Below are 69,128 nucleotides of genomic sequence, written 5' to 3'. Positions count from 1 at the left end.
GCTAGGGGTTGAACCTGCCCCCCTCCACCCTGGGGAAGGAAGAGTAGCAGATTTGGAACCCAGACAATCCGTGCTCAGAATAGCAAGCAGCCCCTCTCCCTGAACCGCAATTGCCATGGAAACTGGGGGGAATCCAAGCTGAGGCGGTGGGGGGGGGGGTTAGTTGTTAAAAAAAAAAAGGAGTAAAGGGGAGTTGGGATAGCTGCTTGCTCCTTCAGCAATTGGTCTCCATCCCTCTCTGAGGTGGGGTCTTATCACAGCATCACCGAGCAAAGGGAGCACTGCAGCACTGGGGAAGGGGGAGGGGAGGACGCCTCCATTCTGGCTCCAAGCGATCCCCCTCCCCTAAGACCAGCAAGTGAATAATGGGAACAGGTTCAACCCTGGCCCCAGTGCTGGGAAGCCCCATCCCACACACCCCTGCTTCTCCCTCTCCCTTGTGGGCACTTCATTTGCAAGAGGGAGTTTGAGGATGACCGATAGCCTGCAACCTTTCAGAACTCGGGGGGTGGGGGACGGGCTGGGGGGATGCGACACAGGGAACAGAGACCACCTTGCTGACTTTCCGTTATCTGGACTGGGATTCAAGGGCTGCATTCTGACTGTGAGAGGAGAAGGAGGGGCTCTTTGGGGTGGTGGTAGTGAAAAGAGATGAGCTGCAGTAAGATTCTGGGAAGATTGAGAGGTGGGCAGAGTACAGCAGACGAAAAACCATACATCATGCAGCCACGCTGCATTCCAGTCCAGTCCAGCCAGCACAGCACAGTCCAGGATAACCAGAATCCTGCCTCCCAGCCCCTGGAACTGCAATGGAGGAAAGCATGCCTCCGTTGAGGTTGAGGAATTTGTTTTGTTTCGGGGAGTGGGGAGCAAAAGGAAGTCTCATTTTCCGTTTACCCATCCCCTACCTCCAATCTTTCGAGACCTCAAAATTGGATGCTGGGAATAACAGCTCTTTGGAGGAGTAGGATGGCATATTTATATGTAACAGGAAACCCCTAGTGATTTATAGTTCCTCTTAAACTCAGCCTGAATATGCATTTTTTGGAGAGAAGTGGATTTTATTTTCTTTCTCCTATTCCTGGCTTTTAGTCCTTAATTATGACTCTGAGCTCAGTCTATTAAAAAAAGGGCTGGGCTAAAGAGATAATGAAGGGGTCAGAATCAAAGCAAAGGATAGACTAGCACTGAAGGTTTAGGGATGAGAGGCTTGAAACATACTGCTTTCTACGATCCAGAGAGACAGAGCCCAGTCAGAGCCAACAGCCCCCCCAACTAGGTACAACGTGCCCATGCCCCATATTAAGCCCCCACCCTCCAAAACACTGACGATGCATCGCTTCATCCCTCAGCCGCAGAGGTATGACAGTGGGGCTGAGCTGCGGCAGGCAAGCAGGCAGCAGTGGCCTGAGATGGAATGCGGGAGAGAAAACTGAGTCAGGAGCAATATTTCCCCCAAAGCAGGCTTGTCTCCTTGCCTCACCCACAACGGCCTCCAGCAGCACTGCCTCCTGCCTCTTCTTTGGCTTTGCTCTGGGGCAGTAAAGCCTGTGTGTGTGTGTGCTGGGTGGCAGGGAGTGGAAATGGAGAAGCCCTAACTGCCTCCTCCAGTAGTCTTCCGGGGTCCATCCACCTCACCATCTCAGCCCTCTGAAGGATGGAGCCAGACCCAGAGAAGTGAGTAGCTTCTGGGGTTTATCCACTCTGAACCCCTGGACCAGCCAACTGAGTTGGCCAAACTCTCCCCACAACCCCAACCAAAGAATCTTCAGGTCCCCTTCTTTCAGTTTCCAGCAAGCACCAAACTCCTTCTCCCCGTCAAAGAGGGAAACAATTTCTAAAAGACGGCAGCTGCAGCAGACCAGTAGGGGTGGGAAGGCGGGGACTTGGGGCCAGCAGTCTTACCTGAGGTGTCCCAGAGACTGAGCTCCACTCTCTGTTCCTCTGTCTCCAAGCAGGCTGTGTAATTCTCAAACACAGTGGGCACATACGTCTGTGAAAAGAGAGGAACTATTCACACCCTGGGCGTCCCTACCCTTGTAACCCTCCAGTTAGTGCTGGCTACACAAGAAGCCGCTCATCTTAGTGAGACACGAAAGTGTCAGGAGATAAGGAGAGGAGGGGATACCTGGGGCAGGAGGGACCACATGGGACAGAGGGAGGGGAGTGTAGAGGCACAGACAGTTTGCTCCATCAGAGTAAGAAATGTGAATGACTGCCTGCCAGGGACAAGCCCCCCATATCCTAGATGGTTAGGGAGACACACACAAAGATTCCTCTTGTCCCCAGATTTGTCTGTCTTCCAATGTCACAGCCACAAGCCAATTCTAGCGCTTTATCTTTTCCCCACAAGCCCCTTGGACCAGCAGGGCAGCAGAAAGGAGCAGCAGAAGCCTGCCTGGGGACAAGCGCATAGAACCTTTGAGGATGGGTGAAGGGATGGACAGGTATTACGTCAAGAAAAAACCCCAGACTCTCAAATGCTTCCAGTTCCCTCTCCCAAGAGCAGACTCCAGGATGAAGGGAGGTAGGAGGGGATTTGATGGGGGGACCTATGGGTGAAGAGGTGAGGAGGAGCCTTCGGGGCGGCAGAAGTGGAACAGGTCTCAGGGGAAGCTAAGGCAGGGCGGTCCTCCAGCCAGAAAGCGGCTGAGGATGGGGAGGGGTGGGGCGGGGTGAGACAGCTCCCCTGGGCGGGTGGGACTCTACCCCCAGCTGGCATACGGGCAAGGAGGAAAGCTGGCCAGTCGTCGGGCGAGCAGCTCACCTCGGGATAGCAGTCTTTCGCCAACACCTGTAACATAGCTGTCTTCCCACACTGCACATCCCCCACCAGAACGAGCTTACATCTGGCCACGATTGGCTGGGGGGCCCGTCTCTCCTTCATGGCTGCAGCCTCCGCGGGACCTGGACTCGGATTCAGAGAGGATAACGTTGCGCCAGGTGCGTCTCAGCACACGACCCAGCCCGATTCCCTGTGTCTCTCCAACTGAAAAAGAGGCCGGCACAGCCTCCTTATATCACCCTGGCTGAGCCAATCACAAGAGGGGGCGGACTCTGCCACAGCCAATCCCTGAGGTGGGATCCCCTCCAGCAGCCAATGGCAGGAGGTTCTGAGTCAGAGCCCTCTTTCTCTTTCTCTTAAAGCTCTTTCCCTTTCTCTTAAAGCTGCACCTTTGCTTCCTCTGAAAGGGGATTCCCACGTTGTTTTGCATTTGTATTGGGGTTGGGAGTAGGAGGGGGAATGAAGCAAAATTTAATGGTCTTGTGTGGCCACCAGTTAGTGTCAAAAACAAACTAGCAGGCGCAAGAGGGAAGAGATATGGGAACATATGTGTATGTATAACTGATTCACTTTGTTATAAAGCAGAAACTAACACACCATTGTAAAGCAATTATACCCCAATAAAGATGTTTAAAAAAAAAAAAAAAACTAGCTAAGAATGTGGATAGTGAGGTCGAGCTGGAGTTGTCCCAGGAGAAGAACAGGACTTGCCTAAATTGTAGACAGGTGACACCCCTTGGGGAAGGGGCGGTCCCAGAAATTTCTGACCCCTCTGTTCTATCTAATCCCCACCCAAACCATTTCCCACAGAAGCTCCTGCTGGACCCCTTTATCAGCTCCTGCTGGACCCCTTTCAACTCCCGTCTCTTTCTCAGAAATCACCTTCATCCAAAAATAAATAAGTTAAGAAACTTTCTTGCATCATCTGGAAAAAACCCACAGAGCTCCTGACCCACAGCTGGGCAGAGAGAAAGGAATGAGGGAATCTGGCAAGTGGGGATGGGAGCAAGGAGTAGAAAACAAACAAAGTCGCTGTCTGTTCCGCCAGACAACCTCTCACTCCAGGCCTGGCAGGAGCTGCTTTAGGAGTGTTTGTTCTGCTGCTTGGGTTCAGCTTCCTGGATGAATCAGGCACAGGTCCAGTTTCAGGTTGACACCTACTGACGCTGAGGTACTGCGTGTGTCACCTGGTTAAAGTCCAGAATGGAAGACTGGGACTGGGACTTTGGGGTTAGGAAGCTGGAGGGCAAGATGAGGTTGAGATGAGCTACGTAACTGCCTGCCAGCCCTCAGCCCTCAGGGCCTTCATCTTACTGCCTCTCTGCTAGACAGACCCACGGGATGTACGTCCGCAGCCTGAATAACCCGCTGATTATTCAGGAACAAAGACAGCCCAGATGAGGCCTCCTGGGGATAAGGGATTGAAGTAAGACTGACCTTGGACAAAAGTGAGAGCATGCCAGACTTTTCTAGGTCCCTTCACCTCGTCAAGCCCAGTGCCTCTGGAGCACAGCCGGGGTCCTGTTCCATCTGAGCTTTACTCTAATTCACCATCATTGCTGCCCCACCCAGGGGTATTTTCCCTGTTACGAAGGATGTTTAAAAGTCTTCCCTGGGGAGCTTCCCTGGTGGCGCGGTGGTTGAGAGTCCGCCTGCCGATGCAGGGGACATGGGTTCGTGCCCAGTCTGGGAAGATCCCACATGCCGCAGAGCGGCTGGGCCCGTGAGCCATGGCAGCTGAGTCTGCGCATCCGGAGCCTGTGCTCCGCAACGGGAGAGGCCACAACAGTGAGAGGCCCTCATACTGCAAAAAAAAAACCCAAAAAGTCTTCCCTGGGGACTTCCCTGGTGGCACAGTAGTTAAGAATCTGCCTGCCAAGGCAGGGGACATGGGTTCGAGCTCTGATCCGGGAAGATCCTACATGCGTGGAGCAACTAAGCCTTGTGCCACAACTTCTGAGCCTGCGCTCAAGGGCCCATGTGCTGCAACTATTGAGCCTGCGTGCTGCAACTACTGAAGCCCACGCCTCTAGAGCCCATGCTCCACAACAAGAGAAGCCACCGCAATGAGAAGCCCACATACCTTGGAAGAGTAGCCCCCGCTCGCCGCGACTGGAGAAAGCCCACACCAAGCAGCGACCAAGACCCAATGCGGCCATAAATTAATTAATTAATTTAAAAATCTTCCCTGGACCCAAAGGGACAGATCTCTAAGGGTAAGATTGCAATGCCCTCGACAGACAGGAGAATGGAGAGTATTTTGAGAATGTAGCCTAGCCAGTGTGCCTCCCATCAAAGCCTATGGCATCCAAGTCCAAGTTGCTTGGCTAAGGGCTCTGAGGCTAAGTCTTGCACTGTCCTCTGCCCATCTCCTAAGGCTCTCCTTCCAGGGATCAGGAATCACCTCAGGGAACCTCCAGGGTAGAAGGACAGTTATCCAGGTGCTACCATTGGCTGGTTACCCTCCTTTCCCAGGCAGGCTCTCTGGAAGTTTCTTCCCCCTACCATTCCCCAGGCCTCATCCTCAGCCCTCAGGTAATGTTCTGCCTATAGAATTTGTCCTCTTCTTGCCCTTTTCCAGCAGGCTGGCAGCTTCTCTGAGTTGCCCATAAATATGGTTTGGGAGCGTTCCAGGAACAGCTGTAAGATCACAGTCTGCCTCAGCTTGGAGTCCCCTCCCTCAGCCTTTTTCCTGGTGCCTTCCTCCCTCAGTCTCATCTGGACTCAGTTCTGGAGGCATCAGTGGGGTTCCCATACAGCCTCTTAACCCTTAACTGGGTTCCCTCCAATGGCAGCCCCAAAGGCTTTAGCCCTCTCTCTCCCCCATGTTCTCTACCAGCCTGCGCCTACACATACCCGCGCCCAAGCCACTTCAAATAAACATTCACATAAGTAAAAACTGTTCTTGCCCTGCAAACAGCTTCCTCTGGCTTCTAATATTTTGCCATCCATAAGGTCCACTGAGATAGGAATTCTGGGAGCTCGTGCTAACACTGCTTCTTCCCTGAGTGGCTGCATTTCAGGGAAGAGGAGCAGAAAGCCTGAGCCGTGAGATGGAGCAGCCCCCATCATGGCTGATTCTCAAGATGTGTCTCCAAAGGTATTTTGTGGGTCACAAGTTTATGAGTTGTGGTGTGTGTGTGTGTGTGTGTGTGTGTGTGTGTGTGTGTGTGTTCAGAAGGCAGCGTGGCAACGTGAAAAAAGGATGGAGCCAAGATTCAGCTGGTCTGGGTGTTGGACCAGCTCTGCCCTTAACAAGCTGTGTGTGTTTGGGAGTCTCTTCTCTCTCTGGGCCCCTGTTTCCTTGTAGGTAATGTGAGGACTTTGGACTAAAGAAGGGTTTTTTAGCCTTTTTTTTTTTTTTTTTTGCAGTTAGACTCCCTCCCCCAAGTTTGTTCAAACCTCTTCCAAGAGTCTTTATTTGAAAATCCAAAGCCAGAGTAATAAATTTATAAGATTGTTCTTTCCCACCAAGACCAGAAAAATTTTAAACAAGGTTATACTTGAAAGTGTTATCCTAAGGTGAAAGGAGCTAGTCACAAAAGGCCGCATATTATATGATTTCATTTGTATGAAATGTCCAGAACAAAGAAACAGAAAGTAGATGCGTGGTTGCCTGGGGCTCTAGGGGCTGGGGGAAAGGAGAGTACTGCTAATGGGTACAGGGTTTCTTTTTGGGGTGATGAAACTTCTAAATTTGATTGTAGTGATGATTGTACAACTCTGTGAATATACTCAAAACCACTGAATTGTACAGTTTAAGTTGGTGAATTGTATGGTATGTGAATTATATCTTGATAAAGCTGTTACTTTTTTAAAAATAAGTTTATAATTCCAAATCTTCTTTATGGAATCTCCTTAACTTGTTGTTTTTTAATTCATTCATTTATTTATTTATTTTTGGCTGCATTGGGTCTCCATTGCTGCGCGTGGGCTTTCTCTAGTTGTGACTAAAGGGGGCTACTCTTCATTGCAGCACGCAGGCTCTAGAGCACAGGCTCAGTAGTTGTGGCGCATGGGCTTAGTTGCTCCGCGGCATGTGGGATCTTCCCGGACCAGGGCTTGAACCCATGTCTCCCACATTGGCAGACAGATTCTTAACCACTGCGCCACCAGGGAAGCCCTCCTTTAACTTTTTTTTTTTTTTAAACTTGTGTGGAAATGTTCAAACATTTAAAAAGGTAGAAAGAATAATACAATAAACCCGTAGGTAACCAACACCCAGCTTCAATAATCATCCACGCAATCTTGCTTCATCTATCCCCCCAGCCACTCCTCCCCACTACACCTCCTTACTCGATGATTTTATTTTTTATTTACTTTTTTAAAGGATTTTTTTGGGGGTGCCACACCGTGTGGCATGTGAAATCATAGTTCCTGGATCAGGGATCGAACCCACGCCCCCAACACATGCCCCCTGCACTGGAAGCACGGAGGCCTAACCGCTGGACCGCCAGGGAAGTCCTGGATGATTTTAAAACAAATTTTGGACATCATATCATTTAATCCATAGAGATTTCAGTACTCATCTGTAAAAGAAAAGGATTCTTCGTTAACATAATCAAAATACCATTGTCACAAATAAGTAACTCCTTAATATCACCAAATATCCAGTCAGTGCTAAAATTTCCCCAATTGTGTCACACCTTGGTTTAGTTAAATCGGAATCTGAACAAGGTCCACTCGTTGAATTTCATTGATACGGCTCTTAAGTGTCTTTTATTTCATAGGTTCCATCTCCTTTTTTTTTTTTCCTCTCAATTTATTTGATGAAGAAACCAGTTGTTTATTCTATAGTGTTTTCCACATTCTGGATTTTGCTGATTGCATCTCCATGGTGTTGTTAACATGTATTCATAGTAAACTCCTTTACAAATTAAGTCTTATGCAGTATTCCAAAACATGAAAAAAGATGAAAAACAAAACTGCAGTGGTTGGATCAGAATTAGGGACTTGCAGTGAGGCTCACTCAGCCTTCTCTCCCCTCCTGGCGCACCTCTAAGGAACAAACTCCAGGGAACACAGTTTAAAAACCACTAGCCTGGGGCTTCCCTGGTGGCGCAGTGGTTGAGAGTCCGCCTGCCGATGCAGGGGACACGGGTTTGTGCCCCGGTCTGGGAAGATCCCACATGCCGCCGAGCGGCTGGGCCCGTGAGCCATGGCCGCTGAGCCTGTGCGTCCGGAGCCTGTGCTCCGCAACGGGAAAGGCCACAGCAGTGAGGGGCCCGCGTATCGCAAAAAAAAAAAAACCACTAGCCTGGATAATGTGTGTGTGTGTGTGTACCACACATTCAAAGCTCAGGGCTGCCCTATCTTTTTTTGGCTCTGATTACTGTGATAAGGTCCTTATCTGGGACAGTGGCATAATATACCAAGGTGTTCAGTGTGGTAGCAAATTCAAATCCACTCTGACTCTTACCAGAGCATACACAAACCCAGTACTTTCTCTGCCCTAGGGATCCTTACAAAGAACTCCCAGGCACCCTGCCACCCTGCCAGGGGTCTAGCAGGGCAAGGCCCATTCTCCCCTCCTTAGTATGACTCAGGTGTTCCACTTCTCAGTCCTACACCATAACTTCTCATGATCTCAGGGATCCCTGGCTCCTGGCCATGGGAATACCTGACCCTTTGGGCTTTTTAGCTGGAGCAGCCACTACAGTGTTAACCAAGTTTTTAAGACTCAGTCCCTGGGCTTCCCTGGTGGCGCAGTGGTTGAGAGTCCGCCTGCAGATGCAGGGGACATGGGTTCGTGCCCCGGTCCGGGAAGATCCCACATGCTGCGGAGTGGCTGGGCCCGTGAGCCATGGCCGCTGAGCCTGCGCGTCCGGAGCCTGTGCTCCACAACGGGAGAGGCCACAGCAGTAAGAGGCCCGCGTACCGCAAAAAAAAAAAAAAGACTCAGTCCCTGTCTTCATGGAGTTTACAGTAATGATGGGGAGATAAAGCAAAAGCCTGGTGGGTAATTGAAACCAAGTGCAGTAGGAGTGCTGAGGAGGGAAAGGTCAGATCTGGTTAGGTGATCCTGGAAGGCTTATCCAAGAGGGTGGTTTCACCTGGGCCTCAATGTTATTTATTTGTTTGTTCGTTTGTTTCGGCTGCGTGCGGGATCTCTAGTTGTGGCATACACGTGGGATCTAGTTCCCTGACCAGGGATCGAACTCGGGCCCCCTGCATTGGGAGCACAGAGTCTTAGCCGCTGGACCACCAGGAAAGTCCCTGGACCTCAATTTTGATACAAGATTGGTAAGGGCAGAGGACAGATGCAGGAAAATGCTAAGCGTGCCCAAGGACTGAAGAATCAATGCAACCAGCTAGAGCAGATGATTTGGGGGGGTGAGGCAGTTTGCCTGAAAACATAATTAGGAAAGGAAATCTGGTACTAAAATATCATTAAATGCACTTAAAATCTGAAATATAGGAGTTTGTAGTTTTAAAAAAATACATACAAGTATACCTGTATGTTTTTCTTTTTTAAATTAATTTATTTTATTTTATTTATTTATTTTTGGCTGCGTTGTGTCTTTGCTGCTGCGCGCGGGCCCTTTCTAGTTGTGGCGAGCAGGGGCTACTCTTCATTGCGGTGCGCGGGCTTCTCATTGTGGGGCCTCTCCCATTGCAGAGCACGGGCTCTAGGTGCGCGGGCTTCAGTAGTTGTGGCATGCGGGCTCAGTAGTTGTAGCTTGCGGGCTCTAGAGCACGGCTCAGTAGTTGCGGCACACGGGCTTTGTTGCTCCGTGGCATGTGGGATCCTCCCGGACCAGGGCTCCAACCCGTGTCCCCTGCACTGGCAGGTGGATTCCCAAGCACTGCGCCGCCAGGGAAGTCCCTGTATGTTGTTCTTGATTGTCAACGCCCTCCAGCCAAAGACCACCAGCAGACACTTGTAGCTGAACAAAATTGGGTTTGTGGACTCATTTCAATAAGAACTCACACCATGGCGGAACTATGGGGCATCCAGGAAAAGGGCTTAGGATTTGGACTTATATTTTCTGATTGGGGGAGAGGTCGGGAAAGCGAGGTTGCTCTGGATTTGAGGCTGTCAGGAAGCTGGAGGATTCTACAGTTGGGTACCTTAAATAAGAATGAAGCAGGGGGACTTCCCTGGTGATGCAGTGGTTAAGAATCCACCTGCCAATGCAGGGGACACCGTTTCGAGCCCTGGTCCAGGAAGATCCCACATGCCGTGGAGCAGCTAAGCCCGTGCGCCACAACTACTGAGCCTGCACTCTAGAGCCTGCGAGCCACAACTACTGAGTCTGTGCGGCACAACTACTGAAGCCCGCATACCTAGAGCCCACGCTCTGCAACAAGAGAAGATACCGCAGTGAGAAGCCCACACACTGCAACGAAGTATAGCCCCAACTCACCACAACTAGAGAAAGCCCGTGTGCAGCAACGAAGACCCAACACAGCTTAAAAAAAAAAAAAAAAAAATAATGAAGCAGGGCTAACACTGTGATTGGTAAAGGAGCAGCAGCCACTCGTATTAGCTAGGATGGGGGGTGTTTGTTCTTTTTTTAAAATATTTATTTATTTGTTTGTTTTTGGCTGCATTGGGTCTTCGTTGCTGCACGTGGGCTTTCTCTAGTTGCGGCGAGCGGGAGCTACACTTCGTTGTGGTGCACAGGCTTCTTGCGGTGGCTTCTCTCGTTGCGAGCGCAGGCTCTAGGCGCACAGGCTTCAGTAGTTATGGCACATGGGCTCAGTAGTTGTGGCTCATGGGCTCTAGAGCGCAGGCTCAGTAGTTGTGGTGCATGGGCTTAGTTGCTCCATGGCATGTGGGATCTTCCTGGACCAGGGCTCGAACCCGTGTCCCCTGCATTGGCAGGCGGATTCTTAACCACTGCGCCACCAGGGAAGTCCCTGTTTGTTCATTTTTGTGGCTTGGACAATGTTCTTGTTTTTGCCTGTGTTTGGATGCGACTATGAAAAGGTCTTATTCTTGATCTGTCACGGGCATTGGGTGGCCTCGTTTGATGTTGGTATTCTGTGAAAGTGTTGTGTTCTACAGGAGAAAGCCAAAATCTAGCTATGAAGGCCAGGCCTATTCCTGGGGCTTTTCTCTTTCTTGTGCTCCTCTTTGTGGGAGCTGGGTGGTGTTATATGAATCTGGTGAGAGATCGGAAGGAAGAACAAAAGGAAAGAGAATTTTCTAGGAAAATGTCCTGGAGGAAGTAGCATTGAGCTATGATGTAAAACAAGAATAAGATGCTGAGAGGTGGGCCAGGGTATAGGCAATGTTCTAGGGGAATGGGATGGCATGGAAGCAAGAAATGGAGGAAGACGACCAGTGAATGCATGTGTGTGTGTGTGTGTGTGTGTGTGTGTGTGTGTGTGTGTGTGTGTGTAAAGGCTTATATAGGAGAAGAAAGATAAAAAGCTACCTGAACTAGACTAAGAATTAGGAGGAAAAAGACGGCTGAGGATGGGACAGGAGGGGAAATGGGGAGGCGGTAAGGACAGTGGTCCTGAAGAAGCCTTGTTCTGTCTGGTTTGGGCTGAGTTGGGGGGTGGGAGTGGGGAACAGAGGAGCAGAACGTGGCCAAAGTGAGTGCAGCTCCCATACATGGAATAGGCACTCGGAGCACAGGACAGTGGGGAGACCACAGCACGTAGAGCTTCCTGCCTTCTCTTGCCACCACCAGGGCTTGGTCAGGACCAAGGTGGCCGCTTGCTGAGTGAGTGGTAGGGAGCCCTCATACTAGGGGGAATTCTGTGGGGGGAGAGGACCTTAGGAACATGGGAGTCAGCTGGGAAATGATGTGAACCCTGAGCCAGACATACTCCCTGTCCAGTTTCCCATGTCCAGCCACTTCCTCATCCTCCAGTGTGGCAAATCCCTCACCCTCCTCTACTCTCTCAGTTCCTTCTGCTCCGCCTTCATTTACAGCCTCCCTGGGGACCTTTGTTTTGGGGGTTTTGTTTTTTCCTTTTTTTTTTTTTTTTTTTGGCTGCATTAGGTCTTCGTTACTGTGCGCGGGCATTCTCTAGTTGTGGCGAGTGTGGGCTACTCTTTTTTGAGGTGCACAGGCTTCTCATTGCGGTGGCTTCTCTTGTTGCAGAGCACAGGCTCTAGCCGCACGGGCTTCAGTCGTTGTGGCACGCGGGGGCTAGAGCACGCGGGCTTCAGCAGTTGCAGCGTGTAGGCTCAGTAGTCGTGGCACACGGACTTAGTAGCTCCGCAGCATGGGAGCGTGGGATCTTCCTGGACCAAGGCTCGAACCTGTGTCCCCTGAGCTGGTAGGCAGATTCTTAACCACTGCGCCACCAGGGAAGTCCCTCCCTGGGGATCTTTGTGTGTCCACTCTCCCAGGCTCCTCCAGGAGGTCCTTGATCAGGCAAAGATGGACAGAAGTATAACTTTCCTCTGCCTGCCCCCAAATTTCTTGCCTGCAAAAGCAAGGCAAACCTGTTTTGGTGGGAAAATGACTGTAAGTAAGGAGACTCAGTTTCTCTATTTCTAAATGGCAAGATTAAAACAAAACCAAGAAACTACACAGGTCATGTCCATCCTCTGCTTAAGTCTTCCTATGGGGTCAGGTTCACTTTGAATAAAGTCCAGTTTCTTTTAGAGCCATACATGACCTGCCTTGCCCCCTGGCATTTTTCCCCCCTCCTACTATGCTCCAGCCATGCTGAACTTTTCCTTCCTCCAATCATGGCTCTCAAACTTTTCTGTCCCAAGTCATAGTCAGAAATACATGTTACACAAAGCGAGAGAGAGGCATGGACGTATATACACAACCAAACGTAAGGTAGATAGCTAGTGGGAAGCAGCCGCATAGCACAGGGATATCAGCTCGGTGCTTTGTGACCGCCTGGAGGGGTGGGATAGGGAGGGTGGGAGGGAGGGAGACGCAAGCGGGAAGAGATATGGGAACATATGTATATGTATAACTGATTCACTTTGTTATAAAGCAGAAACTAACACACCATTGTAAAGCAATTATACCCCAATAAAGATGTTAAAAAAAAAAAAGAAATACATGTTACATCACAGCCTAAAACATACACACACTCACAATTTATGTACATATACATTTACATATAAATACATATTTACAGCACACACACACACATTCATGCTGAAATTAAAGTTCCCCAAAACATTCACCTTTACCAGGTACAATGTACTCTACTTGTACCTGGGGCGTTTTCGCTGCATTCCCTCTGCCTGGAGTGCCCTGCTCTTTGATTATCCCCACTGGTACCATTCTATCCCTTAGTTCTTGGGTTTAGTGGCATCTGCCCAGAGAGGTCAACTCGACTCAAGTAGCCACTTGCCCATTCCCTTTCATGTTCTCTGGCACTTGTCACTATGATATTTTTCTGGCTTACTCTGATAAAGTGGACTTGGCGGGGTCTTTTCACTACTGTTTCCTGCCGTATCCCCAGCATCTAGAATGGTGCCTGGAGCACAGCAGTGCTCGGTGAATGTTGATAGAACGAAGGAATGACCCTGATCCGGCCTCTCTCTCTCTTTGGGCCCCAGCATCCTCATCTACAAAGTGTGAGGCTGGACTTACTCTCTGGATGCCTTCCGGCTTACCTACAGTCCAGTCTTCCAGGGCACGCCAAGGATGTGCTCCAGATAACCAGAGTCTGGCAGTGGGTGGGATGGAGAGGGTCAGGCGGTCACCTGTTAGCCCACAATCCTGTTTATTGAGGACAGATACTGAAGAAGGACAGAAACTTGCTTCTAGGTTAGTGAAGGCTTAGTTAAGCCTTAGTTAGTATAAACCCAGGCACAGAGCAAAACATGGAAAGGCAGAACCGGAGCCAGCCAGACATAACGAGAACAAGCATGTTGGTCCTTCCTGTGTGCTGTGCCCTGTCTGCGCTGTCTCACTCGATCCTCAGTCCTCTGAGGGTCCAAGAGGTGGTCCAGGACTTCATTAGCACCTCCGCTCAGGAGTCGGCCCCACCAGATACAAAACCTGACTCAATGCTTCCAGAGGCAGCACAGGTGGAGAGCCCAGGCTCAAGCCACGTGGCCCAGGTTTGAATCCTGTTCCCAGCAGTTCCTAGTTACGTGAACTGGGTGAGATTTCTCACGTCTCCAGTAATTGCGTTACTTCACATTCTTGCCAGCACTTCCTGGGGATTGGGAATCTTAAGCAAACTAGGAGTCTCCGCTGGGCTTGCCATCCCATCTGACCCCCTGGGACTCCTGGCCTCTGGCTACAGCAAGCCGGTTGAAAGCCTTGGCTCTGTGTCCAGTGGGTTGAGGTCTGTGTCCAAGACCTCAAGCATTTGCTACCTTGTGACCTTAGGCAACCTCTGTGAGCCTTGGTTTCCTTGGCAGGCACTTGGATTTCCTGAGCCAGGGTTTCATCCACAGCTGCGACATTCTTCTGCTCACCAATCTTAGTCTCTCCACCCCAACACTTCCTCTTCCCTGAGGGAGAGAAAACAGAATTTGACACAGAGAGCCCTGAAGTCTGTTATTATTAAGAGGCTTGCCTTCCTCCTTCCGATTTTCCCCAGACTGAATAATCCAAATCCTTTCCTCTTGCTTCACAAATCTAATTCTCAGCCCTTCCCACACCTCTCCTCTGCCGCCTCTCGATATCACCTGTGTCTTCAGACACTGGTGGCACCGAGTCCAGCTCCAGGACTCGGACTGGCACGTGGATGGAGTTGAATGAAAGAGGGCTGAGAAATAGCCCCGCGTCCTGGAGGACCCTCAGGTTCATTGAATGACAGCTCCATTATCAAGGCCTTTGCCACCTACAAGGCACTGTGCTCAGTACTTCCCTTGCCTTATTTCACTTAAACTTCTCTACAACTCTATTAGGTAAATGCTGTTTTATTGATGACGAAGCCTAAACCTAATTGGTGGGGTGCAGGCTCCTCGGTTCATCTGGCTCCCCAGCTCCTCCTTTGAATCAGGGTGCTGTCACAGTGGGACAAGCCAAGAACTGCAGAAATAGAACTGCAGAAATAGAGCTGCCTCTTCTGAAGGGAGGGAAAAAAAACGCCAGAGTGGGAGAAGTTTCCAGGAGGGAAACAAGACAAAAGTATAGAAAGGATGAAAGACCCAGAGACACATACAGTTCAGAATCATGTTAAAATCGACATTTATCTGTGCTGAGGGGATGGGAGAGGCAGTGATGAAAGATGGGTGGGATAAGTCTGGAAATTTTCAGCGGAAGGTAAGAATGGGTGGGGTGGGGCAGGGTTGAAGAATGGTCATGGAAAGAAATGTCCCAACCCCCATGCCTGTGAAGAAACGAAAGATCAGGTGGGTGCTAGTGTGTGAACTGTGTTTATTTTTTCCGAAGTCTAAAAATACAGTGAAAAGGAAACACACACACACACACACACACACACACACACACGGACTAACCTAACCAGAAACGGGGGAAAAAGTGGTCATGGCAACAGCTGAGAAATCGGAGTTAGGAATTTCAGGAACTGGCATAACTTGGTGACCTGAGCTTGGAAATTCCACCTCATGACGAAGCTCTTGAAAGCTGCCAGCTTCCCATCAGAGTCTGGAGCACTTTCCCAGCCTGGGGCGGGGCAGAGAAAGGAGGAAGGAGGAGGTGAGTGCCTCCTACTGAGAGGGCAGACCTGTCACTTTGAGGGGCTGTGGGTGTGGAATGAATAAGGGGGTGGGGTCCTCCATTTAGCTCCCTCTCATAGTAATAATAACTATGACAAGAATAACCCCTTACCAAGTGCTCACCAGATATCAACAATCTTGCAGAGGAAGTAAGAATTATGATCCCTGCTTTACAAGTGAGGACTCAGAGAGGTTAAGTGATTTGCCTAAGCTCTCACAGCTAGCAAATGGCAGATCTAGGGAGTTTGAAATCACAGATCCCTTTTGTGGATCTGAGGAAAGCTAAGTACCCAGTACCCAGGAAAAAAGCTTATAATGAACTTATATACAACATTTTATATTCAATTTCAGAGGCTTCGAAGAGCAGTTGGGTCGTAGGGCCAGTGCTGAATTAGCTCCCACTCTACCCCACCCCATCTCCAATCCACTAGTCCAGTAAACAAAGCCAGGGGAGGGGGTGGCTTATAGCTACTGCCTGCCCCCCCCAAGCCCTGCTCTTCTGGGACGTGGGGTTTGCCCTGGCTGTTTTGAGAGGTCTCCCCAGCCTGCTCTGGTGTGAGGTGGGGAGAGGGCTGGTAGGGCCAGGGGGTTGGGAATGCTATAATAGGCTCTGTGGAGAAGCCAGAATTGTGCTATATTGGAGGACAATGCTCTTACCACACCCCCTCAGGGTATCCTTTTCGGGTAGAGATTTGGAACTGCCCAGACTAGAAGAGATGAAGGCCTCCTCCCTTAATTAAATGCCCAGGGGTTGCTATGGAAACCAGAGCTTCCAAATCCTGGTCAGACAATGGGGAGAGGAGCTGCCTCCAGCCTAGACAAGTGAAGCTTCAGGGACCTTGTCGGGGAAAGGAATGGGGGCCAGAGGGTGAGAAAAAGGGGGTGCCAGCCAAGGAGTTCAGCCTCCTCTCTCCGTGGAACTGTGGGAGGGGGCCTCTCCGAACCGAGGGGTCTGCCTGAGATGGAGGAAGTGGGGGGTGGGGGCATGGCTCCCGGAGAGAGGAAGGGAATGGGGGCAGCCAGCTGGAGCCAGGCACTGCCCAGAACTGAACACCTCCTTTGTTCCCAGAGGAGAAGGCCAGCCAAGTTGGTAAACAAAGGGAAGAGGCCAGAGGGCAGACAGCTAAGCGATAAGGCTGGGGACTGCGAACAGCTGAGTAAGGGAGCCTGAGAGACAGAGGGGAAGTTCCCGAGTCCCACTGACAGGCAGAACGTTGGCGTATATTGTCACCTGGACATACACAGTCACTAGAGCCACACGAGACCCGCGCAGACACACACCTCTACAGGAACAGTGTGCACTGAAGCACCTGCCTTTGGGGACACTCAGACCCCCAATGCCTTTGTCCCCCCAGCTCCCCTCTGGAGCCCTTTCTTCACCCCCGGCCTTTGGAGCGTCTCCATAGGGAAGGCAGTGGACAGCCCTCTGTAATCAGCCCAGCCTCCCGCACGTGGGGCAGCAGCATATTGGGGTCAGGGTCTTCAGTGGGTCTTGGATCTTGTTACCACACGTGGAGGGAAAAGATCCCCAGTTTGAAAACAGTACAACACCTACCATTAATCGGCACTTACGTGTCAGGCAACTCTGCAATGACAGTTTTCCTTTCCTAGAGAAAGGAACCTGAGGGGAAGTTAAATAAAGCAGGCCTCACAGCAGTCAGGAAGCGGCAAAGCTGGGACTTGAACTCAGGTTTGTCTGGTTCTAAAGCCCATGTGCCTTCCCACTTGCCCCCCCTTTGCTTCAAAAACCTCTTGGAAACTTTTCTGAACAAGCCCACTCTGTTCTCGTCCCTTCGCTCTCCCACTCGGTGTTACCTAAATACTTCTCCAGAAGCAATTCCCAATTTGTAAGCTGGTTATCTAAAGGGTCTATATATAACTTGGTTGTTTGGTACCCAAACATATTTTTTCCCAGAGAAAAGGTATTAAATGGGTCCAGAAAGGCCACTTGACCTAGAATGCAGCTGACAAGTACATCTGGTTCAGGACTAGCCCGGGGCCCCAACCATAGTTAAATATTATTGTTTCCTGGAGAAACACATCCCCAGTTCACTGGAGAGAAAGAAACAGCTTTCTGTTCTCACTTTGTCCACCCTCTCCATCATCCTGCTGTACCTGTATCCCAGCTGATGGCGTGGCTGAGGCTGGCGGGTGACAATTTATAAATCAGGCTACATTCTGAGTGCTGACCGAAGTGGGTGTTTCTTGAGAAAACGGCCCAGGGTGGAGAGGGTTAAGAAACCAAGGCTTGCAAAGCTGAAAGAACTGGTTGAGTGGCACAGAGAAGGCTTGAGGGTGGAGGGGCGAGCAGGATGGCTTCTACAACTGCTTAAAGGACTGTCCTGATTGCATCTAGCTCTAGAGGGCCAAACTAGGACCAAGTTGTAACAGGGAGTCAGATTTTGTTTTTAAAAGGAAGAACTTTCTAACGATTAAATCTCTTCAGAAATGGAATGGGCGTCTTGGTGAAGTGGTGTGTTCTCTGACACTAGGAATATTCAAGGAGAAAGCAGATGACTGCCTGCTCGGTACACGGTAGAGGGAAGGAAGCGTTGGACCAGCAGATCTCTGAAAGGCCTCTAAATTCGTATACTCGTTTAGCAAAATGTTATGAAGTGTCTATATGTGCCTAGCACTATGCTGGGAGCAAGATTTAGAGTGAGAATACAGTGGGACCCTTGCCCTCAGGGAGCTGGCGGTCTAATCGGAGAGTCAAGCATTAAGCACAACTGGATCTATAACCTATAATATAGGTTATAAGGGGAAATAATCGGTTACTACTATGAGAGAATAACAGAAGGGATCTAATTCAGAGGTGGGATCCAAGAGGGCCTCTCTGAAGAACCCACAGTGAGGCTGAGATCTGAAGGATGAGTGGGGGTCAGCCTGGGAAAAGGGGAGGGGATGTGTATCTGAGTGCAGGGGGTGGGGTCGTTCCCGGCAGAGGCCACAGCAAGTGGCCTGGGGCAGGAAAGAACAGTGTGACTAAAAACATTGTGAGTGAGGAGACAAGGGCAAGAGATGACATTGGTAAGGGAGGAAGGGGCTGGCACACCTTACCTGGTCCCCTGACCTTCTCGCTTACCTAGTTGCCCTTCCCCGGTCCTGGAGCCTTGGCCTTAGTCTAGCAGCTCCCCAAAGCTGCAAGTGCCCACCATTTCCCGTGGCTCCTCCCACTGCCCTGGGACCCCCACAGAGCAGGCCTCCTAGCACTTTATCAGTGTCCTAGGAGGTGGAATGGTAGAATTCTCACCTGCCTTATGTGGGAGGCCCAGGTTCAATTCTTAGCTCTTGCCACTGCCTTCCTTTCAAGAAGGTAGCATAGCTCAGTGGTGAAGAGCACAGGCTGCAGGCAGCCTGGGTTCTGATGGTGGCTCTGTCACTTGCTTGATCTTGCCAAGGCACTTAACTGCTCTGTCCCTCATTCTCCCCACGTGTAAAATGACACTGATGATCATGCCTATTTCCTAGGAGTGTTAGGAATTAAAATTTGCTAAGCGTTTAGAACAGTGCCTGGCCTGTAGTAAGTACCAGATGACTGTTTGTTAAATAAAATAAATCACTGGCAATAAATCATTGCAACATCTGCTTCCCTGTCTCATCCCGTGCTCTTCCACTTGCACCCCTAAGTCTACAGCAGGGATCCGGGGGCCATGTCTACTGCTCTCCTCACCTGCTTTTCTAGCCAGGGCTGCTTCTGGCCACAACTCTGGTACTTAAAAAACTAGGCAGAGCTCAGCTCACTCCAGCCCAGCCGTCCTAACCCCCAGAATAAAAGATGTTCCTAACCGTAAGCTGCAGTCAAACCCAGGTGCACTCGTGATCGCTCCCTCAGCATTCATCCTCCAGCTGTTTTCAGAGGCTGAGGGCTTTCTGGATACACCGAATGTATCCCTGCGCCTCATGTCCTGGGCCCTAGGCCTGATCCCCAAGACTGAGCATAAAACTACTCCCAAGTGCTCCCACACTGCCCTAGGCTCACTCTCAGGGTTGAACTTACACTTCTACAGCATAACCACCGGCTTTCCTGCCGGTGTCCTTGAGGGCGGCAGCTGTCTCCCTGTTTTCTGTTTTTGTTGCATCCCAGGGGCTACATATAGCACTTATCCTCTAGCCCCATTTCTCATGAGTTCTCCGCCTGGCATCTCTGAGCCAGCCACACAGGCCTGCTGTCGGCTTCTCAGGTTTGCTGTTCTCTCTCCTCAGGGCCTTTCCGTGTGCTTTTCTCCCTGCCTAACGTGTTCTTCCTCAGGCCTTTGCTTGACCAGCCCCTGTTGCTTCTTCAGGTCTCAGCTTACCTGTCACTTTCTCCAGGAAGCTTTCCATCAGGGCCCTGGTCTAGGTCCTGGTGGGTCTCCCAGGCCCTGCATTTCCCCATTGTATTTTAAGCATTTCCTTACTTATCTGTGTCGACGAAAATAATCAATAAACAATCTATAATAGGAATAAAGTTTTACTTGAGCCAAAGTGAGGACTAGAGCCAGGAAGACAGCCTCTCAGGTAACTCTGAGGAACTGTTCTAGAAAAGCATAGTTTTCAGCACAGAACAAAGAACTTCAAACAAGTCAGGGATACATTCCTTGAAGGTTTCAAAACAAAAACCCAGACCAGCACATCCACAGTGAGTCAGTATGGCCTTGGCACGTGGGAAGGGAGTCTTTATCATCGATAGAGTACCAGCACTGGCTTTCTGGGAAGGGAGGTATTTCATCTTTATTTTTTATTTTATTTTATTTTTTTGATTTCCCATTTAGTTTTTTTTTAACATCTTTATTGGGGTATAATTGCTTTACAATGGTGTGTTAGTTTCTGCTTTATAACAAAGTGAATCAGTTATACATATACATATGTTCCCATATCTCTTCCCCCTTGCGTCTCCCTCCCTCCCACCCTCCCTCATCTTTATTTTTAATATGGACGTTCTTTACTTCTGGTCAATGTGCCCTTTTCCTTAATAATTAAAGCAGATGTACAATGTATGTTTGATAGGCCATAAACACACTGTTCTTGTTAGCATCAGATTCAAGTTAACTCATGTATAAGCCAGAATGACTTCCCCGTACCTCAACATGTGAAAATTTCTTTTGTCATCTGTGTCTCCCACTAGCCTGTCAAGTTCAGGCAGGGTGGGGATCTTGTTTACCTAATTTGTATCGTACCCTTAGTGCCCAAAGCAGGGCTCATAATAAGCTAGGAGTTTAAGTCCTGGGGCCCATGGATGAGCTCCCAGGAGTTCATGAGGCTCCCAAAATCATATAACAGTTTTTGTAGATTTGTAGTGGATTCTTTCTGGGAGAGAGTCTGTATTTTTTATCATAACCTCAAAGGCTAGATAACGCCATCCCCTCACCCCGCAAAAGGTTAAGAACCACTGTGTAGGCATTCCGTAAAGGCTTGTTTTTGATTGGATGCATTCATCTGTGACTATAATCGTTGATACTCAATAAACAGTTATTGAATGGATGTTTAAGCCTCCTCTTCAGGGTTAGGGTGCTTTTAATGTTTTCAACGGATCAAGAGAAACCTTTGCCAGTAAAGGTTAAAGTGCCCTTGCCTCAGCCCCTGACTCGGTGGCCCTAAATACCCCCTCTCCCTTCCCCGGGCGCACAGCCTAAGACTAAACCTTCAGAGGCTCACAGCCCCTGCCAGAACTCATCTCCTGTCCTGAAATCCACCTACTGCGCCTTTGCAGCCTGTCAGCTGAAAATAATCCTGGTGAGAACAGGGGTGGCAGGAGCAGAGTCCTACAGAAGGTTTGACGGAGGGAGACTCTGCCCCCTGCTGGCTGCCCTGCTCCCCTTCAGCCGCCCGGCCGCGCCTCCAAAGAATGAGGTCAGAGCAGGGAAGAGGGGAGCGAGGTGAGGCAGAGGGGCCAGGGGAGGGGGCGGCCCCCCAACCGGGCAGTCTCTCCCATCAAGATTAGGCTCTGTCTTCAAACAAGTCAGGGGCGGTAGCTTCTGCTTTGAAACGCCCACCGCTTCCCCTCTCAGGGCTCCTACAGTCTACTCCCAAATTAGGAGCTTGGGGAGGGCAGGGGCTGCCATGGGGGTGGAAGTCCTTCTGGAGCTCAAAGGGAGGTCCAGTCACTGAGACTTGGCTTTCTCATCGATCTCTTTTCCTGGAGCCTGGCTACTGCCGACACCTTGGGATCCGGAGCCAATTCTCTGCATCGCCTACACTTGGCGTGTGGTGTACCAGCCTCCCCACATCACCATGGAAACAGGAGCCTCTGCATCCATCCCAGAACTGATTTGTGAAGCTAAGAGAAGAATCTGAATTTCAGGGTGGGGTGCATAGGAAGGGCAAAGAGAAAACGTTCACAGAAATTGTGGGGAGAGGGAGAGAGACATCAGGGTGGTGGAGGGATTGCTTTATAAGGGTTACTGGAATAACTTGTACCCTGTGAAGAGAAGCAGCTTCCTTGACAGACCACAAAGGCAGTCCTCTCATGGGCTACTGGTCAGCTCAAACTAACCAATCCCTCCACGGGCTGTCCTTCGTAGCTGTATAATCTTGAGTGAGTTCCTTAATCCCTCTAAGCATCACTTTTCTCATCTGTAAAATAAAAATAATAGCAGCGCTTACTTCACAGGGTTATTGTAAGAATCCAATGAGGTAATGCATACACAGCACTTAATATAGTGCTTAGCACACAGTGAGTGCTCAAAAATGTATTGTTGCACATGCTTATGTTTCTATATATTTATATATTTTTTAACATCTTTATTGGAGTATAACTGCTCGACAATGGTGTGTTAGTTTCTGCTTTATAACAAAGTGAATCAGCTATACATATACATATATCCCCATATCGCCTCCCTCTTGCATGTCCCTTCCACCCTCCCTATTCTATATTTTTAAAAATATTTACTTATTTATTTATTATTTGGTTGTACCGGGTCTTAGTTGCGGTCCGTGGGCTCCTTAGTTATGGCAGGTGGGCTCCTTGGTTGTGGCACGTGAACTCTTAGTTGCGGCATGCATGTGGGATCTAGTTCCCTGACCAGGGATCGAACCCGGGCCCCTTTCATTGGGAGCGTGGTGTCTTATCCACTGCGCCATCAGGGAAGTCCCCCTATAGTTATTATTTGTGTCTCCTTAGCTAAATTGCCAGCCCTTCAATAATACTTGAATACTTCACAATTTTTAAAGTGCTTTTGCACACATTTCTCTCATTTGTCCCACCCCAATCCTGAAAAATAGGAGATTACTCTCCCCACTTGGTAGGCAAAGATGCAGATTCAGAATTTGAGCTTGTTCAAAAGCTCAGCTCTAACCTGGTGCTAAAACTCAGGGTTCTATAGAGCCTGGGTTCGTTGCCCTGTTCACTCATATCCTTTCTGCATCCCAGCACAGTGACACAGATGGTCAGTGCCTCACTGTTTGCTGACACTGATCCTGGAGCAGGAGTCTCTGGGAAAAGCTAGTCCTGAAGTGTGGGCCTTGGGTTTGACCATGAAGGAAGCATAAAACTCTTAATTGAATCTATAATTAAAAACATTGCCACAAAAAGGGAGGGACAGCTAATGGTTTGGGGTTTCTTTTTGGAGTGTTGAAAGTGTTCTAAAATTTTTTTCTTAATTTATTTATTTTAATTTCTTTATTTTTGGCTGTGTTGGGTCTTTGCTGCTGCACGCCGGCTTTCTCTAGTTGCAGCGAGCAGGGGCTACTCTTCGTCGCGATGCACGGGCTTCTTACTGCGGTGGCTTCTCTTGTTGCAGAGCACGGGCTCTAGGCGTGAGGGCTTCAGTAGTTGTGGCTCGTGGGCTCAGTAGTTGTGGCTCGTGGGCTCTAGAGCACAGGCTCAGTAGTTGTGGCGTGCGGGCTTAGTTGCTCCACGGCATGTAGGATCCTCCCCGACCAGGGCTCGAACCAGTGTCCCCTGCATTGGCAGGCGGATTCTTAACCACTGCACCACCAGGGAAGCCCCTGACTATGTTAAATTTTTTAAATATTGTGTTGGTTAAAAACAAGCAAAACATTAAAGAGATGAAAAGGAAAAGGAAGAATATTACGGTATATAAATTAAATTTTTTTAAAAAGTAAAGAAAGTAGAAAGGTAAACCACTGAACTGGAAAGTGTAAATGCAAGGGAGTAATAAGATCCCAGGGTTGCAAGGGCCAAGTAGCAGCACTCAACCATCGAAGGTCAGGTGAGAGTGGCTACCTCAATGGAGAGCAGATTCAAAGCAGAAATCAGAATATCAGGACTTCTCTGGTGGCACAGTGGTTAGGAATCCGCCTGCCAGTGCAGGGGACATAGGTTCGAGCCCTGGTCTGGGAAGATCCCATATGCCACGGAGCAACTAAGCCTGTGCGCCACAACTACTGAGCCCACATGCCACAACTACTGAAGCCCGTGCACCTAGAGCCCACGCTCCACAACAAGAGAAGCCACCACAATGAGAAGCCTGCACACCACAATGAAGAGTTGCCCCCGCTTGCCTCAAGTAGAGAAAGCCCGTGCATAGCAACGAAGACCCAATGCAGCCATAAATAAATAAATGAATAAATAAAATAAAACAAAATAAAATAAGAAATCAGAACATCTGACTCACAAAGACAGTGATTGACGTTGGTCATGGTGTTCCTAGAAGTGACCTAAACAGGAAGCCTACTAAATTCTTACTTGATCCGTATAAGCAGAAAAGGTCAAGGGAACGAAATTCTAACCAGAATCATAAAAACAGAGTCTTAACCCCTCAGTCACTTCCCAGACTTGAGTCACTTTACATACCCAGAGCCCTTTAAATGAAGAAGAGATTGGGTCTTCTTGAGGAAGAACCCCAGTACACTGCCAGGACACTGTTAATCTTTATCGTAGCCTTCCCCAAAAGGCCTTTTACCAGGGTTACTGTGCATTGGGGAAAAGGAAATAATCAGACTTTTCAGAAACACTGTCTCTGAACTGACACTAATTCCAGGAGACCCAAAATGTCACTGTGGTCCACCAATCAGAGTAGGGGCTTCCGGAGATCATAAGATGATCAATCAGGTCTATCTCACAGTGGGCTAGTGAGTCCCTGAACCCATCCTAGGGGTATTTTCCCAGTTCTGCAATGCATTATTGAAATATACTAAGCAGCTGCCAGAATACTGACATTAGTTCCCTGACTTGTGGACTGAGGTCTATTATGGTGGGAAAGGCCAAGTGGAAGCCACTAGAACTGCCTCTACCTAGGAAGATAGTAAAGCAAAAGCAATGCCACATTCCTGAAGGGATTACACAGATTACTACCATCCTTAAGTTCTTGTAAGATGCAGCAGTGGTGATTTCCACCACATCACCATTCAACTCGCCTATTTGGCCTGTGCAGAAGACAGATGGATCTTGGAGGATAAGAGTGGATTATTGTAAGCTTAAACCAGGTGGTGACTCCAATTGCCAGATGTGGTTTCATTGCTTGACCAAATTAACACACCCCTTGGTACCTGATATGCAGCGATTGATGTGGCAAGTGCCTTTTTCTCCATCCTTGCCAATAAGGACCACCGGAAGCAGTTTGCTTTTAGCTGGCAAGGCCAGCAATACACCTTCACGGTTCTACCTCAGGGGTATATCACCTCTGCAGCCCTATGTCATCATTTAGTTCACAGGGATCTCGATCACCTTTTGTTGAAAAAGCCAGTCTCGTGCTCACAATATTTCATCCCCCACTCAGCAACGCAAGAATGGACCTTGGGGTTGGAACACTTTCTTACCAAGAGGTAAAGTGCCCGCACAGCCTGTGCACATTGTGTGGGAATCTCTCTCTCTCTTTCATGCTCAATGTGTACTCGTTTGTTCTACTTAAGCAAATGCATCAGTGGTCCTCAGGCATGCCCCCAGCTATTTCATATTCTATGGGGGAGGGGGAGGGATCCTTTTACTTGGCACCAGAGGGGGTGCATGTAGGCCAATTGCCCAGCATCTGCTTCCAGGAGGGACCCACTGGCCTTCAGGGACCAGCACCCACTATTGAAGTTGATCCTGCTCTGTCTCTTCTCTATGTGAGTAAAGCACTGTTCCATCCAGTGCCTGACTACATTGTTTTCCTTGGCAACTCTGTTACCCAGATGCAGCGGGCAGAAATGTTTAGACTTCTATTCCCGGTGGCCAAACAGCACTGTGATGACCTCAGCTCTTCCTCCATGTAGTGGGAGTCCTCCCCTGACACTGGTCATCAATATATGATGTTCTGCTTGACACCTTTCTGATCCACAAGATATCAAACTTGCCCATTACATTGATGACATTATGTAGATTGGATCTAGTGAACAAGAAGTAGCAACTACTGCCTGAGTAGCTCAGCTGGGAGAGCATCAGACTTTTAATCTGAGGGCCCAGGGTTCATGTCCCTATCCAGGCACCAAGAATAAATAAATAAACAGAAGAATTAGCAACTACGGCAGACATTAGTTTCTATTGGTGAAACATATGTGTGTCAGAGGATGGGAAATAAATCTGGCTAGAGTTCGAGGCCTTTCCAGCTCAGGGAAAGTTCAAGGGTCCAGGGGTGTGGGGCACATCAAGATATCCCTTCTAAAGTGAAGGATCAGGGAGGGAGAGAGACGCAAGAGGGAAGAGATATGGGAACCTATGTATATGTATAGCTGATTCACTTTGTTATACAGCAGAAACTAACACACCATCGTAAAGCAATTATACTCCAATAAAGATGTAAAAAAAAAATAAAGCGAAGGATCAGTTGTGGCATCTGGCCCCTTCTACAACCAAAGAGAGGCACGACACCTTATCGGGCCTCTGGATTTTGGAGGCAGCATATTCCTCATTTGGGTGTGTTATTCTGGCCGATTCACCAAATGACCTGAGCAGCTGCCAACCTTGAGCCGGGCCAGAGCAAAAGAAGGCTCTGCAACAGGCCAAGCTGCTGTGCAAGCTGCTCTCCCGCGGGGGCCACACAATCCAGTAGGTCCAGTGGCGCCTGAAGTGGCAGTGGCACACAGCCATGCTGTTTGGAGCCTTTGGGAGCGCCTATAGGTGAATCGCTGCACAGGCCCTGAGGACTTTGGAGCAAAGTCCTGCAGTCCTCCACAGATAACTACTCCTCTTTTGAGAAACAGCTCTTGGCCTGCTACTGGGTCTTAGAAGAGACTGAATGCTCCGAATGGACCACCAAATGACTGTGTGACCTGAGCTGTCCATCAAGCCATAAAGTTGGGTGTGCAAAGCTGCACTCTGTCATCAAATTAAAGTGGTATGTAAGAGATCAGGCCTGACTAGGCCCTGCAGGCACAAGTAAGTTACATGAAGAAATGGTTCAAATTCTCACGGCCTCCCACACACATCCCTTCCAGCCTGCACCCATGGCCTCAGGGGAAGTTCCCTATGATCAGCTAATGGAAGAAGAGAAGACTCAGGCCTGGTGTGCAGTTGGCTCTGCACAATACACAGGCACCACCCACAAGAGAAGAGCTGTAATACTACTGACCCTTCTGGGGACATCCTGAAGGACATTGTGAAGGGGAATGGTCCCAGGGGGCAGAACATAGAGCCGTGCACCTGGTTGTTCACTTCGTTTGAAAGAAGAAATGACCAGACATGTGATTATATTGTTATATTAGCTCCTGGGCCGTGGCCAATGGCTTGGCTGAATTGTCAGGGACTTGGAAGGAACATGATTGGAAAATTTGTGACACGGAAATTTGGGGAAGAGCTATGTGATAAAACTCTCTGAATGGGCAAAAAACATGAAGATATTTGTGTTCCAAGAAAAAGCTCACAAAGAGTGACCTCAGCAGAGGAGGATCTTAATAATCAATGGATAGGATGACCTGTTATGGGAATACCGTCCATCTTTTTTCCCAGCCACCCCTGTCATTGCACAATGGGCCCATGAACAAAGCAGCCATTTTGGCCAGGACAGAGGTTATGCGTGGACTCAGCAACACGAGCGTTCACTCACCAAGGCCAACCTGGCTAAGGCAATCACTGAGGGCCCAATCTGGCAGCAGCAGAGACCGACACTGGGCCCCCTGCATTGTATCATCCCCCTGGGTGAACAAGTTGATTATACTGGACCACTTCCATCCTGGAAAGGGCAGTGTTTTTTTCTTAATGGAATAGATATTTACTCTGGATACATACCTGCCTTCTCTGCATGCAAGTCTTCTGCCCAAATTACCGTCTGTGGATTTACGAATGCCTTATCCACCATTGTGGTATTCCACAGAGCATGGCTTCTGATCATGGAAATTAGTTCTCAGCAAATGAAGTGTGGCAACGGGCCCATGCTCATGGAATTCACTGGTCTTACCATGTTTTCTGCCATCTTAAAGCAGCTGGTTTGAGAGAATGGTGGAATGGCCTTTTGAAGACTTGGTTACAGTACCAGCAATAGTGGCAATCCAGGCAGGACTACTAATGGCCCAGACCTTTCAGGAATGAGAGTTTGGGTCACCCCACCAGGTAAAGAACCATGACCAGCTGAGGTGCTTGCTGAAGGCAAAAAGAATGCAGAATGAATAGTAGAAGAAGATAGTTATAAATTTCCAGTACAGCAAGATGACCAATTACAGAAACGTAATTTCTGTAATTACAGGACTGTAAGAGTTATATTTCCTTCTTGTCTTGTTATGAATATGTTTGTGTGTGTATAAAAATAAAATATCTTTGTTTTTCCCCTCTCTTATTCCTTATCATGTAACATAAAATATATCGACTTTATTTTATAATATTTCAGTACTATGACCTGGTTATAGTCTTTATTTGGAGATTAGGTATGGTTTAAGAACGTGTGTATTGACGAGCAGTGGACTTGTGATGGTAAATTTTATGTGCCAGCTTGACTGAGCCACAGTGTGTCCAGATATTTGGTCAAACATTATTCTGGGTATGTCTGTGAGGGTATTTCTTTTTTTTTTTTTTTTTTGCAGTACGCGGGCCTCTCACTGTTGTGGCCTCTCCCATTGCGGAGCACAGGCTCCGGATGCACAGGCTCAGCGGCCATGGCTCACAGGTCCAGCCACTCCATGGCATGTGGGATCTTCCCGGACCGGGGCACGAACCCGTGTCCCCTGCATCGGCAGGCGGACTCTCAACCACTGCGCCACCAGGGAAGCCCCTGTGAGGGTATTTCTTGATGCGATTAGCATTTTAATCAGTAGACTGAGTAAAGCAGATTGCTCTCCCTTATGTGGGTGGGTCTTATCCAATCAGCTGAAGGCCTGAACAGAATAAAAGGGCTGAGTAAGATGGAACTCCTCCTGCCTGACTGCTTGAGTTGGGACTTTGGTCTTTTCTGGCCTTTGGACTCAGACTGAAACATCAGATGGATGGAAATATATATTTTATGTTGTAAATATTTATATTTTAAATATTATATATTTAAAATATTGGTTCTGTTTCTCTGGAGGACTCTGATACAGGCATTATATCTCACATTTAAAACAACTTTATTGAGGCATATTTTGCATATCATAATTTGCCCTTTTCAAGTATATAATGCAATGATTTTTTAACCCAAATTCATCAAGTTGTCCAAAATAAATCAGTTTCAGAACATTTTCATCAACCCAATATGATCTCTCATGTGCATTTAATGTTAATCTCCCCCCCTGCCTCCAAGCAATTTGTAGTTTACTTTGCATCTTTATAGCTTTGCCTTTTCTGGGTAGTTCATATAAATGGAAACTTACAATATGTGGCCTCTTGGCTTCTGCGGTTTATCCACACTGCAGCATGCATGCATAGTCTGTTCCTTTTTTATTGTTGAATAGTATTCCACTGTGTGGAAAGAGCATATTTTGTCTCCCATTCACTTGTTTTGGGACATTTCGGCTGTTTCCAATTGGGCTATTATGAGTAATGCTGCTAAGAACATTCCTGTGCAAGTCTTTATGTGGATACACTCTCATTTCTTTCAGATTGATGTCTGAAAGTGAAATTGCTGGTTCACACTGTGAATTTATGTTTAACATTTTAAGACACTGCCAAAGTGTCTTCCAAAGTGGCTGTACCATTTTGCATTCCCACCACCAGTGTATGAGGGTTCCTGTTTCTCCATATATCTCCAAAACTTGTTATTACTTGTATTTTAAAATATGGCCATTATGTGAAAAATAATCCAAAAAAGATTTTTAAACGGTCATTGGGGAAGCTAGGGATTTTGAGAAGTAAAAGACCCTCTCTCAAAAACTGACTGCGGTCCTCCAGCCGGCAGAGGGCGCACCGAGCCAAGACCTCTTCTCCTAGCCGTTACAGCGCCATCTTAGCGAGATCCCCGTTGCTAGGAGACGGAGATGCGTCTTTTGGTTTGGGAGCCTTGCCTCACCGCTATCCCAGGCTATCTCCTGCCTGAGGTCTGAGATCTAAGGTCCAACTACCCTCCAGGGGCAGTTCCAGAAGTCAGCTTTCTGGGGGCATTTTCCTCCTACCCCCTCTAGCGCTGGCCCTGGCAGGCGGAGGATCCTCGCCCAGATCCAGCTATGTCCAAGAAAGGGAAAAAGGCCAAGATGCCCCTGTCCGACGAAGAGCAGCTGCTTCTGTTTCAGCAGAAGTTGCTGGCAGAGGAGGAGATGGCCAAGAAGAAAGAGAGGCTCCTGAACCAGTTCTTAAAGGTGATGGATTTTTGCATTAACTCTCTGCCCAATCCCACACGCCCCCTGCACTGGTCCTGTTGCCTTGCCCCTGTCATTGTGGGAGCCTCATTTTCATGCTAGCCTCCGCTCCTCTGGAAATCTTAAGACCCAGATATACTTAGATTTCAGGCAATATTGTCTGGGGGAAGGGGCAGTTCTCTGTGAAGCATGGAGGGAGGAAGGTGGTGTAAAGCTTGACAATCACTCCTGAGCCCCAGAACTGGGACAGTAGGTGCTATCAGCTGTCTGAGCTGTCTGAAATCGTGATATTCTCCCTCGAGATGGGTCATTACAAACAATATCCTGCTCTGATGCTTCCACCCAGAAGGAAATTCATGCTAGCTCTCCCTAAAATGCCATTGGGCTGCTCCTTTCTTACTTCAGACCCTCCCAAAACAAGAACAGGAACTCCTGAGTGTTAGCCATGAGGAGCTTTGGTCCCTCAGAAAAGAAGAAGGGTGATCTTGTTTGTTGTACTGTATCAGGGCTTTTAACCCTGACCTCTGGGAGGGGGTGGTTATTTATTCCTTCACACAGGACAAGCTGGCCAAGGAGGAGCACAACTGTGCCCTGAACCTTAGTAAGATTAACACACAGTGGAGGACGGTCCTTCGGGAAGTCAAGACCAGAGAGCTTCATAAGGACATTGAGATCCTCAGCCGAACGTTTGAACGAGTGGTGGACTGCAAGGACGGTGTCATCAAGGCAAGCTCTCTTCCCAAAGAAACACTTGACTATGACTGTCTTGATCTCTTAATAGAATGGGCCTAGTGAAGTAATTGATCTTAAAGCCCTCCCAAGACACATGAAATGAAAACTAGAATATTGAGCCGTCATCCTTCTCCCTCTGTTAGAGGAGCCATTCTCCTTGGTCATCTACTGCCTCAAACCAGTACCATATTAGAGTTATAAGGCACAGTAGACATCACCTGATGACTTGAACTTAGTTCTATACCTTCGTTTCAATGTGAGAAGACTCAGTTCCAGAGGCAGGAACCAGTTTGCTCAAGGTCACACAGCTAGTCAATGAGAGAGCTGTGACTACACACGGATTTCTTGACCCCCACTCCAGTGCTTTATTCAACCAAATTCTGTTTGGCCTCTTTGATTCAACTTCAGTGGCCCTGGATGAGGTTGAGAAGATCTCCATCGGTAAGAGCAGTTCTGTATCTCTAAGCAATTCAATCAGCCAACCTTATGTTTTGGGGAGGTTCTTGAGTTGAGTATATACCATCTTTTCTTCTAAGGGATTTCTTCTCTTGAGTTCCAAACCCCTTATTCAGGATCCCTCGATATCTGTTCCTGGCTGTGTCACTGTCCTCAAAACTGAGCTCATGAGCTCCTCCTTCTCTAGCCAGCCCCATTTCCCATCCTCCACCATCTGATCTTCCTCATACTCTCTATTTGGGTAGGACCATTCACCAGATCACCCAACCCAGGAATCTGGGAATCATCCCAGCTTTTGCTTCCATTCCTAACTTCTGTTACTAAGTCTTGTATAAATCTTCTGCTTAAATATTTTTCAAAGTCACACCCTGCTCTTCTTCCTCACTGTCCTGCTGTAGTTGAGACGGGCATTATCTATTGCAATAGTCTCTTTTTTTATTTTTTAATTTAATTTAATTTATTTATTTTGGGCTGTATTGGGTCTTCATTGCTGTGTGCAGGCTTTCTCTAGTTGTGGCGAGCGGGGGCTACTCTTTGTTGCGGTGCGCGGGCTTCTCACCGCGGTGGCTTCTCTTGTTGCGGAGCACGGACTCTGGGCGCGAGGGCTTCAGTAGTTGTAGCGCGAGGGCTTTGGTAGTTGTAGCACACGGGCTCAGTAGTTGTGGCTCACAGGCTCTAGAGCGCAGGCTCAGTAGGTGTGGCGCACAGGCTTAGTTGCTCCGCGGCATGTGGGATCTTCCCAGACCAGGGCTCAAACCCGTGTCCCATGCACTGGCAGGTGTATTCCTAACCGCTGCGCCACCAGGGAAATCCTCACCAGAATTATCTTTCTAAAGCAAATATCTGATCCTGTTACTCCACTGCGTAAATCTCCTTAGTGGCTCCCCTCTTCTACAGAAAAAATCGAAACTCCTTGGAAGGAACATCAAACATCAAAGCCCTTCATGATCTGGCCTCTACCTGTACCTTTCACATAGCCAGCCTTCTTTCCTGTGCCTTTGCACATGCCATTCCCTATCTCCCCAGTTTTCCTGGCAAGCTCTCACTCCTGCTTCAAGAGTGATACAACTGACATCTCTTCTATGAAGCCCTCCTCAGTGCTCCTAGTCAGATGTAGGCACTAAGTCCTTTATATCCCATTGTCACTGGGAAATCATCAACCTCATAGCATTTTTCATGCTGTAATTTCTTTTCAGAATTTACAAAATCAGAATTTAATCTGAACTTTATACCTGGGGTTTTTTTGGGGTTTTTTTTCAGAATTTATTGTAATTTTCTACTTATATAACTTTTCCTACTGCAAGACTTCAAGCTCCTTTGGGGGCACTGAGAATGTCTTTTGATCTCTGAATCCTCAGCATCCAGCAGGGTGCTGGTACATAGCAGGTTTAGTAAACGTTTCTTGAGTGAGTGAATAGCCTTCCATTATCAGCACCTATTTCAGATCTCTTTCATACTAAACATGTAAGGTAAAAGCTAGCAATGTGGTAGTTTACAGTGAGTGGATCATGTGGGCATTTGGTAAATGCTTTTTTGCTTTATTCACTTTAATTTGTTTTACTTTTTTGAATAGGTAGTTCACTCACAAAATTCAAAAGATAAAAAAGTTATATAGAGAAAAGTTCCCTCCCACTGGTGCATTTCAGCCACCCAGTGCCCCTCCCAATAATTTTAGTTTCATGAGTAAACCTTTTTTTTTTACACAAATGGTAGTATTACATAGTGTTCTGCCCCTTGCCTTTTTCACTTAATAATATATCCTGGGGATTATTCAACATTAGCCCATAAAGAGCTTCTCATTTTTTTTTTTAACAACTGCATAGTATACTGTATTGTAGTTTAACATGTTACTTTGTCCTCGGTATTTCCTGTGTCTTGGTAATTCGATCTAGAAGCTTGCAGGTGTTGTGTTTTTCTATTAGGAGGCACATTTGTGATGTTAGCAGCTGTTGATTATCCATTAATTCATTGGGGGTTGCAAAGTGCTGATTTTCTAATAGTATTCTTTCTTCATTTATTAGTTTGAATACTTCTATAAAGAGATACTATCATTTACCATTCAGTTACCCAGAGGTATACTTTATATAAGAAATGCTTATATACACTATAGGTTATATAAGAAATGCTCTTTCTCTTCCCTTTACAAACCAGTTTAAAAAAAAAAAAGAATCGGTTGTCTGGCATCCTCTAATGGTAACTGATTTTTTTTAAAAGTATCCTGATAAACTCATAATCAAACATATTTGATATGTTTTGATCCATTGCAGTTCTTATCCATATTGATGCTCACACGGTCCCTTTTTTTTCTAGTGGACATGTTCTCATTTTTTATTGCTACATCACAAACCACCCTAAATTAGCAACTTACGACAAAATTTACTTCACTCTGTCTCGTGGTTCTGCAGGTTGACTTAGCTTACCAGGGAGGTTCCTGCCTGACACCTCTCGTACGGTTTTCAGTCAGATGTCATGTGGGGCTGCAGTCATCTGAAGGCTTGACTGAGCTGGATGTGTAAGATGACTGACAGTTGATTCTGACTATCCGCTGGGAGCTCAGCTGGGCCATTGACTGGAATGAATGCTTCCACATGGCCCCTTCACCAGCACTGGCTTCTCACATTCACAAGTGGCAGAGCCAGAGCTCCCAGAGCCAAAGAATTGGCTTTAGAGACTAGGGAAAATAGGAACTAGCTAGCCGAATACATTTTTATTTTCTCACAGAGATGCCATTCAGCCAAAATGGTAACTCTGTGTTTCCTACCCAGTCGTTAGTGAAGGACCTGTCAGAAGCTGAGGAGCAGTACGCCCACGCGCTGCGCAGCCACTTGCACAACATTGACCAGCTCTTGGCCCTGCAGAGACGCCGGCTCAGCCTCCTAGAGGAAAGTTACAACGTGGAGCTGGAGGCCCTAACCAAGGAGTTTGAGACAGAAAGGTATGGGGACCTAAGAGGAGATATGGGGGGGTTGAGCCCAGGGGACTAGCTAGAGCCTATGTCAAGATGCTGGCTGTAAGCAGCCACCCACTTTCAACTATCAAAATCCTACGCATCTACCTCTCTGGGGTACAGGGATGGGAAGGAGACTTTTCACTGCAACCTTTTGTACTTTTTGATTTTTGTATCATATGAATGTATTACCTATTCAAAAATCAAAATAATCTTATTCATTCTTTCTGGCCCTGAAAAGAATAGAACCCGCCTTCCCTCTGTCCTTCTTCAGTACCTAAGAGTTTGTACCGTTCATATAGTTTTATTACATACTGCTTTGCATTGTCATTATTGATCCCTATGCTTTATGCCTCAGAGCAGAGACGGTATCTTATCTCCTACAGGAAGACAATTATTGACCAACATGAAAAAGAGATTCACTACCTACAAGATGTCTTCGTGGCCATGGAGCAGAACTGCCTAGATTCTGAGTACGAAAGCAAGCTGGAGTTCCAGAGCATGTGGGAAGATCTCAAAAACAAGGTACAGAGGGAGAGCAGAAGGGCAGGAACTGGGAGAAAGTGAGAGAAAATCGCTCAAGGCTAGTAGAGCTAGAAGAGATCCCTTTAACCAACATGGCCAATAAAATGCCTGTTGCCGCTGTAGGTACCCCTACTGCTTTTTGTAATTTTGTGAAAATTGGTGGGGAGGGGGAACCATTCTGAAATGTCAAGGAAGTGCATTTTAGAGCTAACGCACACCAAGGAGATCGTCTGGCTTCTCCTCTGTGATTTGTAGATGAAGAAATTAAGGCCCAAAGAAGTGAAATGACCTGCCAAAGTCATGCTGCTGGTCTGTGGTAGAGCCAGGGGGAGAGTCCAGTTCTCCTGTCCCTTGGCCCCAAGAGCTTCCACCACCCTGGAGGCTACAGACTTAGCCAGCCTGCAGACCTGGATTTGGGGGGTGGGGCCCTTTGCTTCTTTTTGGCTGCATTGGGTCTTCGTTGCTGTGCGCAGGCTTTCTCTAGTTGCGGTGAGTGGGGACTACTCTTCGTTGTGGTGCTGGGCTTCTCATCACGTTGCCTTCTCTTGTTGCAGAACATGGGCTCTAGGCATGGGGGCTTCAGTAGTTGTGGCACGCAGGCTCAGTAGTTGTGGCTCGCGGGCTCTAGAGCACAGGCTCAGTAGTTGTGGCGCACGGGCGTAGTTGCTCCGCGGCATGCGGGATCCTCCCGGACCAGGGCTCGAACCCGTGTCCCCTGCATTGGCAGGTGGAGTCTTAACCACTGTGCCACCAGGGAAGCCCCCGCTTTGTTTTTATTTTGCCTCATAACGTTTCATTAAAAATTTTTATAAGCTCTCTACATTTAAAAATTGGAAGATTTCACATAAAAATCCAAATTTTCAGCTTCCCTTGAAAAATGTAAAGATCTGGTAACACTGGGCCACATTCCAAATGGAGACATTCATGTGAAGCTGAGCAGCTGTGCTCCCACCCCCCCAAACACAGACCAATGGAGCATTTCCTCTCTGGTTCGCCACAGGCCCCAGCTAGCCCACAGCGCTTATTTATATCATCTGCCTGGTTTGTAGGCATTTTCACTGGCAACCTCTGCACCACGCTGTGCTACAAACAGTTCAAGAGGGGGAGGTTGCTGGTGGAAGTGAAAGGGTGCTAATAGGGTAATTCCAAGCACTGGCTATTTTGGGGCCACTTCCCAGAATTTAGAAGAGAAGCACTTTCTAAGACTGCAACTGGAGCATACAGTAGAAGATCTGTGGAGAAGGTTCCAGGATGCACTCAAGAATTACACTGATGCCACAGAGGATCGAAAGATCGCCTTCGAGACTCTAAAGGCAAAGGACGAGAAGAGCTGCAAAGAGATTGAAGCACAGATGAAAAAAATACAGAGACTACAGGTTAGTGCAGCCCACCCGAAAGACTCACTGCTTTAACTGTTCCATTATCCCCTGTTCTCCTTTCCCCAGTTTCTACTGGGCCTCATCACTGGTTGGGGAAAGATGGTATGCTCTGGTATCAGTCCCCAGACAGTCCTTTTACCTGCTCCCTGAAGACCCTCACCTAGTCAACTGTTTCCTCTAACCTACCCTGTTCCTCTAGGATTCCATAATTATTTTAAAAGGCAAGATCATGGTGCACGGCCGCGAGAGTGAAGAACAGAACCAGGACATTCGTGAGGACAAGGAGTTGGTCCTTGTACAACTGCGAAAACTTAAGGCCCAAAGGACTCAGGCCCGGGGAATATCACAGGAGAACTTAGTCAAACTCACCCTGGAAAGTAATGCCACCCTCAAGGCCCTGAGGAAGATTGTCGACAAGGTAACAAAGGGGAGAAGGCAGCCAGAACAGAACCAAGGAAGACGGCTCCCTGCGAAGCGAAAGGGGCTGGGGAGACATAGAGGGCTTCCCCCTGCTTCCTGCCTGAGTGCACACTTGGAATGCCTATTCTATTCCATGTTCCCTCTCCTCTCACATTTTAAGTGAAATTACTTCATGATGAATGAATTTTAGAAGAGTATAAAATACTTGGAATAGTGCTTGGCACATAGCTCTCTCTGTTGGATGTATTTATTATTTTTGTTTCCCATTTGGATAAGTAGCTCCCCTGGTTTGAAGCAGGGGAACCAAATCCACTATTTCCCCTCCCCACCCCCTTTCCTAATGAAAGGTCTCTTCTTGCTTCCAATAGGGTGAAAAGGTCCTTAAACTTGCTGAAATATGTAGGAAATTTGAAACAGAGGAAGAAAAAGTGCTGCCTTTTTATTCGTCGGTATTGACTCCCGAGGAGCAGGACATAAAGATAGACCCAGAGGAGTTTACTGAGGAGCTTGGAAAGGTAAGCTTCCTATGGCCCGGAGGCCACCGCCCAAGGCTGGGGCTACACTTGCTAATGGGTGCTACCACACCCCTTCTCCCTTTAATTCAATTCCCAGGTGATAATGGACTACATAGGGATGGAGAATTTCTGGAAAAGGTACAACAAAGTGAAACTGGAGCAACTGAGCCTTCAACACAGACGTGCCCAGTTGTTGGAAATCAATGAGAAGCTGCGGGAGATGCTCAAGCAGTACTTGGATGGCATCTCAGTGAGTGATGAAGTGCTGAGCCAGCTCAGCCCACGCTTCATCGTCAATCAAAGCAGGAACTTACCCCAGCCCCCGTCCATGCCTACAGCCCAGCCAGGTGGCCAAAAACCTCCAGCCACTTACAACATCATTGAAGCAGCCCATGTGATCGCCCACATCCTGTGATACAAGGAGAAAATCTCTTTTCAACCCCCAGAGAATGTTTTGAGAGACCTGAGGACTTTGCTATTAAAAATCTCCATGGAGTTTATGAGCTCCTTGTATCTTTGCCATGTTGGATAGAACAGTCTACTTGGAGGACACTAGGAATACAGCGGCCCTAGGGGGTAAAGAGAGTAGCTAGGCAACTACCCAGAGGCTTACTTCTCAGTGATGGATTGCTCCTCAGTCAGGACGCCATGGGAGCCAAAACACATACCTTCGGGACCCAGAGATCCCATGGTCCTTGGGGTAAGTCAGGACAGGAAGAGGGCCAGGAGAAGAGATCCAAAGCCTCCAACCACCCCCATGCCAGGCAAGACCCAACGAAGAATGCCCTTTCTCCCCAGCCCTTTACCTTATTCCCACTTACAAAGGTAGCAGCAGAAAGTATCCGGTGAAAAGTGCAAAGATTTAAAAAAATTATTTTTTATTTCTTTTTGCTCTTGTTTCTTTTCTCTTCCTTGAGCTTCTTTTTGGAGACTTTAGGTCTGCTGGCCTTTTTGTATAGGTGATACCCAATGAGGCCCAGGAGGGTTGGCACCATGGCCATGCCTACCAGAGGCAAAATGCCCTTCACCAGCTTTTGCCAGTAGTTGGCTCGGATCAGTGCAATGAGCTCCACGTCAAAATGCAGCTCTGCATCCGCTGGAGGCAGAGAGGAGGTGAAGGTTAGAATCCCTGTGCATGTTACCCAGGACTCAAATCTGAATGAAAGCGGGGAGGGCAGACCACAACCACAGCACCAACTGTAAAGCTGGCGAGATTTAAATGTGGGGCTGAGTTCTCTTACAAAGGCAGAAGCAGAGGAGGGTTATGAGCTATCTAGTTATAGTCACGTTTACCTCAAATATACAAATGTGGCTTGTATTCACTGACAGGTCTTTGCCAGGACAGAAAAACTTTCTGTGAAAAGTACTTGTAAAGTCCATCTGTAAGTTAGAGACCGCTGTACTAACTGTATTCCATTTCTAAACAGCCACATGGAGAGAATCTTTGCGGGGCTGAAATTAATTGGATTTAAACTAGACTTTTTAAAATTTCGCCAACCAATGAGCACATCTCAATGTGATTGTTAAAAAAAAAATAGGTGTTTCACCATAAAGGCTAGAGAGGAAGAAGGATGTGGTTTAAGATGTAAGGACTGGGGCTTTCCTGGTGGCGCAGTGGTTGAGAGTCCACCTGCCGATGCAGGGGACACGGGTTCGTGCCCCGGTCCGGGAAGATCCCACATGCCGCGGAGCGGCTGGGCCCGTGAGCCATGGCCGCTGAGCCTGCGCGTCCGGAGCCTGTGCTCCACAACGGGAGAGGCCACAACAGCGAGAGGCCCGCGTACCGCAAAAAAAAAAAAAAAGGAGTGGAAGAATGGACAGGAATGAGTTGGGGGAGAAATGCAAACAGGCAGCACTGGAAATGAGGAGGTAACAGAACTTTGGGTAAAAGAATTTCTCTTTAGTCCCCTGACCCTCTCTATGGGTCTCTGTCTAAGCTGGAACTCGGATGAGAACTTTTATCCCAATACTCTGAAGTACAAGTCATTTTCGCTAGTAGAACATTTCTTATAACCAAAAGCAAGAGATATGCATCTTGGGAAATCTGTCCAGTCTCAGGCCTTCAAAAATCGGTATCAGCAGTGACCTGTGAGGGCTTTTAAAGTTAGGGGGTAGGCTTGGCTTTTTTTTTTTTTAAACTTATTTTTAATTTTTATTTATTTAATTTATCTTGGTTGCACCAGGTCTTAGTTGCAGCATGTATGTGGGATCTAGTTCCCTGACCAGGGATCAAACCCTGGAGGGAAGATTCTTAACCACTGCACCACCAGGGAAGTCCCAGGCTTGGATTTTAAAAGTTGTTTTTTGTTTTATTTTGTTTTGAATTACTTGACTGTGATCATCCTGGTGGAGGCTGAAAGGAACGGTGGAGATGTGGTGAGAAGCCATGCCAACTGCACAACCAACAGTTTGGAGTTGTAGGAAAAGGGCAGGAAAGAAGTCCAGAGTTCTCGGAGAGGTGGCACAGGCAGCAGACTCGTGTGGCTCAAGCAGGTGTCTCCTCCCTAAAAAGTTGCTGTCTGCCAGAGGACAAGCCAGTGGCTTTAACAGGTTATATATTCCTAGTCCCTGCTGGTGATCTGAGGAGGAAGAAGGTGGCCCTGCAGAAGGAAGCCTCAGCCACTCCTGTACCTTTCAGGAAGCTGGGTTTAGACCTTCTCAAGCTCCAGACAAAGTGTACGTGGCTCCTTGTACGTGGCTCTTAAAGACTGGGTGTTTTTGTTTGTTTTTGCTGCACAGTGCAGCATGTGGGATCTTAGTTCCCAAATCATGGATCCAACCTGCGCCCCGTGCATTGGAAGCATAGGGTCTTAACCACTGGACTGCCAGGGAAGTCCCTGGGACTGGGTATTTTGATAGCCACAGAGAGAGGCCTAGTCAGATTACCTGGGATAGATGGCGGAAATCCCCGTTTTCCATAGGCCAAGTGAGAAGGAACGATTACCCTTCGCTTCTCTCTGAGGGAAGGAATGTGAGTCGTAGCCAGAAGTGGGAACAGGTGGGCCAGCCACCTCAGTCCATCTGAAGCCCCACCAACAAAACCCTCTGGATATTCACACTCAAAACGTGAACTTTCCCACCTGAGCACCAAACAGGTTGACCAGCCAAGGCGTCCATCCCCCCACATGTCTCAACTCCACCAACAAAATCCACAGCCAGGAAGCCTGAGGCTTCATCCAAAGCCTCAGTGCCCAGTGACCTTGACCTGCCCAGTGTGACGCCAAAGCCCATTCTCCTGCCTCCTCTAGGAGCAGGGATAGCAGAGCCATGCAGAGGGGGTACCCAAGCCCACCTGCCCAGATACTCACCCCACACACATGTCTAGAAGGCTCTGCTCCAGACCTTGAGGAAGAAGACACAACTGAATAGGAAACTACCTACATTCCCCAAATCCCAGGAGAGGAGGCTCAAAGGCTCCCCATGGACCCTCAGTTGAGCTCCCCACTGCTGGAATCTCTGGCTTCCAATGTGGTGTGGGGCAAGAGGAGTACTAGAAGCGGGGTTTGAACCTCAGGAGGTGGCTGGTAGAGCCCGGGGGTCTTATTCCAGGGGACATTTCCACTGTAGCTTAGGAGTTGAAGAAGCTAAGCAAGGGCTTAGGTTGGGAAGAAGTGGAATGGGAGGTACGGCTCACATACCTGGTATCACCTGCTTTTGGCCAAGTTCTATAACCAGAGGATCTCTGGTCAGAGAAGTGTCAAAGATGCGTCCATCTACCAAGCTGCCCTGGGTGGGGGGTAGGGGGGGAAGAGCTTCTAGAGCACACACCTAGTACCTCTCCCTCCCAGCAGGGCGCGCACACACCTGGGCCTCGGTCGGCAACCCGCTAGTGACTGCTGCCTAGCATTCCCCTCGGGGCAGAAAGGGCTGGCGCTTCTCGGAGATCCCTCCACCCTTCACTTCTCAGGGCCCGGGAGGAACTGGCGGAAAAGCAGGGAGGTAAAAAGGGTAGGGAAGAGGAGCGCCCCTCCCCCGGCCACGTGCTGGAGGACCCCCAGAGCCGGAGTGACTCGCGAACCGCTTGCCACGTGTCCAAGCTAAAGCTGACGTGTTGCTGCAGGGCGCCGCCCCCCCAGGCCCCGCCCCGGCCCCCCAGGCCCCTCACCGAGTAGTGTATGTGGAGCGTGTCTCCAAAGGCAGCAGGCTCAGCACACGGTTCCGGGGGCTCCACCTATGATCGCACTACAGGAGTCACGGAGGCTCCTCCAAAGATCCCGTTCTTGCCCTTAGACTCAGCACCCCCAATTCAGTGCCCGCACTGCCTCTCCTCCCCGCTCCCAGGTTCCTTGAGACCCCGGCATTCTCCTCACGAGGCCCGACCTCCAAAGAGCCCGCCCGGGACTATCTCCTCCTCACCAGGGTCTCTACTTGGAGGGTCCGGACGGGACTTTCGGTTTCGAACCCAGCGTCAGCCCGGCACACCGCCCCACTGAGCAGCAGCGGCAGCAGCAGCAGCACACGGAGCGGGAGAAGTGAGGGGCGCAGGGTCATGACTGGATGGGCGCAGGTCACGGGACACCCAGGACCGGCTGTTGGGTGGCAGCGGCTAGGACCGCAGTTCTTTCAGCGCCCAGGCCAGACTGGACGGGACGGGGCGGGTCGCGACGCGCGCCAGCTCCTCCTCCCGCAGCCCTTCCTCCACCTTGTCCCCACCTCCTGGAGGGAGGAGGCCGCGGGAGCGCTCCCTGCCCTGAGATTCCGACCTGTCCGTTAGCCGTTCGGTCCCATCGCGAGGGGCTGGGCCACATAATGGCACCCATTTACGACTACGTATTGTGTTCCAGAAACTTGTCTGTAATCCTCAAAACCACCTTGAAAGGTAGGCATGGTTGTTTCCATTTTACAGATGACGAACTGGGTGTTCAGGTTAAGTAAGTTGCTCAAGGTCATCTAGCTAGGTGGTGACAGAGACAGGATTCAAACCCAGGACTACCTGAGTCCAGCCAGTTTGCGCTCTGGTCTTTCCTCTTAAAGATATGTGTGTCCTCACACCTATCCTGGCAGTGTCTGGCTGGCCCACCGCAACCCAGCAGCTGCCGAAGGTCGTATCCCTCTCCCATATCCAGCCCTTCAGCTTGATTTTCTGGAGGTCATATACCCAAAAGGAGGGAGGGTGTTGTCCCATCACCCTGTCCTTAAGTTAACTGAAAAGAGCACAGGTTATTTCACTGTAAGGGTGGGATGAATCCCTGATCTTTTCCTCTGACATTACCATTTCCTTTCTCCTTTCATCAACAAAATTGTCAAATGACCAGCTACATACACCCATTTTATGTTTGTGCAAGGACTTCGGGTTTTTTGTTTGTTTTTAGAAATTCTTTTTATTTATTTTGGCTGCATTGGGTCTTCGTTGCTGCGCGCGGACTTTCTCTAGTTGCAGCCAGCAGGGGCTGCTCTTCGTTGAGGTGGCTTCTCTTGTAGGCTTCAGTAGTTGTGGCACACGGGCTCAGTAGTTGTGGCTTGCAGGCTGTAGAGCACAGGCTCAGTAGTTGTAGCGCATGGGCTTAGTTGCTCCGCAGCATGCGGGATCTTCTCGGACCAGGGCTCAAACCCGTGTCCCCTGCATTGACAGGTGTTTTTTTTTTTTTTTTTTTTTTTTTTTGCGGTACGCGGGCCTCTCACCGCTGTGGCCTTTCCCGTTGCGGAACACAGGCTCCGGACGCGCAGGCCCAGCGGCTACGGCCCACGGGCCCAGCCGCTCCGCGGCATGTGGGATCCTCCCGGACCGGGGCACGAACCCGCGTCCCCTGCATCGGCGGACTCTCAACCACTGCGCCAACAGGGAAGCGCCCTGACAGGTGGATTCTTAACCACTGCGCCACCAGGGAAGTCCCAGGACTTCAGTTTTTAAAAGACTTTTTAAGTTATTTCGGGTGACCCTACCAATCCCCTTGTGCATGGTTTAAGCCCTCACTGCCCACTCAGGCCTTGGGTATCTGGATTCTGCTCCCTCAAAGGTCCAGTGAGCTCACAGTCACCATATTTTGGATCACTTCTTAGGTCTTGTCCTCTTAAGCATCTCTCTGGTCCATGATGCCATTGAGCTCTGACTGCCCTCCTAAGCTCTAGGCGCCACTGTGTACTGGGGATCTCCACCTGGATGTTTGACCAGCACCGCAAATCCACACACACAATACCGTACTCATTCCTCTTTCTCCTTCCATCCCACCTGCAACAATCTAGACTTCACTCCCAACCTCCTGTTTCTGTTCCTGGTTCTGCTATCAGCACTCTCTTTGATTCTCCTCTCACCCCCACATCCAACCAGTCTGCTTTGGATTTTCCCTCCACAGCCTCTCCAGCTCTTTCTTTCCATTCCCACAGCTACCACCCTAATTAAACCTTCATTATTTCTCTTTTGGGTTTTTTCTTTTCTTTTTTTTAAAAAGCCCCCTCAGCAGGAGGAAATTTCTGGGGGTGATGGAATGCTCCATATCTTGATAGGGATGTGGGTTACATGGGTGTATGCCTGTCAAAACTTATCAAACTGTGTAAGATCTGTGCATTGCACTTTATGCAAATTATTCCTCAAATTCTTTAAAAAGGAAAAAAAAATCAAACACAAACAGAACTATATTTCCACGTCTCCCTTAAAGTTGTATAAGGCCACGTGACTAAGTTCTGGCCTATAAGACATAAACCAAAGTGTTTGAAATATTGTCCTGGACTTCCAGGGAGGCTGCTTAAAGGAAGTTAATTTAACTAAGCAGTGTGTCGCAGTGCCCCACCTCCTCCCCCCCCAGTCTCCTTCCCTTCCTTCTTTCTGCTGCCTGGAATACAGATGAGATGAATTACACTCTAGCAGCCGTATTAGACCATGAGGCGACCATGAGGCTGTAAGTAGGATAGCGAACAAAAAGAAGTCATCGGAGACTGGTAACCGTAGAGCCACCATACCAGTCCTGATTGCCTACCACCAGACACCTTTTAACTGAGGCAGAAATGAACTTCTAGGGACTTCCCTGGCAGTCTAGTGGTTAAGACTCTGTGCTTCCACTGCAGGGGGCATGGGTTCGACCCCTGGCTGGGGAACTAAGATCCCACAGGCCACGCGGTGTGGCCAAAAATTAAAAAGAAATAAACTTCTATCTTGTTAAAACAAAAAACAACAAAATAAGCCCCTCGGCCTCAGCCTCTCCCTGCTCTAGCCCATTCTGTTCACTGTTGCCATCTGTTCAGCGTCAGTCACGTTACCTACCCACCCACTAAAAAGCCTGCATGGCTCCACACTGTCCAGTGAATTAAATGCGGACTACCTGCTATGCCAGTTGAAAGCTTTCATCATCTGGTCTTAACCTGCCTTTCCAAACCTGGCTTTGATTCCATTAAAACGAAAGCCTTTTAAAGACAGGAACCTCGTATTTCTCATTTCTATATTCTCATTGCCTAGTATGATGTCTGACACATTTGATGCTTGATAAATGTTTATAAATTGAATCAAATCCCCTTCACGCTCATGGCATCAGATGAACCTGCGTTGTGTGCTTTCATCTCTGTGTGCAGTTCATGCTCTTCCTTCACCTGTCAAGCTCCTTCCAGGCCAAGCTTGAAGATCACCTCCGCTGTTAAGTCCTGATCCCCTTAGCTAGAAGTGACTTCTCTTATTTCGGAACTTCAGGCACACTTGGGGACTTTAATGTATTTTCCCTTGGGTTGTGGTTATTTGTGAGTTCCCGCTCCTCCGTCCCCCTCTCCTCTAAAGAGCGAGCTCACTGATGGCGAGGACAAGACATCTGGAGTCCCTTAGATGCTAGCTGCACAATACCCTCCATATAACAGATTCCAGACAAATATGTTTTATTCTGAGTAAATACTATATACTATGCAGTACTGAGAAACCATTAAAAAGGAAAACCTAACTATACTAATATAGAAAACCTCTAAGACAAACATATATACCTTAAAGTTTAAAACAAAAAAGGTAGAATAATAGATGTGATGAGTCCCTTTATATTTTAACCCCTCCCCAAATGTGTGTATAGACACATATATTTAGAAAAGGAACTAGAGGATGCACACCAAATAGCCGAGGGTGGTAACCTTTGCGGACAGAGTGAGCAGAGGGGAACAAGACCTACATGCTGCTCTGAACACTTCGGTATTGTCTGGATCTTTTGCAATAAAAATTATTTTGGTTACAAAGATAAATTCTGAAATTAAAATACTGCATGAATGAACATGAGACACAGCAATCCAAGGCGATGTGTGGGAGGTGTTGAGGGAGTTGTGCTAGCGGAGCTAAAGGAGCCAGGCCAGGAGAAAAACGTCCTTGTGACTAGAGGCCATGGCAGCTTTGCATACCTTAAAGGAAAGCAGTGTTTCTAAACAAGGGAGAAAGGGTATAAAGGCAGAGGGCCAGATATTTGGGGAAAATGAACTGACCAGTTTGGCTAAAGTAAGGGATTTAGCCAGAAGACCAGACAGAGGTAATTGGAGAGAGAAGGGAGAGCTGGTTGTGGAGAGCCTTGAATGGCAGTGGGAACCCACTGAAAGCTTCTGAGCAAAGGGTGACCATGCACACTGCACTGAGGCATCAGCTGACTGGAATGGTGCCACTGAGGTGGACGGCTACTGTCTTGTCCAGCTCTGAGGCTTTGTTTGGTAGGTAATCTGAATGGGAAGGGGTGAGAGAGGATGGTAGCAGAAAAGGGCAAAACTAAGACAACGTCACCCACAGAGGGCAGCAAAGCCCTCTTGGACGCGGAAGGGACCATGGAGGAAGGAGTTTTCTCCTTGGATCAAGTTAGGAGGAACCTGAAGGACAGAGAAAAGTAGCATGGTCCTGGGAAAGGCAGGGGAGCAGGCCCAATCCTGACTCAAGGCACAAGTTAATCAGAGGGCCACTTCTGGAGAGGTTTCCACCTTCAAAGGTGTCTGTCAGCAAGTACGAGAAACTACCACAGACCCCTGGCTTCCAAGACTCATGGGGCACCCATCATGTCCAGTTTGGTCAAGGGCAATGACGTCTGTTCATTCATCAAGGTTGAGTGACTATCATGCGCCAGATAGTAAGCAAGGCACTGCTTTCTAAATGGTTTTAATATGTTTGACGGATTGTTAATAAAGTCAGCATATACAAATCTGGGTTCGAAATCGAATGGCATGTTTTCAGGAGCATGCCTATGCCCTGGCTGACTAGATGTTTTCTTTTCAGGTATGGTTATGCGCTCGTAACCAGGAATGAAGCATGACCTCCCTCGCGCACCCTGCCCTTTGGCTGTTCTAGCCAGGGATGTCTCATCCCATCAATGCAACATCTGGCATAGGCAAGAACAGATTCTCCATCTCCTATTTATTACCTAAAGGCAGTATTCCTATATTCAGAACCCAGAAAAAAGCTAGCATCCAAATCCCTGTGATGCATCGCCCCACGCTAAGCCCTCCAACCCTTACAAGGCCTTGCACTCTGTCTTAGGACAGCTCTCAACGCTTGTGGGAGGAAGTGCCAGGTGGCCAAGTTCATTCTCAAACCTCCTGCCTGGCCCAGACTCACTGTCCAGACCTCCTCAGAGACAGCTCTCAATGCACCCGGTTTGGAGGAAGGGTCGGGCAGGAAGGGTGCCTGGGCAGAACTGGTCAGCTCTGGGAACAGAGAGCCAGAGTTCTGGCTTGCGAGGCACCCTCTCTACTCCACCACATTCAGCTCAGAAGCCAGCTTTGCTCCTAAGCTCGAGAGAGCCCAGATACTCTCTCCTGCAGCTCATGGCCATAGTGACACAAACAAGGAGACGCTTACCTTCAAGGCTTGATGGTGAACAGTCCTGGCCCAGGTTCCTCACTTCCAGACTCCAACCACTGCCTTCAGCAGCATTGTGCCCTTTACCACACTCAAGGCTCAGCTTTCCTCAGGCCTAACCCTTTCTTCCCTTTGCTCAGGAACTCAGGATCATCCTTACCCATCCCAGTAATCAGGGCCAGGAAACCTAATTTGAATGAAAAACCTGCAGAGGAAAAAAGGCACCTGGATCCTGTGACTCCCCAGTGACCAGCCTGATACTCTAACCTCCAGTTACCAGGCTAGAAAGTAGAAAACTGGACTTTGACCCTTCTACCCCCACACCCTTCTGAACTGGGAAAGAGACCATTCTCGGTAGTATAACTGCCTGCAAAGATGCCACTCTCTGCTGCAAGCAGCAAGGGGATATCCCCCCTACACACTTACTCCCCAACTCTCACTACCCCACGTGGTACTCTACGCTTATCCCAAGGATTCCAGAGTATCTCAGAAATAGATTCCCTGGTCTCTCCCTCAGTACCGTGGTTTGACTCCATTCTTAGCACATGTCTGGAAACACAGGAGGTACAAAATAAATACCTGTCAGTTTTCTGCTTTGACCAGTCTAGGTACTTGAAACTGGAAATGATGCAGTGACTCCCCGAAGCCTTCAGACCTTATACCTCTAGTCTGAAAAAGTCATACATACTCACACTCATTCTCCCTGTCACTGCCTCCATCCCACCTGGACCAATCCAAGTACTTCCAATGGCTTTCTCCAGGCTCATTTTAGAAGCTCCCTTGCCCAGATTATCCTGAAGTGGATCCTAGGCCCAGATCCTCTCCCAAGCCATGAATGAAGAGCTATTCGTGTTTCTGGGAAGACAAGGTCGCTGTCTGTCCTAAGAGCTGGATGCTAAACATTTACCTTCCAGGTTAAGTCTCCCTTTCATCTCCACATGTCCCCCCCAGCCCCAAAAGATGGAAAGTTTAAGCAAAAGCCACAAGAGAGCTCCCTCCACCTCCTTCCTGGCATCCTAGACCGCCTACTGAGGGACAGAGGGACTAGGTCATCCTCTTCCCCAAGTTGTCAGGGGTCAAAAGACCCCCACTGGCCTGCCATCCAGCTAAAGTCCTCTCCATTATCATGATCTTATGCGAGGTTGTAGCTCTAGAAGTTATCTATTTATTAGTATACAAATAACGTGCTTGGGAAAGTGCTCCTAACTTATCGGTCACCTCAGTCACCAAGCAGGACTTCTGAGGAGCCTAGAAGCAGAAAAGCATCATCTGATTTTGAGCGGTAAGTGGGTAGTGTTCAAAGCTGAAGAGGTTAATAAAGTGATGTCTGGTTGGAGCAGTTTAAGGGTTTCATAAAGGCAGAAGCACTGGTCCTTGAGGGTGATGACTTATTTTAATAGCAAGAGAGGGGCTGAAAAGGAGAATTACCAGGGGAGGCAGCAGGGAGGTAACTGAGTACAAATGATATACTTCACACTGGTACTTGGGGCTCTCAGACCTATTATATGCCTAAATCCTGTCCCTTTCCCATATCAACAGGTTGGGAAGACCTCTGTCCTCAAAGCTTAAGAAAGTGGTAAGAGTCGGGAAGACCTGCCGGGCTCATCCAGACCTCACCCCACCCCCACCCCAAGAAAGGGTAGCACCACCCCTTTCTTTGCCTGAGTAATAGCAGGAGAGGAACACAGGAGTGGTGGGAGTGGGATGGGAGGATAGAGGCTTGTCTTTTGCCTCGAAACATTATCTCTGGATGAGGCTTGGCTTCCTGACAATGGGGAACCACACACCTAAAGCAGAGGTGACGCAGGGCCATCGGCTGTAAGGAGGATCAAGTTCATTATACTACCCAGACCTCTACCCTTCACGCTTACTCACTACCAAAATCCAGAACTAGATGGGTGAACAGACTCCAATCTATGGATGAGGGGACCCTGTTCCAACTGGAAGCACCTGATGTGCAGGCCTGGGGAGATCTGAGAGTGGAGGCAGTGTGGGGCACTCCAAATTCAGGGCCCTCTAGCTAGTGAAGTCCCTAATGTCTACTAAAAGGTGATAAATATGGCTAAGTTCAGGGTTAAACCCTTTACAATTAGAAAGGCAAAGTCACGAAGCCCTCACACTCTGGGGCCCAATTCATTTAAGCTCCCTTTTGGGGTATGACGGGAAATAGTAAGCAGTGTGGAGATGAACCTAAGCTCCTCTATAACCTCACTCTCCCCAGTCAGGGGTACGCTTTACCCCGCTGCTGAGGGAAAGAGCAGTCTGGTGAGCGGGACCAGAAGCAGAAGTACCCTCACCATTCAACACTGTCCCAGGGCTGCTGCACATCAAGGATGAAGGTCTGCTCCAGAGCTGCATAAAACAAGTTTAATTTCCAACCAGGGTCACAGTCATCGCGTATCCCACATTTTGAGCAAGGAGAGAGAAGGTGAGTTATTAAACATATACAGTCTACATTCCAGAGGAGGAAAAAAGAAGAGAAAAACCAGTTCAGAACTGCAGTTACCACTGTAACACCACAAACTTTTAGGGGGGAAATTTAGGGGAAATCCCCAGGGAGAAGAAAGGCTGGAACAAAGGAAAGCAAAAAATTAAACCTACCGGAGGAGAGTGGGGGAGGGAGTGGGCAGAAATGGAATGAAACACCCAATCCCAAAAGAGCTTTTAGGTGAATGGGAATGTAGAAAGGGCCAGCCTAGCAGCCTGGGATACTACCAAGATCACTTACTGCCCCCTGCTGGACAGATCCCCAAGCAGCACTTACATAACCTCTAAGGCTGCTTCCTAACACCCTCAGCCCCACTAGTCCCTGAAGCCCCCCAAACCAAGGTGGAGGCGGGTCTAAAATGAGAAGAACCCATTTAGGACTGGCATCTACCTAGGCAGGGTCAGAGAGGGCGTGAGGAAGGAGAAGAGGCAAAGTCCTCACCAACCACAAAGGTACAGAGTGAAGAATCCTAAGTAGGAAAGAACCAAGGAAAGGGGAGACAAATAGGCAACAGCAGTGACTAAGTTGAGAAGGCAAAGGAAAGGGTTCAGGGAGGGAGAGGCAACAGGGGCAGGAGCAAAAAAAATCGGACAAAATAGAGACAGAGGCAAAGAAAAAGTGTGGAGGGAAGCATCTGTGGGGTCAGGGGAATGAGCGCATGTTAAAATGAGACAGAAGCTCCAGCACCCCCCTCCCCCCACCAAACACACACACACACACACACACACACGCATACACACATACAAGGCCTAGAGAGCAAGAGACCTGCATACACCCGCTGCACCTCGGGTAAGTAACACATCACTAAGGAGCTGGCACTGAGGGAGACACCCCTGGAACCTCTCTTTCACAGTTCAGTCTGGGGTGGGGTGGGGGGTATTGATCCTCCTGCTGTAGACAAAGGTGACAGGAAGCCTAGTCCCATGGGGTGGGGCTTGGGACAGCCCTTCTGGGAAGGGGTCCCCCAGCCACGCTGTGGAGGCCCTGGGCCCTGACGTTAGCAGAAAGGTTACGGGCGGCTGTCTTGGAGCTCAGGGCGCAGCCAGCACACACAGGAGCCCACAGAAAAGCCACGGCTTCACAGAAACCTCAGAAGTCAGGACCCAGGCCAGGATCTCAGGGACAAGCGCCTCCTGTAGACAGAGACATAGTAGCAGCAGCTTCTGAACAACTACATAATGATGAAGGGAGGACTCTGAAGACCGCCGCATCCCACCAGCACCAACAACCACTTCAGAGTCCTATTCCCTCCATTCCAACGCCCAGACCCATTTATGGGAGGTGGGTGAAGAGGGCAGGAAAAAGCTGTTGGGATGGAGAGGGAGGACAGCAGGATGGTCTGAGGGTCTGGAAACAAAGTTTTCACCCTTCAGCACATCCTGGACTAGAGAGAACTGGAGAACAGGGGGATTGATACTGAGGTCTGCTATGTCACCTCCACTCCCCGCTCCTCATTAAACCAGCCAGCCAGCTCTGGTCAGACCAGCACAACTACCAGGGTGAGGAAGCTTCTGACAAAGGACAGATGAACCACCCAGCCCCAAGATCAGAAGATGGGGGGATAGGAAGGCAGGAATAGGACTGATCTGTGTATCACCCTCTCCTAATAACAAAAGAGGATGAAGATGGAAAACCTGAGCCCCTCTCCCCAGTGCCCTGGGTCCCAAATACACCCCATGGTCTTGCTACCTATCCCCACCTCCCACCTAAAGCTCCTGAGGAACAGATTTAAGGATGAGGGGGAGGATCAGCTGAACACTCTGAGCTGGTAAGAGTGAGTGGGTTCCTCTCTCCTTCCCACTAAAAGGCAGGGCAGAATGGCATCTCCTTGGGAACCGTCATCTAGAGATAAATGCCACCCCCCTGCCCTAAGCGGGGTGGAGAGGGATAAAGGAAGATGGTGGCAGAAAGTCCATCATCTGTCCTATCATCCAGGAAAACACCTACCTGCAGAGGAGAGGAACCAGTGCAGGACTGGGGCAGCCTTCCCTCCCCCTCCTTCCCTTTATCTCAACAACACGGGAGGGGAAGATGATAGGCGAGAGTGGGCAATGTCCTGGCTCCAAGCCCTGAGCTGCACTCCACCCTCCACCCGCTCCTTGGCCCCCATTATATATCTCTCTATACAGGTATATACACGCGCACACATGCACGCACACAGAGAGGCCCGTGCAGTTTCCATGTAGAACAGGGGGAGAGCGGCAAAGGAAAGGAAGACGGGGAGCAGGAGAGGGGCCTATGGGGAGAGAGGAGGGACTCAGATGCCAAGAGCACACCAACCGGAGCCAAACGAAACCAGCTGGAGAGAAAACCCCATCCCACCTCCCAACCCCAGAGCTTGGGGAGGGGGGCACCCCATGAAACCATAACAACCTTGTTTTTGTTTTAAATCCGGTAAATTGGAATGATTCATCATTACGACAGCAACTGGGGACTGGTCATGGAGGGGGGAGGGGAGGGAAGGGGAGGCAGGACTCCTGTTGGGCATACGGACATGATACCCAGGGCCCTGGCCACACTGGCAACAGGAAGGAAGGGCAGGGCTGGGGCAGGGAGACAGCAGGGGCGGGTGGGGCGGTCGGACAGGGCTGGTGTCTGGCTCTCACTTCTTGTTTTTGAGCTGATTGGCCAGCCAGTCCAGGCCTTCGTACAGCCCGTCCCCGCTGGTGGCACAGGTGGCCTGAATGTACCAGTTGCGGTGACGCAGGGAATGCAGGCCCAACTTGTCTGTGATCTCAGCAGCGTTCATAGCATTAGGCAAATCCTGGAGCACAAGGGAGACACACGAAAAGGAGCTTCAGGATCTTTCGAAGGCTTCTAGAGCGACCATCTACCACAGACTTGTAGACTAGCACCCTCTCCTCCTCCTTCAGTGTAGGAACCCAGAGCAAGATCCTAAAGAACTACTTTGGATTTAATCATCCTAGAACTCCGGATCCAAGGCACTAAAGATCATTCCACTGAGGAGGTGGAAACCAAATATGGGTTGGCAGGGAAGTGGAGATGTGATTCAGACTGGACGTACAATCAGGTCTGTCTGACCATAAGAGTGAGGGCAGTTCCACCAAAGTAGACAATAGGTAAGAAAAAAGAGGGACAGGAGGTGAAGGATCTACCACACCAGTCCCTCTGGACAGAAATGTTGCTAATTAAACCTGGGATGGGATGGGGTGGGGACAAGAAGAAGAGCATAAAGAAGCCAACTAATCATATTTCCCACACTTTCAAAATTGAGAGCATAGTCATGGGGCTTCCCACACAGTGGGCCCCAAGACCCCATGATTTCCACGGCCAGGCTGCCCTCTCTCAAACCCAGGGGTAGGGAGATGTCACACCTGCTTGTTTGCAAAGACAAGGAGCACAGCATCCCGGAGCTCATCCTCTGCCAGCATCCTCATCAGCTCCTCCCGGGCCTCATTTACTCGCTCCCGATCATTGCTGTCGACCACAAATATCAACCCTAGGGAGGCAGAACATGGGCTGCACAGAGACGACAGATCAACTCCCCTCCCCCACCACCAAAAGATAACACCCTCCTTATACCCTCCAAATATCTGCTCCCTTTTCTCCTTGTCTCTCACCCCTAGGAACCGCAGCAGGGCAAAAGTTGGTTACCGATAACCAAGAACAATAGCCATACTCTCTGCTCACACCCAACCAACCCGTGCCAGTCCATGGGCAATTCACATGCCCTACCTTGGGTGTTCTGGAAGTAGTGTCTCCAGAGAGGCCGAATCTTGTCCTGGCCACCCACATCCCAGACTGTGAAGCTGATGTTCTTGTACTCCACTGTCTCCACGTTGAACCCTTTGGCAAAAACAGACAATGGTCACTTGGCCTGGAACACCAGGCCTGCAAACGATGCCCCAGTGGGCTGTTTGTTTCCCCCAGCCGTGGCCATGTCCTAGCAAGGGAAAGAAAGCTAGGGCTTCCTCAGACCTGGTGTTCCTTGACTTAGTCGTGGAAAGGCCAAAAAGAAAGCCTACGAGAAGTGGAAGAGGACGAAGAGGGCCAGTCAGGAAGTTCACAGTCACCTCGGTGAGACAACCTTCCCCGTTCATTCTCTGTTTTTGACTCTCCCTCCTGCAAAAGAAATGACTCAGCCCCACTCCTGTACCTTGGCCACGAGAGTCTGCCTCAGCTAAGAAGTAAGGCCTGTGAGGCAGAGTGAAGAACAAGAAGTGAGCTATAGTCCTGGAGCCCCAAATACAGAACCAGCTGCTGCTGCTGATCTGGAGCCGCCTTTACAAGGCACATGTTCTCTCTCCTGCAGACAGGACTTAGCCGGGATCAGGGCCACCAAGGATCTAAACTGAAGCAATTCCAGGCCTCTGGCAGGAACATCAAAGCCCTTCACCTGCTTTTCAAACAACAGAGAACAAACCAGCTCAGTGCCTGAGGGCCACTGTCAGGTGCCAGGCTGAAGTTCCCGCATTAGAGAGGGTGAGGGTAGACAGGCAAACAGCAGCCCCAGCACCTGCTAGTAAGCTAAATAACCATTCTTCCCTGAACCCCACAAACTGCAAGGACTTGCCTGGTGGCCAGATGGGGGATCTAGGAATGGGGCCCCTGTCTGGCTCAGCGGCTGGCATGAAAGCCTACATCCAAGCTGTGCCCTTACCAATGGTGGGAATGGTGGTGACGATCTCGCCCAGTTTTAGCTTGTACAGGATGGTGGTCTTTCCTGCGGCATCCAGGCCCACCATCAGGATGCGCATCTCCTTCTTCCCAATCAGGCTCTTGAGAAGGTTTCCAAAGATATTACCCATGATCACAGCAGCCGCTTTCTGAGGACAGCGGGGCGCAGTGAGGGCAGCGGCAGCCTTGTTTTGGCTTGGTCCCTGGTATGGAGGACTTGATCCTAGGCAAAGAAATGCAAACTTATTACCACCATCTGCTTGTCAGGATTTCACATTAATGGCACCGGCTAAAGTCATGGCTGGAGTTCTTTCATGACAAACTGAGAGCCTGAGGGTACTAAGAAGATCAAGGCCCACTCAGACACATCCTGAGCCTTTGGGAGCAGAGATAAAGCAGTGAACATCCAGGACCCCTGTTTCTGCCAGTAATCTACCCATGTGACTTTGGATGAGTTATTTCACCTGTCCTTATCTGCACCTGTAAATGGAGGGGGTTGAACTAGATGATTTCTAAAGTCCCTTCAGTCCTGAAATTCTACTCTATGCCCCAAGGCATTGGGAGACCATTAATGCCTCTGCCTCCCCCAACCTTACCCTGAGACTTCTGGAAAGGGTGGGAGAGGAGGGAGTGGAATGAGGAGTGGCTCTTTGTGACTCCTAACGAGGTTCAGGCTTGCCAGGTTCCCAAGGTTTATGCTCTCAGCTCTAATCAAGACACTCTGCTTCTTCCCTTCCTATATCTCTACACCTTCCTTCTACACACCAAAATTAATGAGGAAGAAATAAGAAAGCAGCACTCCTAAGAGAGGCTGATCTTTTCCGCTCTGTGAAATGCCAGCTGCTAACATCATGCCCTGTTCATACAACAGTGCACTGAGAGCTGGGAGATGGGGTAGCGAGAGGCTGCCCCTCATTCCTCAGCCACATAGGTCCTAGGCTTGCCGTGGCCCGTCCCAGGACAGCTGCTCCACATGGCCACCTGCAATGAGGCAGTCAGCTCATCCTCTGCCTCTGCTCTAAGCCCCTTCGGTCTATTCTCCACAGAGCAGCCAGACTGATTTTAAAGCCAAAACCAGGTCATGTTGATCCTCTATTCAAAACCCTCTCTGGGCTTCATAGCTCCTTTTCAGTAAAACCCAAAGCCATACCACGGCCTATAAAGTCCGGCACAATCTGCATTCCCGTTTCTCTCATCAGATCTCCTACTCTCCCCTGTGTATACTCCACTTCAGTTCCCCAATACCTTCCTGCCTCAAAGCTTCTGTCCTTGCTGTTCACTCTGCCTGGAACGCTCCTCTCCCAGACAACCTTCAGGGAGCACTCCCTCACATCCTTCGGGCATCTGTTCGACCGTCACTTTATCAAAGAGGCCTTCCGTAACCACCTATAACACACACACACCACTCTACACCATTTATCCCACTTTATTTTTCTTCATAGCATTTATCACCATCTGACACGTTACGTATTTGTTTCCTGCTGTACTGTTTTTCTCCTCCTACTGTAATGTCAGCTCCTTATCTATTTTGTTCCCTGCTGTGTTCCCTACCTTGACTAGTACCTGGCACACAGTAGCTGAATAACTGAACTAACTCCCAGGTCTCTACTGACCTGACTAGCAGTTCACTCAGGTTAGACATTTCTGCCTGCTACATAATCGGGAAAGATGAAGGGAGCAGTTGGAACACTACAAAAATACAAAATGCCTCTCTGCCCACCCCATCCACCGCCCCCGACAGACAGAATCAGAGTCATTCATTCCCTCTCTTCTTCCCTCCCTTCTCTATGGCTCAGGACAGCCACAGAAATGAATCTTTGAAACAACAATGAAACGGGGGTTCAGAGTCACCCGTGCCAGCCAGTTCTCTGGGCCCGCGGGAGACATGCATCAGCGGGCAGCTTATTCGGCAATCGCCATATGCCAGCAGCTGGCATTCTCTACAGAGTCTAGGAACCAGAGATAAACACACGCACACCCCAAACCCAGTAGGCGAAAGAACAGGTTAAGACAGAGTGCACCCAAACCCAAGAATGTGAAAGGTGGATGGGGAGGAACCCTATTTACAAGCTAAAGCATGGCGGGGTTTGGTGGGAGTTTAGTTGTTTTTTCAAAAACGATTTCAGGTTTTTTTGTTTGTTTCCTACTCTCCTCAGTTTGCAGCGAATTCCAGACCAGTACAAAGGAGCCAGATCAACAGCTCCTGGAGACCAAAGTACTAGTTTGTCCAAAAAACAGAAACAATGAGTGCTTATGGAGTGTTTCATCTTCAAAGACCTCCCCAGACATCCACTAATGAGCCAGGCGTGGTGCTCCGGGTAGGTTCTGCAGATGAGCCCTGCCCCTGACCCAGAGCGCTCACATCCGGGGGGAGGGCCTGGCTCAACTTTGGCCCCAACTTCAGTCAAGTCGCCCACTAGCCATCCTCCCTGCTCATCCTGCCTCAACCACCCAGGCAGACAGATTCCCGAGGATTCCTGAGGCAGGAGGGGACACCTGCCCAGCTAATAAGATCAGATCCCGCCAACCTTGGTAATCTGTGGTAGACAGACTTCTGGTTCTGCTGCCATCACTTCCAGAAATTTAGACCTTCCCCAAGTCTTCCTAGTTTTTATCTTGTCTCCAGTTCAGGTGTCATTTCCTTCAGCTCCAGATGATACTCTGCTTTAAAGCTTAAGTAACAGGCTTTGGCCCAGATTCTGAACTGAATTTATACCATACATTTACCTTGCTTTCCTTCATGACTGGAACTGTTGCTGGCTGAATGATTACCAACTGTGAGTCGAGCAGTGGCTGAAAGATATCCCTTGCCGCAGAACATGCATACACTGTCCTTTGGTTTGCTCCTTTGCGAAGCTCTCATGCTAAAGTCTTGGTTCAAAATCTGATCCCAGTGTTACACTTATTTCTATTTTCTGGCATGCTACATAAAGCACCCTGAATTATCTGAACCACTCAAGTGGCACTACGTTATGGAGTTTTTTCTTCTTTTATAAGTCTGTATGTTTACCGTCTCCCCAAGTTAACTGTGTACTCACCACGGGCAAGGACTATGCCTTTTGTTTATTTGGGATCTTTCCTTGCTCCCAGTGCCAAGCCCCCCGTAGGAGTTCAGTCAAGCACACTGGCTAATTTTAGCCTCATCTGAGGAGGTCCTTCTATCATTTCTTCTGTCCCAGCGGTTATCTCCGGGTAATGCACAGATGGTTGCTTAGCTTTCCTGTCAATTCTTGGCCATTTTCCACATATACTGACCGCAAGACTGGTTTGGGAAAGCCATGAAAGGATCAGAAGACTAAAATTGGTAAAATTTTCTCTTGTCATTTAATACTCAGTGGGGCTGATAGATAACTAACAAAATATTCAAGTAGTTACCATGTGTCCCCCATGACAGCCCAAAGCCTTGCAATTAATGGACATTACAACTCTTCTTTAATATAATCAGGAGCTTGACTCAGATGAACATTCCAAAGGGGGTGCTGGCTTTCTTGTCTTGGCTTCCCCTGTGCCTGTTTCCAGATAGCATACTGCCCCTACCATCAGGATGGCGGCCACTTTCAGCTTTGTGCCATGAATACAAATCTATGGCTATCTAGCCAATTCTCACTTTCACCATAATGCATTCCTAGAGAAAGCTCTGGGAAGCAGATGGCAAACAAACAAAACCTGGATTGTATCCCTATGTACTGTACTGCCTATAGTCATTCTCTTTTGCCACAGATGGCACTCCTGTGTCAAGAGGGCAAAATACCAGGGTTCTATGGGCTGGCAGAAACAGGAAGCAGTTAAAACTAAAGGTGAGTGGCTCGAGATGAAAAATGGAATATAGTAATATCTCTATGAACAAAGAGTATGTCTCAACATTCTATTCTACAGTTACAAACTTTGTTATCTCCTCCCTGTGCGCGACACTGCAGGAGTTCAACCAAGCACACTGGCTGATTTAAGCCTCACCTGAGGATGTCCTCACCGACAATCACTTACTGCCCCCAATCCCTCTCTCCCACCCTCCAGGAGGGGCAGGCAGGCCATTGCTGTCACTGTTCAGTTATCTGGACTTGAGGCATGCCTGCTCCACCCTCCAGGGGATTCTGAGAGTCACAGCTCAGTCTGCCACACACACTGCCCACTCCTGATGCAGGAATGTGTCCTGAGACACCCCGAGGGGACTCCTGATCCAGCACCTCCTCTTCAGGCTGCATGGGCCCAGGGAAAGGACGACCAGAGCTTCCCAAATCCTGTGCTGCCCAGGCAGGGTGCACTAAACTGCAGGTGCAGCTTTATTCCCAAACAACCTTCAAATTGAGATAATCACGAATAGAATCTCTATTAGATGCTATTTTTAGCACAGCCAATGGAGCAGACCAAAAAAATTTAAGAAAACCAAAGCAGGGTCTGCCTGTATTTAGTTTCCTTAGTGCAGCTGGCCTGTGACCTCTGTAAACTTTCCAAATTTTTGCCTCAAGAGCACTGTAATCAGCACACAAGAACTCCCAGATTAGTATCTCAATGAATTCTATTAGGCTCAAAGATTTCCCAAAGCCAAGAAACAGCTTCTGATGCCAGCTTCCATCCATTCATTAAACATTTATTGAGTATAATGAACCAGGGATACAGAGGAAGACAGTTTCTGCCTTCATGAAACTCAGTCAATGGGAGAGAAAGACTAGGAAACAGAGGATTACTGTGGGAAGATAAGAGTGGGATAAGCACATAGTTTTACGGGGACAGAAAGCTGGAGCAGTTACTCAAGACTGGAGGATAAAGGACGATTCCCAGACATGATTCTCAGGTCACACCTGAGCTGACTCTTAAAGGAAGAATAGGAAATAATCAGACACTAAGGAATAGGGAAGGTGGGAGAGGGAACAGAGTGTGCACAGGCACAAAGACCTGAGTTAGAGAGGGCATTTATTAGCCAAATACAGGTGCGACTGGGAGGTCATTTATGTGGATGCAGCATGGCGAGTAAAAGGAAGGATGAGGCTGGAGAGAGAAGCAGGAGCTAAATCATGAAGGGCCTTAAAGGTCATACTGGGTAACATGATCAGATACGTGCTTTAGAGACCATCCTGGGCTTCCCTGGTGGCGCAGTGGTTAAGAATCCGCCTGCCAATGCGGCGGGCACGGGTTCAAGCCCTGGCCTGGGAATATCCCACATGCCGCGGAGCAACTAAGCCCGTGCGCCATGACTACTGAGCCTGCGCTCTAGAGCCCGCGAGCCACAACTACTGAAGCCCGCACACCTAGAGCCCGTGCTCCGCAACAAGAGAAGCCACTGCAACGAGAAGCCCACGCACCACAATGAAGAGTAGCCCCCACTCGCCACAACCAGAGAAAGCCTGCGCACAGCAACGAAGACCCAACGCAGCCAAAATTTTAAAATAAAAAATAAATAAAGATCATTCTGGGGCTTCCCTGGTGGCGCAGTGGTTAAGAATCTGCCTGCCAATGCAGGGGACACGAGCCCTGGTCCGGGAAGATCCCACATGCCACGGAGCAACTAAGCCCGTGCGCCACAACTACTGAGCCTGAGTTATAGAGCCTGCGAGCCACAACTACTGAGCCCGCGAGCCAAAATTACTGAAGCCCGCACGGCTAGAGCCCGTGCTCCGCAACAAGAGAAGCCACTGTAATGAGAAGCCGGCACACTGCAACGAAGAGTAGCCCCAGCTCGCCGCAACTAGAGAAAGCCCGCACGCAGCTACTAAGACCCAACTCAGCCATAAATAAATAAATAAAAGACCATTCTGACAGCAGTTTAGGGAATAAGTTAAAAGGGGGAAAGACTGGAAGCATAGAGACCACTTGGGAGGTACAGTAATACAGATAAGAAAAGTTCTGAAACAGAGGTGGCAATAGAGAGGACAGAACAGATTTGAAACAACAAAATAGTAAAATCCACAGGATTTAATGACTAATTAAATGTAGGAAGGAAGAGAAGAGTCAAAGATGATTCCCAGGTTTCTGGCCTGTGTGATTCAGTGGCAATTCTTTAGGCAGAAAACATAAGAGGAACAGATCTGAGAGCGAAGATGTTTGTTTTTAGATTAACGCGAATTTTGAGGTGCTAAGGTATGAAGTTCAGGAGAAAAGTCTGGTCTGGGTATATGGAATCATCTGCATAGATAGTAACTGAAGCCCCAAGAGGAACCAAGATGATCCAGTATGGCAGCAGTTACGGGCTGCCTACCAACAGCCACCTTCCCCTTCTTTCTTCTAACAGAACCCCTACTTTGTTCAGATGTTGGCAGGGAGTGGGTATGAACTACCCCTCGCCAGCCCTAGGGTATGAAAACTGATCAGCTGAAGGGATGTGGGCATTCCATTTCTCTTGCCAATGACCGAGTCACGAATGTTTAGGCACTACCTAGGGCAATAAAGATGTAAGGAAAGTCTGCTGGGAGTATCTGGGAAAGTTTTCCTCAATCTTAAAAAAGAACATATGTCAATGCTCTCTCGTCCAGCCTTTGGATGTTAATGTAGAAGGGTGAGATGCTGGAGTATCTTGGGTACATGAAGGGACAGACATAAGAACACTAGGATATCAGAGCAGAAAAACTGAGAAAACTTGGGTCCTTAATAACACTGTCAAGTTGCTGGATTAAAAAAATAAATAAAAAGTTATGTGGCAGCCTGGAAGGGAGGGGAGTTTGGAGAATGGATACATGTATATGCATGGCTGAGTCACTTTGCTGTGCACCTGAAACACAGCAAGGATTAACACTGAAATTAACGATTAACCTGCAACGATTAACATTGTTAATCGGCTATACTCCGATATAAAATAAAAGGTTAAAAAAAAAATAAGTGTTCTACCCCTGGACTACTTCTGTGTGTGGTAGAATATACATAACATAAAATTTACCATTTTAACCATTTTAACCATTTTTAAGTGTACAGTTCAGTGGCATTAAGTACACTCACACTATTGCACAACCATCACCACCATGCATCTCCAGAACTTTTTCATCTTCCCAAACTGAAACTCTGTACCTATGAGACAATAACCCCCCTCTCCAGCCCCTGGAAACAACCACTCTACTTTCTGTTTCTGAATTTGACTATTCTAGCTATCTCATAAATGTGGAATCAAACAATATTTGTCCTTTTGTGTCTGGCTTATGTCACCTAGACTTGTTGCTACATGTTTAATAAATCCTTTGATTGTTTGAGCCACAGGTGTGTTTTCTATCTTTTGCAACTGATACATCTTAATTGATATCTCTAGGAAGAGTGTGTACAGTGAGACAGGAGAAAAGGCCAAAGTCAGAAACCTAGGGCACATCAACATTTAAAGCAGTGGGCAAAAAAGAAGGCCAGGAAAGAGAGTAGGAAGCAACCAAAAGGGTAGAAAGGAAATCGAGAGAGTGAGACATCAGAGACACCAATGAGGAAAGAACATTTAAAAAAAAAGGAGGGTCAAAGGCTGTAGAAAGGTCAAATTAAGATAAGGCCTGAAAAATACCTACTGAACTTAACTCCTAGGCAATCAGTGATGACCTTGTTATAAATTAGAACATATCTAACTAAAATTAGCCTCCATTTAACTCAACTAGCAGCATTTAGGCTCAAGCCAGAATCCTACGCCAGTTTCCCTTCTAGTCTGAGAGGAAGACTCCAGTACAGGATGACCTGAAGGAGGCCACAACACCAAGTGAAGAAGGATTCTAAATTGCCCTGATAAAGACCCAAACACCGAGAAAGGGTATGGCTTTTCCTACGGACAACCCTCAGCAAATGAGTCAGAGCAGAGCATTAAGTCTGTTTCAGAATACATGACTTCGCTAGATAAAACAGTGGCCGGATAAAAACTAGACTCATTTGTTTCCTTGGAACATTCTGTGGCACTACCCTCTCACCAAAGCTTTCAGCTTGCCCTATTCTTAGAACCTGACCAGTTTACAACTGCACCATCTCCTGATATTTGATGGCTGCTCCAATGCCCACATTGATAGCCTTGGATATCCAGAACACTGTACTTTCCTAATTATAAAATCACTTAAATTCCATGAGTAATCAGCCTAAAGCCCTAGTAAATCTTTGCCCCAATCTGGTCCCACTATGCAGGTCAAGATGGAACTGCCAATCTTAAAATGTGTATGGAGACACAAAAGACCCCGAATAGCCAAAGCAGTCTTGAGGGAAAAAAACGGAGCTGGAGGAATCAGACTCCCTGACTTCAGACTATGCTACAAAGCTACAGTAATCAAGACAATATGGTACTGGCACAAAAACAGAAATATAGATCAATAGAACAAGATAGAAAGCCCAGAGATAAACCCACGCACCTATGGTCAGCTAATCTATGACAAAGGAGGCAAGGATATACGATGGAGAAAACACAGTCTCTTCAATAAGTGGTGCTGGGAAAACTGGACAGCTACATGTAAAAGAATGAAATTAGAACACTCCCTAACACCATACACAAAAATAAACTCAAAACGGATTAGAGACCTAAATGTAAGACCAGACACTATAAAACTCTTAGAGAAAAACATAGGAAGAACATTCTTTGACATAAACCACAGCAAGATCTTTTTTGATCCACCTCCTAGAGTAATGGAAATAAAAACAAAAATAAACAAGTGGGACCTAATGAAACTTCAAAGCTTCTGCACAGCAAAGGAAACCATAAACAAGATGAAAACACAACCCTCAGAATGGGAGAAAATATTTGCAAATGAATCAACGGACAAAGGATTAATCTCCCAAATATATAAACAGCTCATGCAGCTCAATATTAAAACAACAAATAACCCAATCCAAAAATGGGCAGAAGACCTAAATAGACATTTCTCCAAAGAAGACATACAGATGGCCAAGAAGCACGTGAAACGCTGCTCAACATCACTAATTATTAGACAAATGCAAATCAAAACTACAATGAGGTATCACCTCACACCAGTTAGAATGGGCATCATCAGAAAATCTACAAACAACAAATGCTGGAGAGGGTGTGGAGAAAAAGGAACCCTCTTGCACTGTTGGTGGGAATGTACATTGATACAGCCACTATGGAGAACAGTATGGAGGTTCCTTAAAAAACTAAAACTGGAATTACCATACGACCCAGCAATCCCACTACTGGGCATATACCCAGAGAAAACCGTAATTCAAAAAGACACATGCACCCCAATGTTCACTGCAGCACTATTTACAATAGCCAGGTCATGGAAGCAACCCAGATGCCCATCGACAGACGAATGGATAAAGAAGATGTGGTACATATATACAATGGAATATTACTCAGCCATAAAAAGGACTGAAATTGGGTCATTTGTTGAGACGTGGATGGATCTAGAGACTGTCATACAGAGTGAAGTAAGTCAGAAAGAGAAAAACAAATATCGTATATTAACGCATATATGTGGAACCTAGAAAAATGGTACAGATGAATCGGTGTGCAGGGCAGAAACTGAGACACAGATGTAGAGAACAAATGTATGGACACCAAGGGGGGAAAGCGGCAGCGGGGGCAGGGGTGGTGGTGGTGTGATGAATTGGGAGATTGGGATTGACATGTATACACTGATGGGTATAAAATGGATGACTAATAAGAACCTGCTGTATAAAAAAATAAATTAAATTAAATTAAAACATTTTTTAAAAAAAGATGGAATTGCCAGTGCACAGATGAAAACAGGAGGCAATGATTTGGACAAAGCCACCCATCATAGAGCAGCCTAAGGATACAGAAGACAGGGAATCACCTGCCTTGAGCGGTAAGAGCCATCTGTGATCCCCTAGCACCTCAAACACACTTCTACTCTTATTCACCTTTGTGGGTTTTGCTTCCCAGAGCTGGAACTTCCCAAATAATGTGCCTTTAATGCAATACAGGTCAGCTGGAGATACTGGTCCTGTCAATACTGGACAGCTAGGCAGGGCTTAGGGTGGCTAGAGCCCATGGGCCAGTCATCTCAGGTTGCAAGCAGCAATGCCTATTTCACTATTACCATTTTCTCTGTATGCCATGGTGGGAAAAAGTTTGGGAAGTATTTCACTAGACTCTCAGTCCCTTGCCAGCAGGGACCATGCCTTACTCATGTTCCCAGCACCCAGCTCCATGACTGATCTGTAGCTAGTGACTGATATGCTTGTTGCTGAACACGGTTCTACTGATGATGCCAAACGTCTGCGAGGTTGAGGAAGACAGTACTCTTTAGGTGATCTCCAATCCTTTTCCTGTATCTGACAAACTGGAGAAGTGGCTTCCACGTTCTCAGAGCCCTAGGGTTCCCGGGATGGGATTCAGAGCCTGCCTGGGGAAAAGGGAGAACTATATGAGAGGCTCTAATTATGTTCGCCACTCTCCACCACTACCACAGCAGCAGCACTGTTATGCATTTTACGTATCAGACTTCAAATAAGATTTTATATAAGGTAAAGTTCAATTGCTTTTTTAAAAAAAAGTGGAGGACAGGGGACAAAACCACTCCAATAGAGAGCAAATGTTATTCTGCATCCTAAATCATGTTGAAATTTAAACATTTATGCTTGACACTCTTGTGTTTAAGCTCATAAAGGACAGGTTACGGGAATTCCCTGGAGGTCCAGTGGTTTGGACTCTGCGCTTTCACTGCCGAGGGCCTGGGTTCAATCCCTGGTTGTCAGGGAACTAAGATCTGCTACACCCAGGCATTTCACCTTTCTTCAGGAATATGGTGCTAATGGTGGATCCCTGAAATCTTGAGCCATTTCCCTTCTGGTCCATATGGTGCAGCAGATCCTTTGCAGAAGTCCATGACAAATCTCTAACACCTTCATAGACTCCCTACCTCAGTCAGTTCTTTCCTAGACTACAATACAAAGCCTTCAAACATTTGTAGAACTTTCTCCAAAGGCTCCCCATGTCCTTTCATTATCAAAAAGCTTTATTCGCATTCTACCTATATTTGCAATAGATTTTGGAAAAGGTACAGTACACAGAATTACAGATATCGCAACTCTGGATCCTAATACAGTACATTCTGAAACAAAGGCAGACATTTAAAGGAGATATGACTAAGTGAAAAGAGTGGCCCAGGAAATGGAGGATGCTAAAATACTATCTGAAATCTAAAATGATGGGAGCCAGGAAACTAAATGCCCAACCTAGGACAATCAGGGTGCTCTTTTATGGAAGAGTCAACCATTACCTCAGAGTCACACTGAACACTATTTTTGAGCCCCCATATCCTCACCCTACATCCAAGTTGATAGTTCAGGGCCCCTGCCTTGCTCCAGCTTCACCTCCCACTCAGGCAACAGGAGCTGCCTCTGTGAGGCTGATGCTGAAAAAAAGATTTCATTGCTCGTAAGCCTACGACCAGCACAAGAAGTCATGGTAACAATCATCCCTCTACACAGGCGCTTCAGGCGGCAAGTTGTTCTTTTGTAAACCTCCTCTTTAAGGCAGCCCTGAGTGCTCATGTTATTATTTCTATGATGATGGTGATTATTAATAGCAGCTAACATTTACTTGAGGCTTACTATGTGTACTTTGTTTAATACTAAGTGCTTTACATGTATTATCTCATTTAATTCTCATGCCAACAGTATGCATAGGTATTATCATTATCATACTCTTTACAGATGAGGAAAATGAAGCTAAAAGAGGACAAATAATTTCACCAAAATCACACAACTAGTAATTAGCAGAGGCAGGATTTGAATTCAATTTTGTCTGATTCCAAGGTCCACACTCTTAATTACCATACCATTTTGCCTCCAAATTCACCTGCAACAAAAATGGTGAAGGGGGGCTTCCCTGGTGGTGCAGTGGTTGAGAGTCCGGCTGCCGATGCAGGGGACACGGGTTCGTGCCCCGGTCCGGGAAGATCCCGCATGCCGCGGAGCGGCTGGGCCCGTGAGCCATGGCCACTGAGCCTGAGCATCTGGAGCCTGTTCTCCGCCATGGGAGAGGCCATAACAGTGAGAGGCCCGCGTACCACAAAAAAAAAAAAAAAAAAAAAAAAAGGTAAAGGGAACTATGCGTACACCTGAAACTAAAACAATACTGTAAATCAACCATACCTCAATTTAAAAAAAAAAATGGTGAGGAGAGCCAAATACAGTGACATGTTTTGAGTCTCAAGCCTCTTGACATCCACTTCTAAAGGTATTCCACAGAAAGCAGATTCCATCTGTAAGCAGATTCCACAATTTCCCTCAGTTATTGATTCAACTTTAACAAACCTGGTTTTAAAGAACTTCCTCCTTCTGACCAACAAATCCCACCCACTGTCCTCTGAGTCCATTTTCTCTATTATGACTCCAGTGGAAGAGACTAGCAGAGGTAAACACACTTTATGACCCTTTGTGCACTTAAGACTTCACTTCCACTCTTTTAGCCTGCTGTCTGCTCTCCTTTACACTTGCATTCAGTTTAATAATAGCAGCTACCATTCACGGGCACCAATTCTATGCCAGGCACCACATACATACACTGGCTCCCTTCTCCGTAATTACCAGGATCCCAATCTGCAGACAACACTCTGAAGGACTTAGGTCTAATGGAGAGACCCCTTTGCCCACAATGGGGAAGCAGGAGATCTGGGATTTCTGATAAATAATGACTCTGTGTTCTAATATTTTTCTTTTGGGGTCTTATTTTCATTATCCATGATTGTTTTTTGCCTCTTAGGAAGGTGGAGAGACCAAGACTTCTTAATTACAAAGGCTAAGGACCTTTACACTCTCACTCAGCTATCTTCAGGCACTCTCCTTGACAGCCAAGCCCTCTCCTCCTCTTTCCTTAAACTGTGGTCAGAAAACCTGAGTTCTGTTCATTCACATCCTGTATTCATCATGAGTGCCTACTGTGTGCCCAGATAGTGTGGGAGATACAAGATGGGATCCAATTCCTGAACTCAAAAAGCTTCTTTTCTTTGGAAAAGCAAGACATACACATAAAAATTTTGACTACGCAAGGTAATAACTATGCTGGGAGGCAGGAGGCATGTGTATATGGGATACAGGAGGACCCTTCCCAGCTGAATTCCACGGTCAATGATCCATTCTGTGAAAAGGTGAGTCAGCTTCTTTCTTAGAATGAGCTTTTCTAGACGTGTTATTCAAACTCGGGTCTAAGGTACAATGACCAATTCACTGACCCATTCCAGTCATAGCAAGTGGAGACCCCCCAACAACAAGCTCAAGACAAAATGGCAGCAAAGACTGTCAACACCTGATTAGGGACACGGAAGGAAGTATGCAGAGACTAGATTCTGCCCTGTTGCACTGACCCAAGCAATCAGACTCCTTGCAGCAGATCTCCTACCAAATAAAACTTTCATGCCATAGACCAGGGGTGACCCAATCCAACCGCGGCAGAGACAGGTTTTAAGTTACATTTCTCCCTCACCCGATGACCTCACTATTTCTTCTCACTCCTGACCACATACCACACTCCTCCTGGCCTGGCCAGAGAGAGACCAGCAGTAATACAACCCAGAAAGAAGGCAACTCCCCCAAAAGAGGAGCTACCACTTTGCTAATCAAGTGGCCCGTTTTCAACAGGGAATTCCACACACCCCCGCCCCCTTCCCGCAGACATTGGTATAAGCAATGGCTCCATTTTCTGTTCCGGGAATCCTGGTACTTCCTAAAGAAAGAAAGCGGATTGGAAGACAGAAACTCTGAGCCAGTGACAAGATGCTCCCTCCTCCTGTGAGACCGCCCCCGCTTCGCCTGGGGGAGGAAGGCACCACCTCTCTTCTCCAAGCAAGATCAGATCCCCCTCCCCCTCCTCCTGCCTCCTCTCCTCTTGCTCCCCACCTGCTGCCCTCTTCCCGACTTGCGGTCCCCAAGACCCGAAAGCTCAGCCTCCACCAAATAGTGCCCCTGGAGTGCCCCACTAGCCTGTGTTCCCGGTTAATCCCTAAACCCCCTAAACACCCCTGCGCCACGATGCGGGGAGGGGATGTCACCATAGCAAGGCTTCTCTCTGGTCTATTACTAGGGTGGAGAGGGAGAAGGGGTAGGAAAAAGCGACATTCCCTAGCCCTTTAATAGGAAAAAGATACAAAACAGCCATCACCGCCCCCGCGTCACCTCACCTTAGACTGCTTTCCTCCCCCTCAACCCCAACCCTTCAAAAGCCCACCTCCTGCAGGCGAGGGGAACCTAACTGCAGCCCAGGTCGCCCCCTTGTGCGAGGCGGAGGACAAATTCATGTGCGCCCTCCACCCCCACCCCAGCTCCGTGTCCTTCAAATGCGGGGGCAGGCGTGTGGCTGGCCCGGCGCCCCCTCTCCAAGCTCTCTGGTGGGAAGGACCACACCGGCCCATGCCAAGCAGTGCCGGGCGGGCGAGCGAGCAAGCGGGGGTGGGGATGGGGGTCTACCTTCTCAGCTCCCACCCCGAGTCTCTCCTCTACCGGGACCCGCCTTCCCTCCTCCCCAGCCCCTCACCTGTTCCTGCTCCCAGCTCCGCCGCTGCGGCCGCCGCCTCCGCCCCCGCAGGTTCCGCTCGGCTCTCGCTCCACTCTCTCCGGCTCCCTCCGCCGATTTCAGCGCGGCTGCTCCCCTGGCCCCGCTCCCAGCTCCCTCCTTCCTTCCCTCCACCTAGCACCGGAAACCGCGAAGGCTACAGGAGCTGTACGGCGCACCCTCACCCCCAGACCAGGATACTTCCCCCCTCCCCGATCGCGCGAGAACTGCGCGGCGGCGAGCGGCAGTTCTCGCGAGATCCATCACCATGGCAGCTGCTGCAGCAGAGGCAGCGGGCGTCTGAGTGGAAGAGCTGGCGGAGGCCGATGTGGGGGCTGGAAACTGCGGGCGGCGGAGGCGGGAGCTAGGAAATGGGGGTGAGACAGTGGGGACAGAGGTGAGAATCGCAAGCCTCAGAGCCATGTCTGTTATTTAAGGACTGGGCCGCATAATGGGCACACTGGAGACTGGGACTCCTTGGGCAAAGTCAGGAAGGAGCAGAAAATGAGTGAACAGCCCTTGCTTTGGACCTTAGCTCTCATCTTCATTTTTTTTTAAACTTTTTTTATATATACATTTATTTATTTATTTTTGGCTGCGTTGGGTCTTCGTTGCTGTGCGCGGGCTTTCTCTAGTTGCGGCAAACGGGAGCTACTGTTAGTCGTTGCGGTGCACAGTCTTCTCATTGCGGTGGCTTCTCTTGTTGCGGAGCACGGGCTCTAGGCGCGCGGGCTTCAGTAGTTGTGGCTCGCAGGCTCAGTAGTTGTGGCGCACGGGCTTAGTTGTTCCGCAGCATGTGGGATCTTCCCGCGCCAGGGCTTGAACCCGTGTCCCCTGCATTGGCAGGCGGATTCTTAACCATTGCACCACCAGGGAAGTCCTCAGCTTCATTTCTTAATCAGGGCTACGTGCACCCCCCTGAGAGCCCTCACTGCACCAGCGTTTCTACTCACTACTAAGACTAGGT

General features: G+C 48.5%; 4 protein-coding genes, 1 long non-coding RNA gene and 1 other non-coding gene across 8 annotated transcripts in view; 3 read left to right on the top strand and 3 right to left on the bottom strand.

Annotated features, from left to right (window-relative positions):
- RND1 (Rho family GTPase 1) overlaps nucleotides 1-3,138 on the bottom strand; it is a 6,232-nt gene extending 3,094 nt beyond the window's left edge. Inside the window, exons 1-2 of the mRNA XM_033866830.2 lie at nucleotides 2,768-3,138; nucleotides 1,906-1,993 (exon numbers count right to left, since the gene is read on the bottom strand). Coding sequence (XP_033722721.1) covers nucleotides 1,906-1,993; nucleotides 2,768-2,887 — 208 coding nt within the window. The 5' untranslated portion in view covers nucleotides 2,888-3,138. The remainder of the gene's footprint in view (nucleotides 1-1,905; nucleotides 1,994-2,767) is intronic.
- A 22,491-nt stretch (nucleotides 3,139-25,629) lies between these two features.
- On the top strand, nucleotides 25,630-25,702 carry TRNAK-UUU (transfer RNA lysine (anticodon UUU)). The gene has a single exon. It is a non-coding gene; the product is annotated as a tRNA-Lys (tRNA).
- A 3,909-nt stretch (nucleotides 25,703-29,611) lies between these two features.
- Nucleotides 29,612-37,750, top strand: DRC2 (dynein regulatory complex subunit 2). Of its 2 annotated transcripts, XM_004313120.3 has the most exons (8): nucleotides 29,612-29,912; nucleotides 30,471-30,638; nucleotides 33,866-34,035; nucleotides 34,434-34,572; nucleotides 35,751-35,948; nucleotides 36,151-36,369; nucleotides 36,740-36,886; nucleotides 36,984-37,749. In XM_004313120.3, exons 1-8 carry the CDS (start codon nucleotides 29,781-29,783, stop codon nucleotides 37,299-37,301), a joined length of 1,491 nt encoding a protein of 496 aa, XP_004313168.1. In that variant the 5' UTR covers nucleotides 29,612-29,780; the 3' UTR covers nucleotides 37,302-37,749. The 2 variants fall into 2 exon arrangements, with proteins under 2 accessions (XP_004313168.1, XP_073644837.1); XM_073788736.1 differs by lacking the exons at nucleotides 29,612-29,912; nucleotides 30,471-30,638 and adding an exon at nucleotides 30,675-31,085 and having other exon boundaries at nucleotides 36,984-37,750.
- On the bottom strand, nucleotides 37,744-41,519 carry FKBP11 (FKBP prolyl isomerase 11). 2 transcript variants are annotated; one of them, XM_033866828.2, is made up of 6 exons: nucleotides 41,243-41,519; nucleotides 40,992-41,057; nucleotides 40,525-40,612; nucleotides 40,195-40,228; nucleotides 39,773-39,843; nucleotides 37,744-37,982 (listed from the first exon to the last, which is right to left on the bottom strand). In XM_033866828.2, exons 1-6 carry the CDS (start codon nucleotides 41,375-41,377, stop codon nucleotides 37,765-37,767), a joined length of 612 nt encoding a protein of 203 aa, XP_033722719.1. In that variant the 5' UTR covers nucleotides 41,378-41,519; the 3' UTR covers nucleotides 37,744-37,764. The 2 variants fall into 2 exon arrangements, with proteins under 2 accessions (XP_033722719.1, XP_033722720.1); XM_033866829.2 differs by lacking the exon at nucleotides 40,525-40,612 and having other exon boundaries at nucleotides 41,243-41,294.
- Nucleotides 41,520-41,627: 108 nt separating this feature from the next.
- LOC141275881 (uncharacterized) lies at nucleotides 41,628-48,880 on the top strand. Its single transcript, XR_012324423.1, has 3 exons — nucleotides 41,628-41,705; nucleotides 48,162-48,198; nucleotides 48,844-48,880. It is a non-coding gene; the product is annotated as an uncharacterized lncRNA (long non-coding RNA).
- Nucleotides 48,881-48,975: 95 nt separating this feature from the next.
- Nucleotides 48,976-68,342, bottom strand: ARF3 (ARF GTPase 3). The gene is made up of 5 exons (XM_033866826.2): nucleotides 68,144-68,342; nucleotides 53,732-53,971; nucleotides 52,807-52,917; nucleotides 52,446-52,570; nucleotides 48,976-51,874 (listed from the first exon to the last, which is right to left on the bottom strand). Exons 2-5 carry the CDS (start codon nucleotides 53,877-53,879, stop codon nucleotides 51,713-51,715), a joined length of 546 nt encoding a protein of 181 aa, XP_033722717.1. The 5' UTR covers nucleotides 53,880-53,971; nucleotides 68,144-68,342; the 3' UTR covers nucleotides 48,976-51,712.
- Between the last annotated feature and the right edge of the window lie 786 nt (nucleotides 68,343-69,128).

This window comes from Tursiops truncatus, chromosome 11 (assembly GCF_011762595.2).
Source record: "Tursiops truncatus isolate mTurTru1 chromosome 11, mTurTru1.mat.Y, whole genome shotgun sequence".
Lineage (NCBI taxonomy): Eukaryota > Metazoa > Chordata > Mammalia > Artiodactyla > Delphinidae > Tursiops > Tursiops truncatus.
Note: the sequence above shows the minus strand (reverse complement) of the source record. Positions and strands in the feature narration are given on the sequence as shown.

What these genes read in the sequence shown, in the direction of transcription:
- DRC2 (XM_004313120.3), top strand. Translation starts at nt 29,781, where the DNA reads ATGTCCAAGAAAGGGAAAAAGGCCAAGATGCCCCTGTCCGACGAAGAG. An exon ending in GCAAGGACGGTGTCATCAAG is followed by an intron (nt 30,639 to 33,865) that starts GCAAGCTCTCTT and finishes TTTCCTACCCAG; the next exon opens with TCGTTAGTGAAGGACCTGTC. An exon ending in AAAAAATACAGAGACTACAG is followed by an intron (nt 35,949 to 36,150) that starts GTTAGTGCAGCC and finishes CTGTTCCTCTAG; the next exon opens with GATTCCATAATTATTTTAAA.
- FKBP11 (XM_033866828.2), bottom strand. Translation starts at nt 41,377, where the DNA reads ATGACCCTGCGCCCCTCACTTCTCCCGCTCCGTGTGCTGCTGCTGCTG. An exon ending in CTTCTAGACATGTGTGTGGG is followed by an intron (nt 39,844 to 40,194) that starts GTGAGTATCTGG and finishes TCCTTCCCTCAG; the next exon opens with AGAGAAGCGAAGGGTAATCG. An exon ending in ATTTCCGCCATCTATCCCAG is followed by an intron (nt 37,983 to 39,772) that starts GTAATCTGACTA and finishes CTCTGCCTCCAG; the next exon opens with CGGATGCAGAGCTGCATTTT.
- ARF3 (XM_033866826.2), bottom strand. Translation starts at nt 53,879, where the DNA reads ATGGGTAATATCTTTGGAAACCTTCTCAAGAGCCTGATTGGGAAGAAG. An exon ending in CTACTTCCAGAACACCCAAG is followed by an intron (nt 52,571 to 52,806) that starts GTAGGGCATGTG and finishes CTGCCTCCCTAG; the next exon opens with GGTTGATATTTGTGGTCGAC. An exon ending in TTGTCTTTGCAAACAAGCAG is followed by an intron (nt 51,875 to 52,445) that starts GTGTGACATCTC and finishes CTTGTGCTCCAG; the next exon opens with GATTTGCCTAATGCTATGAA.